Consider the following 72,089-nt stretch of genomic DNA (forward strand, 5'->3'; position numbering starts at 1 on the left):
GCCTTCCCGGGGCATCCCCAAGCTTAGACACTTGACTCTGCCTAGAGTATTACCTTGGGGTGGCTTGGTAATCCCCAAGCTTAGGCTCTTCCATTTCTCATTCCTTTCTCCATCGAGATAATACCAAAAACTTGAAAACTTCAATCACACAAAACTCAACAAAATTTCACGAGATCTATTAGTATAGGCAACATAATAAACACTTTTAGGTACTGTTATAAATTGATTATTATTTTATTATATCATAATTAATGTATTCTAAATTCTCCATCCTTATAACCCCCAATATAATCCATAGCAAAATCAAAACAAGCAAACTATGCATGCAAAAATAGAATGTATTTAAAACAGAACAACCTGTAATAATATATTTAATTCCCATACTTCTTTAACTCAAAAATTACGAAACATTAGGATGACCTGAGGAATTTGTATGTCAGTAATGTGTAAAAAAATCAGCTTTAAAAGACGTTCAAGTAAAATCGGGGAAATTCTACATTCGGCGTCAAAGTTTCTGTTTTTGCACCGTATCAATTCTGCTCATCATATAAATCATTCCAAAGGCTTTACTTGGCACAAACACTAATTATAAAATAAAAACATAATTATAACACAGGCAATAATCATGTTATCACACACTAACGTAAAGTAGAAATAAAAATGAAAGATAACTATTAGATTACCTCCCAACAAGAGCTATTGTTTTACGCCCCTAGCTAGACATATTGCATAGTTCAAGTGTTGTCATCCTTGAAGGAATGCCCCATCATGCTATAATCGTATTCCCTTCTTTTAGCAGCAGGCTTCCTAATAGTTAAGCAAAAATAATTGGAGGGACTAACTATCTCAACATTAGGATCCGAAAGGTCTACTTCGGGAGGAACATGAGGCTCTTCTTTAGGTTTTTCATAAGTAATAATTAGTTCCTCATTGTATAAGTTCCTATGGAGGTATTTCCTTACTTTTTATTGAACCTCAAGATCTGACCCAAGTTTTGGTACAGAAAATTGATCATTGTGTTCAGAAATCTTGTCAACTAACACATTAAAAGGAACTTTCTTTCTAAGATTCTCATCATAAATAACGTAGTCCGTTGACCTTAGTTTTCTTATCTCTTCCAACTCATAAAGTATTCCCTCTATAGGTGGGCACTCTTCATTAACCATATAATAAACAAATACGTCCCTAAGTTCTTGTATGACATTACTAAATTCTTGGCAAAGAAATACAGAGCTAGACATTTAGTGGAAGCTTCATAGGTATTAGAGAAGTATAGGAACAACCATTGTAGGAAAGGATGCATGTGCACAAGTTTTCTTTCCAATTGTACTATAACTAAAGAAATAGCATCTGCATAACTTGTAGTTCTAGCAATAGTAGAACCTCTTACCAAAGGTAATGATCCTACACAAGTGAAAAAAATCTTGAATCACACTGTTTCCAATGATATTATCACTCCATATGCGAAGTTTCGTGGTTTGCATAATAGCTTCTACCTTAGGAGAATCATCATTCACAAAATTATCGAGTATCTCATTAGAAACTTCATCAAAATTCCTATTAGCATTCTCATCACAAGGTGAAGTTGAAAAATCTTAAGCTTTTGAACTAGAGGCAGAGGCATCACTAAGTTCAAACTCAGACATAATAGCATTTTTCACGCAAACAAGAGAACAAAGATACAATCTAGTGACAAGCTTAGAAAGCAAAGATAAATATTTTTGTATTTTTATTATTTATAGGAGACAAACAAATATACCATAACATAAAAAGCGGAACAAGTGAATGATAATTTGTGTGGAGTTACTTGATAGTTGGTGATGATATTCCGCGGCAACGGCGCCCGTAATCCTTCCTCATACTCATGATCTGCGTTGGGGACTTTCCATGAAGAGGAACATGTTATCAGACCATCAAGTGGGTAAGTATTTCCCTCCGTTATGAAACCAATGTTTCTTTAACCAATAGGAATATTAACCACGACCGTCTTCAGTGGATGCACACATAAGAAAAAACAACTTGCACTCAACACGGGCAACGGGGTTGTCAATCCCCTTGGCCTCGTTATTTGCAAGCGAATGTGGTTTGTAGATAATTGCTAAATGCAAAATAAAATAAAATAAAATAAATGGCAGAAAGGTAATGGAGGTTTTAGCAATATGTTGTGAATAAACCCGGGGGTCATAGCTTTCCCTAATGGCATCTCTCATAAAAATAGCACACGGTGGGTAAACCAATTACTGATGGGCAATTGGTAGAAGAGCGGATAGTTATAAGATTTCCATGGAAATGATCATGTAAATATAGGCATCACGTACATAAACAAATAGGTTGTCTCCTGCCTGCACCTATTACAATTACTTCACTTCAAGAGCGGTTATATGCTTGCCTCTCTACGTATTAAGTTCATGACAAACGAAGTAATGCTTCGAGTAAGAAGACATCATGTAGACAAAGTTGTCAACTTCCGTCACTGGGATATAGAAACTCACGAGGTTGAACCTACTACAACGCATCTCACTCACTGAGAGAATTACAAAGCTATCATAATCATGCACATAAGAATCATATTATATATCATAGGAGACTCAAATATTTATAATGGATAATCTGAAGATAAACCCACTACTCCTTGGATTCCAACAAACTCACCGTACAAAAGACATACATCATATGGATCAAAGCGAAGATGCGATGATCATTGTATTGAAGATCAAACAGAGAGAGATTGCCATCCAGGTACTATTATGGACCTGTAGGTCTATGTTGAACTACTCAGACATCATCATGAGGGAAGCAAGGTTGATGAAGAAGCCCTCCATGATCGATCCCCCCTTTGGCAGACTGCTGGAACGGAGCTCTTGATGCCCTCTAGTTGGGACAGAGACTTGTGGCATTGTAAAAAGTGTTTGAGGACCTCTCACAAAGTTTTTAGGGTAGATAAGGACTTATAAGCTAGAGAACAGAGTCGGGAGCGCCACGAGGGGGCACAATCCATCAGGCCCCCAAGGTCGCATCGGCTTTTGGGGACCTCGTGCGCCCTCCGGCCTTCTTCCGACGCTCCACGGTTTTATTTTGGTACAGAAAAAAATTAAAAAACTTTTCAGGTGAATTGGGCATCATTTGGTACTGGAACCTAAAAAGTGGAAAACATGTAGAAAACAGCAACTCGCACTGGGCGCTGGGTCAATAAGTTAGTGCTCAAAAATAGCATAAACTGGTAGAAAAGTGCATAAAAAGTGTTCTAAAATGATAACATAATAGCATGGAACAATAAAAAATTATAGATACGTTGGAGACGTATCAATGTTGTCCGTTCGGCAATTGATCAGGACATTTGTGATTGTATCGCGGGACGGATCTTTATTGGATTGCGAAGAAGATCGACTACAACAACCGTGTATCTCAACAATTCTGCTTAATGATCTACAAGGGTATGTAGATGCACTCCCCCTCTTGTAGCTATCGATCTCCATAGATTGATCTTGGCGAGTGGAGGAAATTTTTTGTTACCCATGCGACGTTCCCCAACACCAACCTCACATCTTGCACCTGTTGGAAGATATCCTAGCTAACTATTTGAATTCCCACCTGAGAACTACCTAATTTTGTCCAGTTATGCAGTCGGGTCCATGAATACAAGGAGCAAAACCTCACACAACTCCTAAATTGATACTATGCTCTAATGTATCACATTCGTCAACACATAACCAGAGATCTCGGAAACTCATCTATCTGAGATCCTCGTAATCACAACGATACCAATTATGGCAGTTTATATGGATGCTCTCCCTAATACCAGGTGACACAAAACTCCTCTCGCCACAAATAGTATTGAAGCAACTCCGAACATTCACATCCTGAGATACTAAGGAAACTGAACGATAGCGAGTGTTACAAGAATCCCCTGGAGCTCAACTCCGTGAGACACTTCTGCCCCAAATTGACACGAGGCACCAGGAACAAAATCCCGGTCACAAGGATATCATAGAAATTTTAAAATCGAAGCTTGATCCTAAAAAAATTGAGTGATAAGAGGGGTCGAATTAAATGTCGGGACCCCGATCCTAAGCCATAAGAATCTAGCATGTAACATGTCACATCACTTTGCGGCCTCTCGCAGGTAATCCCCACGATTGGCACCTTACCTTGGCTAGGACCATTTGCGTATTTTGGCTCATGTATATGAATATGTCGCTAGCATTCAAATGTCACAGAACCCGGGTTGACATGACTAGTTATAAACTCAAGTGGCACAATCATACATGAACATGCATACCTAACCCACCATTGTAGGTGTTAGTCATCAACTGCGTGTAGATGAGTCATAGCAAGCTACACAAAATCCACTTCATCGTGAGACATTTATGTCATCAACTTTGTGTAGAAGAGTCATAGCAGGCTACATGGACTCTGTTACACCGTGTGACATTTCACTGTAGGGACGCACAAAGCAGCAAAGAAGGATACACGCCAGGCAATCAATGTGTCCAGAGCAGTAGCAAGCTACCATGGCTCAATGGAAACACAAAGAGGCATTTCCCTGTAAAGAGGGCTACTAAAGGCACACAAGTAGGTGTCGAATCCCACACATACAATGCATTTGAAAACATATACACAATATGCATCGTATGTGTAGATACAACATGGCATCACAACACAACTCTACAACTCAAGCATTTATTAATGACTCATAAGAGTCAACGTAGTGTGATTTTACAAACAGGGGTCACATGACCCAACACTCAAATCATACAAGCATCATGTGGAAGCATAATATGTCTGGGTATAGACATCTACGAAAAGTGGCTGGAGGAGCCTAAAAATCTACAATGACCCTCCCAAAGGAGCCAGACCTTTGTCTAGGATTCCCAAGCTAATCCGTCAACATCAAACTTCAGATACAAACTATTAGTAAGAATAAAGTATCCTCTACAAAAACATAAATAAGAAACCTTGAGTACAAAGGTACTCATCAAGACTTACATCAGAACTATCTACATATGCATCATTGTCAACAAAGGGGGTTGTGAAGTTTATTGTAGCAAGCCAGCTTTGACTCTTGGCTAACATGTACTATGACTACAAGTACTTTCTTCGAGGTGACAGAGTGCACACGAGTCCACATATTCACCAAATTAATACACCACTATGGATCCGCTCACATCTCCCTACGAGAAGGCCATCAATAGCACTCACACTTATCCTGCGCATTTTAGAGTATCCATTTCAAGTTGTCTATGTAGCACATAAGTTTTCCAAGTAGTCCATATCCAAGGTCATGCCTATTCGAACAAATTAATAACCTTGCAGGAGTGTACTTATTCACACATGGTTTCACCACTTCGCGTGATATACATGTCATGTATCTTGGCAACCTTTAAGTGGAAGCCCGCCGTGGATGTAGACGAGGACCGTTAACCACACAAGACCATAGTCGAGGTTTATCGCCTATCTGAGATTGAACCCCCAAGGCGAGCGGAACTTTCCTCTACGGCCTCAAATGATGTGCACAGGGTTCCACAAGCCCACCGTTTAGGTGCCACTTTGTACACCATGCCACTTTGCATATACCGTACTAAAACCCACCCCGTTCGACAGTGCTAAACACGGCCGCCGACACTTGTCCTTCAAACACCAGAAACTAGTTGCAACTCCTTGACAGATTCAAGCCGATTAATAAGTCTAGCCGGGTCATATTTCAGGGCGCAACGTGTGGTAGTAGGTGTCTTGGATAACATACACAGAACTCAGTTCCTAAGGACGGTCCCAATGAGACAACCGACCATGTACTCCTACATGGCCTCTCATTGCTACCTTTACCAAGTCGGGTTCACACACATTACTCTCACATAGTAGGACATGAACACAACCATTCGGATTCATCATCCGAATGGATCATGCCTGACAGGACCCGAAGCATAACAAGTACAGTAAGAAAGCACGAGTGAGTAGGCACATCAAGGCTCAAGCATTGGCTACTCATGATAAGTGGTTTTAACTATTTACTGTGAAAAAGGTAGGTTATGCAAAGGCATGGGTTCAACTACCGAGGACATGTAATAGTTGAACCGTTATTGTGCTAATGCAGTAAAAGAGAGCACAAGCGAGAGAGTGGGTTTATATCAGTATGCTCAATCGGGGTTGCTTGCCTTAAAGTTCAGAAGATAGTACTTGTCTTCATCAGTATCAACGATCACAACGTCGGAACAACATCTATCGAGGGAGAAATAATACCGGCAAACAAGAGGAAACAACATTCAACTCATGCAATGCATAAGAATGATGTATGACATGACATGTTAAAGTACTGAATTGACCTAGAGGGTTATTTAACCAAGTTAATTGAAGTGGGTTCAAACAAGTTTTTTAATCATTTGTCATATATAATTTATTTCATTTGGAGTTACGGTTGAATTTCTATAAATTTTAGAACTTTTAGGTATTTTCCTGAATTTCCTTGTTTATTATTATTTGAGAAAGTCATTAACTTCACCCACATTACATCATCATGACGTCAGCTGGTGAACAGCTGTGTGTCCATGTCAAAACTGACATTGGGACGCACATGTTAGTGGCTCTGTACTAACTAGTCATTAGGCTAAAACTAATCAACTAGTTAGTTAGGTCCTGGGCCCAAAAGTCAGTGACCCAAGGGGTCATTAGGTTAGTCATAACGAGTGGTCAGGCCGGAGTTAAGCCCTCGGTGCTGGTAAGCATGGCGGAGGGCATCGGAAACGCCACTCCGGAGACCAAAAGGATGATAGAGACTCCGGGAGGTTTCGTGGGCCTCGTGTGCATCAATTGTGATTAACCTGTAATAGCCCGGAACCGACGTGCCACAAGATTCCCCTTTCATTCCATTGTCAGTGTGTTAATTTTTGTTTGTCGCATTCATCATCGTACCATCCGCATCATCCGCATTGCATCGGCACTCCATTATCGTCTTCTTTTTATACTTGCATCCGTTATTAGCTGTTGGTTCTTCCCTTTTTCACCGTTGACCGTTTCGAGACCAACCACACATGCAAGCGCCCGCGGCATCATTTAAATGTTGTTTTCAAAAGTGTGTATAAAACTTTCTCGGATTAGGTTGAAACTTGGCGTGCGGTTTTAAGATATTGCAGGTACAGAGCCTACCAAATTTCGTTGCAATCAAAGTTTGTTTGATACCCGAACCGTTAAACCTATAGCGGCACTATAGCCGGTCAATCGATAGATGTTTCGGTGTTTTAAACTTTGTTGCTGGGTTGCTCGTTTTCCCTCTCTTCTATGCCTAGCCCCGCTACACAGTGCAGAGAACCTACGCGCAACCAAGCCCGAAACTCCTCCCGGACCCGAACCCGGCGGTCATGACCATTGGATCCGGATCAAACCCTTTATATACTCACCTAGCCACTGGTTTGTCAACTGGTCTCCCTAACCTAGTTATTCTCACCCATCCGCTTTAATCGGAGGGCCAATTAAGCCCCGTTTAGTCGCTTGACACTTTTATATACGAGTGCGGATCTAATCCTACCCTAACCCTAGCTAACCAATTCCCTTCCCGACAGCGCCGCTGTTGGGACCCCGACTTACGAGTCGTGATCACCAAATGAACGTGTACAGTGATCCCAGAGATCAATGCTCACTAAACATGCAAATATTTAATAATAAAAGTCTTACATCCATGGTTAACGTCTGATGCAAATAATGACCATTGTGGTCAAGTCTTACATATATAGGGCCATGAATGCCAATCACACTAACTCAACTACTAGCGGAAAACTTGAGAGTAAACGTGAACCCATGCCATCAGCCTAACCAACATGCATTCTGACTGGGAAGCGTCCTAGTTCGTGTGACCGTCTCCGACGACGAATTCTACTCCATATTCTGGTTCCTCCATGTTTGGTCAATAAAATAACCAGTGGCATGCGTATGTGTACTTTGATTGTACTCGCAAACAGCCCATGATGCGGATTGTGTAAATGAGTGCAAAATGAAGTATAATGCAGCCTTTGCGGATTGTATGATGTACCCATGAGATCTGGGAAACTTCTGTGTCATCCACGACTCACGGTATATAACATACCTGAGGTAAGTGCCCGATCAACGCCTTTCCCCTGATGACACTAGACAAAGATTCTACTCGATTGGTACCCACCCCACATGATGTACGTCTTACGAGCACCAACTCTAGACCATATCATCCATCCAGGTACCAACGATGTGCTCGGAACACGTAAAAACGACATAGTTGTCCTACCTAGCACGACCCTGTCACGAGAGTGACCATATCACTCCCGCCACTAGTAATGCGGGCTCCTTGCTACCACAATCAGAGTAATCGACACATCCCCGTCCCATAAAGGGGTGTCATGGTCGCGCATGTATGGTTGGGATGGTCAACAAATCGTAAATCTAATCCCATTTCTGAAACCACTAACACAAAACCTTTCCGGTACACAACTTATTTCTCAATTGGTCATCCAACTGAGCACCATCACCCTCGGGCATTAGTGGCACCCGACGGGGGTTTTGTAAAACCTTTGACATCACCTCTGTGTTACCATTACCATGCATATGCTCTTCCAATGCGTAGCACTACTATCTACTCGTCAACCTTTATCAGCGTGACACTGATACGTCCCAAACGTATCTATAATTTCTGCTTGTTCCGTGATGTTTTGGGTGACATTGTTACATGTTTTGCTACACTTTTATATCATTTTACACATATTTGGACTAACCTACTAACTCAGTGCACCCAGCGCCAGTTTCTATCTGCTGATGTCTTTTTTGCAAGGGCTTTTACCCAATTTGCCGAAGCCTCAAAAAATGTAGAAAAATATATAAATATATCAGCGAAACAGAAGTTTCAGGATCACCGAAGGAGGGCCAGAGGGGGGCCAGAGGCCCCCCAGGCGACCTGGTGGCGCGGCCAGGGCCCAAGCCGCGCCAGGAGGTTGCCTGGGTGGTCCCCATTTCCTCTGGTGCCCTCCTTTGGCCTATATTTAGTGTTCCGTGAGGAAACCCTCGCAGACTTTCTGGAATTGCGAATTTGTCCATCGTTCCGCCGCCGCAGCGCTTCCAAGATTAGGAGCGTCAGGAGACCTCTTACCGGCACCCTACCGGAGGGAGGATTGACCTCTGGGAGCTTCTTCACCACCATGGACGCCTCTCGGATGTGTCGTGAGTAGTTTTCCTTGGACCATGAGTCCATGACTAGTAGCTATGCGATGTCTTCTCTCCAATCGTGTGCTTCAATGGTTAGTCCTTGTGAGCTGCCCTACATGATCAAGGCATCTCTGTAATTCTCTTGCTTTTGCTATGCTCGGTTTGTTGGGATCCGATGGATTATGAGATTATGCTCAAATTGTTCTGCATTATATGTTTGGTTATCCTTTTATATTATGTTCCTTATTGATTCTTGCATGTTCTCCGTTGCTTTTTATTGCTTTGGCCAAGTAGTAGATTGTAACTCCAAGAGGGAGTGTTATGCATGATTGTGGATTCGGGCCCCTCGGTGTCTAGCTTGAGTGACAGAAACATGAGACTAGGGGATGTGCTTGTTGCCACCAGGGAGAAAACGACGGTGCTTGTGACCACGGTTGCAAGGATTGTTTACCTTACGCATAGTTCGTTAATGAAGTTGTCCGTTGCTTTGAGTTTACACTTTGGGTGGGGCTGGCAAGTTAATATGGGAGAGATGTTCTGGATAGATATCTCAAGGTGGATGATTAGTAAGTAGATGCTGATGAATAAACGGTCTACTTGTCTCGGCGTATTGTCCATTAATATTGAACCTCTAACTATCAAGGAGCATAATTAGCATTGGAGTGCGATCATAATTCCGTAAATTGCCCAAGTGTGATTTGTTTACCCTAGCATAGTTTTTTATAATATTTTGGGAGAGAGACATCACTAGTGAACATCATATGACTCCGGTCAATATCACCATCATTGCTTACACCTCCGTCATTTACCGCTTTCTTTACTTTTCCGTTGCTATCACTATTACCTTCCCTCTTGTGTTTTGATCATTTGCAAACTACAAGGTCGGAGAGATTGAAAACCTCTCTGTACTCGTCGGGAGCAATGTTATTTGTTGTGTGTGCAGGTCCATGTCTTCTGCTAGTACCAGGGTGGAAGACACCTGCTTGTTGAGCCTAGGATTCCTACTGGTTCGATAAACCTTATAGTCTCCGTGTAAGGGAAATTTGCTGCTGACTACATCTCCACCTTCCACTTGGGGTAACCAAAGAGGGGCGAGAAGTACACACATCATCTCGTCATCAAACCCTCATAGGTGGTAAGGTCATCCTCAAATGCAATGCTCCACAAGTGCCATCAGTAACACCATACCGGGGTGTACCGATTAACCATGACTATCTGCATCGGAATAAGTAATCAACATGTCATGCATAAAACATTTTCTTAGACATGGTCGAAGGACTGATTGCCTTGATCAGCAAGGTATCCGGGGTCTTCGAGGTCTTCGGGTCCAAGTCCTTCATCAAACGCACGACCTATCGGCGTAAGAATAATAATAATAATAATAAGGACCACAACCAAAAATAGAGTAAAAACACACATAAAAAATGTTAACCTATTATGTAAAATCCTATTATTGTTTATCAAAATATTTGTTTCTGGTTTTGGACTGAAAAAGTCTTTTTAAAGTCTTTTGAAGAGAAGTTAAAAATACCTAAACTAGGTTTTCAAATAAACCTATGCATAAAAGTTTACATGATTTTTTTAATAACAACATTGTTAAATACTAAACAATTTTACAAGAATTATGGTGGAAAAATATTTGAGTTTGGATAAATATTTAATATTGTGGATTTATTATAAAACCGGGATTAAAAATAAAAAGGAAAATCCAGCTCACTAGCCTGGCTCGGCGAGTGGCTGTGCCGGCCCAGCTGGCCAGCCAGCCAGCCAGCACAAGCGCGCACGCCGTCAGGTTTGAACCTGACGCGTGCGGCCATGCGACCAACGACTGTGGGGAGGGAGAGAGAGATAAGACGAGCACCGACTAGTGGGGTCCCCGTGTTGCGGTTGTCTTCTACCTATGGACAGAGAGGAGGGAAAGCTCACTGCCGGCAGCTCTGGTGGTCTTGAGGTCAGGCGAGTGCGGGAACAGACTCGTGGATCCTCCGCCTACATTCTGATGGTTGAAGGGACGACAGAGGTGATCTGTCTCTCCGGCGACGATGGAGCCGCAGCGGAGACCCTTCGTGAAGGTGTCGGAATCGATGCAACGGGTAGGGAGATGGATAGGGGAGTGGTGGAGAAGGTTTAGGAGGTCTGTGTGGTCACGGGGAAGGAGAAATGAGCTCGGGAGCATGCCTATATCCCAAGATCGATGGAGCTCTGACGCGGCGGCACCTCAGTCAATCTCGAGTACCAGGGCTCTCTTAGCTCGAATGGGGCACAAGAGTGGTCGATTGGTGATAGGAGGGAGAGGCTTGGAGTGGTGGAAGAGTTGGGGTGTCCTATTTATAGGCCGTCGACGAGCCACCGAGCGGGGGAGTTCTGGTGGTTTTGTTGTGGCTGTAGGAGAGGGAGGGAGGGCTCGGGTGAGAAATCGTGGTTTGTGGACCTGGTTTGGAACTGCACAACATCTCGAGGAGGAGCGGGGGCAGCTCCTTGGCGCGTCAAGGTGACAAGGTACTTTTCTCCACTTCGGCCGCGAGCGGGCACGCGTCACCAGTGGTAGAGAAGAGGGGGGAAGGAGGGGCCGCCGCTGCCCGTCGGTGTGGTCAAAGTGGGGCAATAGGTGGAGGTGAACTAGCCGGAGATGGTCCCCCGGGGATCGGGTGCGCCTTGTAGCACGTCGAGAGCGTAGTTTTGGCATGCCACGGCATGCTGGCGCACTCTGGCACGTCTTGGCCGTGTCTAGCGTGTGTGGAGGGTGGAGTAGATGCCCTTTGGGTGCTAGGAACTAGGGAGGATCAAGCTGGCCAAGGAGAGAGGTTTAAAGTAGTTCAACCAGCGTTAGTCCAGGACCTAAAATGAAGATTTTGGCTTCCTCTCTTTGAAATAGAGCTGGGCCTCTCACCTTCAGTTGAGCAGGGGCACCTGCCATTTGTGACATGAATTTGGAGTGAAGGGAGTGAGTGCGGTGGTTGCTAGATTTTATTTTACTATCCTGCTAAAAGGTGTTTGATGCATGTTTGGGGGAGTTAACTTCCTCCAAATGCATTGAAAGTTAACAGGATTTGGTTTCAGGCATAATTAGGACACTCTACCAAATTTGAGCTCCATTCGACAAGTTTTACAATGCAAACTTGAAAATTCCCACAAATGGACATATCTGCATTCTTGTGAGAAGATGTGAATAAATGAACCCCACAAATCCAAATCTTGGCATGATCTCCTCATTTGAGGTGTCGAGCCCTCCTGCAAAGTTTGAGACCCAATTGACAAACTTTGCAATGTACAGTTGCTCCAACTTGATTATGAACAAACAGGGTTTCTAAATTATTTGGTGAATCAAATCACCTTGGATGTCGGTGAATCTTGGCATGATCACCAAATATAGCATATGGGACATGCTAGAATTTTCTAAAAAAATATTGAGAATATTTCCTTTGGAAATATTTCAAAAGGTCAAAACAGACAAAATTGGTTTTCAAAGGATTGCTCAAATATTTTGAATAGGACTAGGGGTTGAAACTCTTATGTATGGAAAATATATGACCTATGAGTATTCCCAAGTTTTCTCAGATTTTTCTATGGTAGATAAATATTTTTTCTCCCTGAAGTACCATTTCTGGCCTTAGAAAACGACATATAAATAAAATAGAAAAATAACATTAAAAATAATTATTTAATGGTTTTGAAGAGTCATAATCATATTAAAATGAAGATACAACCTTTAGGTGATGGCACTTCCTTAAATTCAAGGACTTGAAGTGCAATCCCCAAAGCAAGGTTTTGAATTATGAAAAATACCTCAAAGGAGGACAAAGTGAGGTGAAAATAGGGTGTGACACACTGATATGTCCAAAACATATCATAATTTTTTATGGTTTCATGCTACTTTTATGCTTTTGATAATTTTTTTGATATTAAGTTTATGATTTATTTGGACTAACCTACTAATAGTTGCAAAAGTGCACAATGTTCTTGTTTTACACTTTGATATGTACGAACTATCAAAAATAGAAGAGGAAACCTTGTTGTAGTGGGACTCTGAGTTTCCTGAAACCTGTCCCCCCTAGAGATTTTAGAGATCGTCTTTTTCTGCCTCAAAGATGACGTCAAATGGAAAAAGTAATAGATGCGGAAGTTGTGGGGCATTTTATGCAGATAATTCTAGACATAACATTCGGCCCATTTGGAGTTGGGACGCTCTAGGAAAGCCCGTTTTACGGGAATCCGTGATGCGATTGAATCCAACTCTTACCATATTAGATGGATTCGGCCAAGCCAAGACTTGGGGACGTCATTAGGGCTGAGAGAGGTTCATAGGAAAGTTCTAGAGGTGCCCAAGAGCCCTTGGAACAAACTAGAATCCATCGGAGGGCCAAGGATGATCGTCCTCACTCATATAAGGAGAGGAAAAACATGATTTCTCAAGGGCCACCAAGAGCTATGAGATTTCCTCCTCCGAGGCAGCTGCCTTGGGGTGGAGAACCACCTCCATACCAGCACCATCTCCAAGTAATAAGGGGGCCAAGGGCGGCCTCCCGCAAGGGCCGTGGCTGTAGTCGGCCGCTATCTCCTCTCCCGGCTGCAACTCTCCGTCAACCTCTTGCTCACCATGGCCATATGTGAGTAGTCTCCCTCGGGGCTGAGGTCTTCTACGTGTAGCTATGTGGTCATCTCTCTCTCTCCCATGATGTGATCTTAATTTTGATCGTAGGCTATGTTAATCTAGGGTGATCCCATGATGTTTCCCCTAATTCTATGTATTGGATTGATGTACTTACTTGATCTTATCAAGTGTAATCCCCGAGACCATGGTGATAGTGGTCTATTGGACATGGATTAGAAGAATATTTTCATGAGTGATTTTCTCTTTTGTGAATTGATTGAAGATTGAGAGTCTATTGGTGCTTGTCTTTGACTATCCTTGAGATTTGTTGCGGTGATTGTGGTACTCTCTTTGGATGGCCGTGCTGACATTGGGAAATCCATACATGAGAACTACAAACTCTGAGGTGTGCTTTTGTAGCCCTGCATAATTCTCGTCCTCTCTTGATCATAAAGTAATGACCTCCAGGTACGTCTCCATTGCATGTTTTAGTGGAAATATCATGTGATTAGATTTTCTTAATGTTCTTGGGAGTCGCCACTAGTGAAAGTATGACGCCTAGGCCTTGTTTCTCACCATTGTTACACCGTTTATGCTCACTTTTGTCACTTGCTACCTTGCTGCCATTTTTATTACAGATTTATATTACCTTGCTTTACCACACCTATCACCCATATTTTACCATCTCTTCGCTGAACTAGTGCACCTATACAATTTACCATTGTATTAGGTGTGTTCGGGACACAAGAGACTTCTTGTATCTTAATTACAGGGTTGCTTGAGAGAGACCATCTTCAACCTCTACTTCCCTGAGTTCGATAAACCTTAGGTCATCCACTTGAGGGAAATTGTTGCTATCCTACAAACCTCTACGCTTGGAGACCCAACATAGTCTACAAGAATGGAAGCGTGCGTAGACATCAAGCTATTTCCGGCGACGTTGCCGGGGAGGTGAGTGCTTGAAGGTATATCTTTAGATCTTGCAATTAGATCTTTTTGTTTCTTGTTTTTATTTCACTAGTTAGGCTTAATGGAAAATAACAAAAATGTGAGAGAGCTTTACAACTTTATCTTGAACTAGGACATGAAGTGTTTGAGGAGAAAATTAAAAAACCTATGGAACTTCATTATTTGCATAATAATTATGATGGTGGCAATGTTATTAGTATGCTTCCTTTGAATACCAATACTCCTAATGACATGGAAAGCTCTAAGCTTGGGGATGACGGGTTTGATGAACATGATATTTTTAGACCCCCAACTTTTGAGGAGAAAATTTGCTATGATGATTATCATGATGATAATGAGTCCTACTTCCTCTATTACCAATGAAAAAGATTACACTTATGTGGAGAGTAAGAGTACCTTTTTGCATGTGGATCATCGTAACAATGCTTTATTTGATACTTATATTGTGGACTTTATTCATGCTCCCACTAAAAATTATTATGAGAAGGGAACATATGCTTATAGATATTTCAATAATGTCAAGTTCCCTCTCTTTATGTCGAAGGTTTTGAAGTTGCACTTATTTTGCCTTCCTATGCTTATTGTGCTTTGTGCTTCATTGAATTATTCTATTACAATATTCCTATGCATAGGAAGCATGTTAGACTTAAATGTGTTTGGTATTTTCTTCTTGATGCTCTCTTTTGTTCTACAACTCTTATTCCTACGAGAGCATCATTAAAATCTTAAGCCTATCTTTATGGATATAAAGAAAGAGCTCTATGGACACAACCCTTGTTATCTTTACTTTGAGTTTTTACTTTCAGTTTTTAGTGGTCTTGATTCTTGTTAATACCGTAACAACATCATTTTATCTTTATTTTCAAGCTTTGTGCCAAGTTTTAGCCTCCGATTGCAAGAAAGTCCGAAAGTTGTGACATGTTATCTAGAAACAGATTCTGTCTTCTTGACGTAAAACATCGCCAAAAATCACTATTTCATCTTTTGGATCTGAATTTTATTGACAGCATGCTCTATATAATTGTCTTTCTGGCGTCTGTTCTGAGTTTTTTGATTTGAGTTGGAGAAGTGCCCCGAAAAAATTATTTACTACATGTTGTTCTGTTTTTCACAGATTCTGCCACCTTTTGCGTTTTCATCATTTTGCAAATCTTAAGCTTTCTTTTCCTTTGCAAAAACCTGTTGGAAATCATGAGAAATAGTATCTTTTCATGAAAATCTTTATTTCCAGTAGGTAATGAATTATTTTATCATGGATACTAACCACTCTAATCAGCTTATGATGAGTTTCGTATGAAGGGAGTTTTCAAGTACGCGATGGAAGATGATGAAAGAAGATCTAGGAGTGTCAAGCGCTCAAGCTTGGGGATGCCCCCATGAACACCCAAGAAATATTCAAGGAGGCTCAAGCATCTAAGCTTGGGGATGCCCCCGTGCATCCCCTTCTCTATCAACAATCATCAGTTCGTCCATCTCCATGCTATATTTTTATCACTTCATATGTTATGTGACATGCTTTGAGCGTCCTTCTCTTTACTTTTTAGTTTGTTTTACTTTACTTGCTGGTTAAAAATAAGTTACATCCTATCATTCTTATTTGGGAGAGAGACACGGTCCGTTTTAATTGCTTACAACACTCTGGTTTTCACTCTTATTGTTCTGTGAGTGTTCACTTTTTGCTAGTACTGCGTTAGCTTTTGTTTTCCACTCATATTTTGTTTAGAGCTTTTTAGTTTTCTTCAGTTATATATGATTATCTCTCTAGTATTTAATTAATATTATCTATGAGAGTTGTTTCAAGAATGTTCACTCGTGTTGGAGAAGAGTAAAATATTTCATGCTTATAGTGGTGCAAGAGGAAGCTAGTTCGGACTATGGCTTAGACTTTAACATGTCATGTCAGATATTATCTTAATTATATGCTTAGTAGTTATTGATGTAGCATGACTTGTCTCAAATAGATGAGAGTGCTTAATCTGCCATTGAAAGAACCATGTGTTGTCTTAATCATATCGAAGCATAATATTATGGTATTTTCCTTTACTGCTTCATTTGGGTTGATTTGGCGCATGCTCACACAATGTTAGGACTACAAACCAATCACCTCTAGCCTCTATGATCATTTAGTTTTTGACTTGTAATATCATTTATGCTTTGATTAATAATGTTTTGTCGCTATGCATGATTATGGCCGTTATTTCTTTCTTAGTTGATCGCTCCCAGTCTCTTGCTAGCCTCCACCTGTACTATGTATGAGCTCTACTTGTGCATCCAGCTACCAAAAAAAAGTTTGCCAAATGTGTCCACCATACCTACCTACATGTGGTATTTAACCGCAACTCCAAGTAAATTTATCATGTGCTACCTTTAAAACTTTCAAAACTATTCCTGTTTTGTGCCTCTGTCTTAGCTCATGAGGAAGTAGTAGATAATTCATGATCTTCTCATACTTGACAAGCTTTATCTTTGGTTTGCATGTCTAATATGCGAACCCCTAATAGGAGGAGGTACTCGCATGAGTGCGCCCAACTCATAAAAGATAATAGCAACAAACAACACCTCCTTCACGCTTTGTCCATGAGAAATCAGAATAGTGATAAACAAAGGAGACTAAGGGGATGTGATCGTCCCCACTTTGGGAACCGTTCCTCAAAACTTATCCAGCATGAGAAGTATTGGGCTATCTTCTAGCATTCGTTAACGAATTATGCACCTCCCAAAAGCTTGTTTTACAATCTTATTGATTTAAAAAATCTCTAAAAGCTATAGCACATGAGTAATCCCTGCTTCCCTTTGAGAAGGGCCTTTCTTTTACTTTTATGTTGAGTCTTCATCTTCTAACTTTATGCACCAATAAAGAGAGCATAGTTGTCATTCTGAGTATAATGTGTATAGTCCCAAAAAATTTTATTGATTGATTAATGATTATGTTATTACTTGTTCTCAAATGATTTGTATCTAGTCACCACTTGAACTTCGAAGGTGTCCTGGAATTTATGTTTTGCCCCACTCTTAAGGACAAGCGAAATACCACTTTGCTATTTTTTTCTTTATGCTCGAAACAAACGTATAACTTTCAAGTGCATTATTATTCATGATCTTTTGTTTGTGTTACTTTTCATGTTGCAACATGGTTGCTAAGTTTCATTGTTAGAATTATGTATGTCATGCCTATGTTTAGAGTGCTATGATCTCATCTTACAAATGCTTTTACAAATATGATGATCAAGATTATGTTGGTAGCATGTCACCTCAAAAATTATTTTGTTTTTATCATTTCACCTACTCGAGGACGAATAGGAACTAAGCTTGGGGATGTTGCTACGTCCAAAATGTATCTATAATTTTTGATAGTTTCATGCTACTTTTATGCTTTTCATAATTGTTTTTATATTAATTTTACGATTTATTTGGACTAACCTACTAATAGTTGCAAAAGCGCACAATGTTCTTGTTTTACACATTGATGTGTAGGAACTATCAAAAATAGAAGAGGAAATCTTGTTGGAGTGGGACTCTGACTTTCCTGAAATCTGCCCCCTACAGATTTTAGAGATCGTCTGTTTCCACCTCGAACATGATGTCAAATGGACAAATAATACATCCGAAAGTTGTGGAGAACTTTATGCTGATAATTCTAGACATAACATTCGGCCCATTTGGAGTTCGGACGCTCCAGGAAAACCCCTTTCACTAGAGGACAAATATCTGATTACATGATTACGGGAATCGATGACATGATTGAGTCCAAATCTTACCATATTAGATGGATTCGGCCAAACCACGACTTGGGGACCTCGTTCAGGCTGAGAGCAGTTCATAGGAAGGTTCTAGAGGTGCCCACGAGCCCTTGGACCAAAGGGGCATCCATCGGAGGGCCAAGGATGATCGTCCCAACTAATATAAGGAGAGGAAAAACCTGATTTCTTGAGGGCCACCAAGAGCTACGAGATTTCCTCCTGTGAGGCAGCCGCCTTGGGGTGGAGAACCACCTCCATACTAGCACCATCTCCAAGGAAGAAGGGGGGCCAAGGGCCGCCGCCGCCATGGCCGCCATCGTGGCCGCTGTCGGCCGCCGTCTCCTCTCTGGGATGCAGCTCTCCATCAACCTCTTGCTCACCTTGGCCATGCGTGAGTAGTCTCCCTCGGGGCTGAGGTCTTCTACATGTAGCTATGTGGGCATCTCTCTGTCCCATGATGTGATCTTAATTGTGATCATAGGCTATGTTAATCTAGGGTGATCCCATGATGTTTCCCCTTCTTCTATGTATTGGATTGATGTAGTTACTTGATCTTATCTATTATAATCCCCGAGACCATGGTTACAGCAGTCTATTGGACATGGATTAGAAGAATATTTTCATGAGTGATTTCCTCTTTTGTGAATAGATTTAAGTTTGAGAGTCTCTTGGTGCTTGTGTTTGACTATCCTTGAGATATGTTGTTGTGATGGTGGTACTCTCTTTGGATGGCCGCGGTGACATTGGGAAATCCATAGATGGGAACTACGAACTCTGAGGTGTGCTTTTGTAGCCCTATATAATTCTTGTCCTCTCTTGATCACAAAGGAAGGACCTCCAAGTACGTCTTCATTGCCTGTTTTAGTGGAAATATCATGTGATTAGATTGTGTTAATGTTGTTGGGAGTTACCACTAGTGAAAGTATGAAGCCTAGGCCTTGTTTCTCACCATTCTTACACCGTTTATGCTCACTTTTGTCACTTGCTACCTTGCTGCCATTTTTATTACATATTTATATTACCTTGCTTTACCACACCTATCACCCATATTTTACCATCTCTTCGCTGAACTAGTGCACCTATACAATTTACCATTGAATTAGGTGTGTTGGGGACACAAGAGACTTCTTTTATCTTAATTGCAGGGTTGCTTGAGAGAGACCATCTTCAACCTCTACTTCCCTGAGTTCCGTAAACCTTAGGTCATCCACTTGAGGGAAATTGTCGCTATCCTACGAACCTCTACGCTTGGAGGCCCAACATAGTCTATAAGAATAGACGCGTGCGTAGACATCACAGACTTATCCCTCTTATTTTTGAAAACTGATTTATAAGAGATCTAATTACAAATACACATACAACAATGAAAAACCAGGCATACATGGCATTCACTTAAAAAGTTTTAATTTATACCAAATTTGGAAAGAAGGACAAAGTGAGGTGAAAACAGGGTGAGACAGACCTATCCCCCTTACAAGAATCTTGTCCCCGATATTCCTAAGCTAGGTGCTAAAAAGGTTTGGAAACTCGGATCTAAGATAGTCTTCACACTACCATATTGCCTCTGCTTCAGTGTGCTTGCCCCACTTGACCTTGTAGTACTTGATGGTTCAGCTTCGGGTACAACGCTCGGCTTTGTCCAGAATGCAGACCGGTCTCTCGCGATATGTGAGGTCCGGCTGAAGGTCAATAGCTTGATGGTCGATGTCCTTATAAAGATCTGGACGGCTTGGCGCTTGAAGGCACTTCCGGAGTTGTGACACGTGGAAGATGTTGTGCACACCCAAAAGTTCCAGAGGTAGCGCCAACTGGTAAGCAACTTCTTCACGACTTGCAGTGATCTTAAAAGGTCCAATATACCTTGGAGCAAGCTTTCTCTTGACTTGGAATTGTTTAGTTCCCTTGAGAGGTGTGACGCGGACGTACACGAGATCTCCAGGGCTGAGTTACACTTCCCGGCGATGTCAGTCCGCGTTGCTCTATTGTCACGACTTGGCAGCCTTTATGTGCTCCCTGACGAGTTACACCTTCTCCCCAACTTCAAAGAGAACGTGTGGCCCAAAAACCATCCTTAACCAGTCTCGAACAAGTTGAGGGGAATGCGGCCCTTACGTCCGTACAACACCTGAAATGGAGCCATCTGGTTGTAAGAGAACTCAGCGAAAGGCAGACAATCTTCCCATTTGGTTGTGTGTGCCAAGACACATACGCAGAGCATGTCTTCCACTATCTGATTTACTCTCTCTGTCTGCCCGCCGGTCTGCGGGTGGAAGGCGGTGCCGAAGGAGATTTTGGTTCCCAGAGATTCTTGGAACTTTTTCCAAAATCTTGAGGTGAATTACGTGCCTCGGTTGGACACAATTTCCTTGGCAACCCCGTGAACACTCATGATACGATGGATGTACAGATTGGCTAGCTGGCTACCATCATACGTGGTGGTCACAGGGATGAAGTGGGCCACCTTGGTCAGATGGTCTACAATTACCCATATGGAGTCGTGTCCCTTTCCTGACTTAGGCAGACCGGTGATGAAGTCCATGCTGACTTTATCCCACTTCCATTCAGGCACCTGGAGAGGTTGTAGCAGCCCAACAGGTTGCTGGTGCTCAGCTTTGCTGGCATACGTCGCATTTGGCAACATATGAAGCTATTTCCCTCCTCATGCCATGCCACCAAAATCTTTCTCTGATATCTTGATACATCTTGGTCCCACCAGGGTGAATTGAGTATGGAGTGTCGTGGGCTTCTTGCAAGATTAGATTCTTGATTTCAGCCTTATTGGGTACGCAGATACGATTCCCAAACCACACAACTCCACGTTCATCCACTGAGAATCCTGAGGCCTTGCCTTCCTTGATGTCCCTCTTAATGCCTTCAATGCTCTTGTGTCCCTTCTGAGCCTTTTTAATGTCGTCTATTAGCGTGGGCTTGGTTTCGAGCTTTGCTAGGGATCTTTGTTCAACTAGCTCCAACCCGAAGCTTGCTAGCTCCTCATATAGAGCGGGTAGCCTTTCCTTTCCTTTCGGCTCAAGGCGTCTACTACCACATTGGCCTTACCGGGATGGTATTGAATGTTGAGGTCATAGTATTTAATCAACTACAACCATCTTCGTTGCCTCATATTCAATTCCTTCTGGGTGAAAATATACTTCAGACTCTTGTGGTTGGTGTATATTTCGCATCGCTTCCCCAAAAGGTAATGTCGCCATGTGGTCGGTAGTTCTCTTCATGAGGACACAGTTGCCGTGACATATAATCCACAACCCCTGCCGTCTTGCAATAGAATGCCACCGAGCCCGATTCTTGACGCATCACAATATATCACGGACTCCTTGTTGATATCTGGAGTGGACAGTACCGGGGCGATGGTTAACCTCTTCATTAGTTCGTGGAAGCTTTCTTCGCACTCCGGCGTCCATTCGAACTTCTTGCCCTTCTTCAGGAGCTGGGTCATCGGCGAGGCGATGTGGGATAATCGTTCCATGAATTGGCAGTAATATCCCGCGAGCCCGAGGAAGATTCTAACTTCCTTTACATTGATTGGCGACTCCCAGTTTGTTACCGTAGTAAACTTGGTGGGATTGATTGACAATTCATCTGCCGTCATGGTATGACGCAAGAATCCAACTTCGTGTAACCAAAATTCGCACTTGCTCAATTTGGCATAAAGTTGATGATCTCGATGTTTTTCCAGCACCATCATCAAGTGTTGCTCATGTTCTTCTTCGGACTTGGAGAAGATGAGTATGTCCTCGATGAAGACAACAACAAACTTGTCCAGCTATTCCATGAAGACTTTGTTCATGACGTACATGAAGTAGGTTGGGACATTGGTCAACCCAAATGATATGATGGTGCACTCGTACAGGCCATACCAGGTCACGAATGCCATATTTGGCATGTCTTCGGGCCAAATCTTTAGTTAGTAGTAACGAGATCTGAGATCGATCTTGAAGAATACGTTGGCACCATTTAACTGGTCGAATAAGTCTTCAATCTTGGGGAGTGGATACTTGTTCTTTATCGTGACTTCAACGGTAATCAACATAGAGCCTGATAGTCCCGTCCTTCATGGACACGAATAGATCTAGTGATCCCCAAGGTGAGGCACTAGAGCGAATAAATCCCTTCCTGAGTTGCTCGCCTAACTGCTTCTTTAGTTCTGCCAGTTCCTCGGGTCCCATCCTATAGGGCTTCTTATAGATAGGCCTTGACCCAGGCATGAGCTTAATGATGAATTCGATGTCACGCTCAGCAGGCATCCGAGGGAGTTCATCGAAAAAATGTCCGGATATTCACATACTACTTGCACTTGATCCATCTCTTTTCTGGAAAGGCAGTTAACCTGAGGAACTTGAGAGGAGGTAGGCTCAGGGACATACTTGACTTCGACTCCTTGGTCACTGGTCATGGTGATAGCCCTATTTGCGGAGTTCAGTATACTCTGGTGCTTGGTTAACCAGTCCATACAAAGGATCACGTCCAAGCCTTGCGACTTAAGGATGATGAGGTCTTCTACGAAGTCTACTCTGTTAATGCTAATCCCAACTCCTCTACATCCTATGTGGGTCCTTAATACTGCACCCGGGGTCTGAACCACCATTTCACCCTTTAGGAATGTAGGTTTCCAGCCACCCTTTGTAGCAAACTTTTGGGTGACAAAAGAGTGCGAAGGACCACAATCAAACAATACTGTTGCTGGAGTGGAGTTGACGAGGAACGTACCCTGTATGCAGTCCGGCTCTTCCTGGGTTTCCTCTGCGGAGATGTGATTCACACGTCCCCACCTGTTGTATTGCTGGTTGCATGGGAGCCTAATTTTTGTTAGGCGGTCCATGACCTTGTCCTTGATTTGGCGCATTGGGGCGCGGTGCATCAAGCTTCTTGTTGGGGCATTGCGTGGAGTAGTGTCCAGGATGTCTGCACCCAAAGCAAGTGACTTGCCTAGGGATGTTGGGCTTGCCCTCACTTTTGTTGTGCCGGTTGAACACTCGCTTGGGGTTAGCATACTGCTGAGGCTGAAAGCTTGGGCGAGGTGCCGGGGTCTTATACTACTGCAGCTGATAGTTAGGCCTCGCCGGGGCTGTTTGGCATGGACGAACCTTCTGGTTGCTGGAACCACCATTTCCCATCAGCTTGCGTTTGTGAGTATCATCCATAGCACGTCGCTTGTCTTAAAGCATGAGAGCCTTGTTTACCAAATCACAAAAGGTCCGAGAGTCACAGAAAACAAGTTGATACTATTGCGGCTGTTGTAGCCCTTCCATGAAGCTTTCGACCTTAGCGGCTTCGGTGTTGACATCATCACGCGCATACCTCGACAAGAGGTTAAACTTCTGTAGGTATTCCTTGACTATGTCGCTGCCTTGCTTGAGTGCACGGAATTCCCACTTCTTGATAGTCATCATTCCCGGCGGAATGTGAGCAGCGCAGAATCCATCCTTGAAGACAGCCCAAGTGATAGCTTGCGTGCCTTGCATGAGATGGAACCGTCCCACCAAGCCCTGGAAGTGCCTCCAAGTTAGTGAGAGACATCGAGAACCTTTTCACGGTCGTTAGTGCACTTTACCAGTGCGAGGAGGTCTTCAATGGTGCGGATCCAGTCATCGGCATCCAGAGGCTCAGTTGTCTGAGTGAATATTGGAGGCGTAGTCCTCATGAACTCCGACAGGGTGGAGCGACCATTGACATTTCCGCCCTGCGGTGGGATGTTCACTAAGGCCTAAGCTAACTGCTGGATGGCGGCGTTATTGGCCTAACGTTACTCTCAGAGAGCCTAAAGGAACTGAGCCACAATCATCTTCTACGGTGGAGGCGGTGGCAGTGGAATATCACCTTGCGGCTGCTCCTGGTGAACTTCAGCTTGAGCAGACCCACCGGCTCCTAGTTATCGACTAGATTCACCAATGCTGGGATGGCCGAAGGTACTGGTGCGAGTAGTAATCACCATCCTGTTTGGAGAAGTCACGTCAATATCCCAAAATGGATAAGAGGAAAGCATAAGGGAGAAACGTGCCTACATAAGGGGGTGTTGGTATGGTGCAAGTGTGTCAAACAAGAAGGGTCAGAGAACCCTATGCCAATATACTAATTTAAGATAAGTGATGTGGCCGTTTACATGTTGCCTAGGGAAAAAGCACGGCTTACACCGAGACACAAACAAAAAGCACACACTGCAAGCATACATGGTTTCATATGAACCGTTACATGGACTCGACTCCGCATGGGGACTCCTAGTTTGCCTTAAGACGTCCATACTAAGTAGCACATTGCTCGTTCTCATACTCGCGCTCCTCGGGATCTTCCTCCTCGTCATCATCTGTGCATGCGTCGTCTTTCGTCAAGGGTGTGGGGAAGGGAGTAGTCCATCATGATGATGCTTCGTTGGTGAGCGCTCAGGAGCTCTGTAAATTCCTCGACGGTCATGTGGCGAGACCAAATGGGGGTGACCTTATGTGGTGGTATCCCTCCTATGAATGTGACAGCAGGCTGTCCTTCGAGTTCTACTTCTTTCTTGATCTTGGTTGCCTTCATCTTTTCTTGGTGGAGTAGCTCCTTGACACGATGTAGTTCTTGGCGATGCACCATTGATTCCTTGATCAGGTTGTGGACCAAGCTATCGACACACATACTGAAGTAGGTTTGAAACCTGAGTGGTGTTCCTCCTTCCGATGATGGATTTAGAGTCCAACTCCCGTCAGCCTCATCCTTAACAAAAGGCACCTGGCGGGTTGCCGGCTCATCAGCCATCTCTAGAAGGAAATCGCGGATGTGCACGAGCGCCTCTCGTGTTGCCGTCTCAACAACCAATACCAGAGTCTCCATCGGTGGTCCTTCAAAGAACAACCTGGTCGGAGAGTCATTTGCCTTCACTATGACATCCACGTGATATTCCTTGGTGCCGGCATTGACCCAGTGCTCGTGGTAGAGGTAAACGGGTGTTCGGCATACTTGACACTTCTCTAAGCTATCCCTCATAAGTAGGGGAAAGCCAGTTTCTAGGAGTGTCTCACGTACGACGACCATCTACAAGGTTTTAGAAAAGAGGTTAGAAAGTTGTGAATGGTATAGATAGGTTGTAAGGGTGTATATAACCCCAAGTGTAAGGACTGAGCATGCAATTCGTCCCGGCTAACGTCCATGCTACCTAAGTCTTCTTATAGTCAGGATGGCTCCGATACCAGCTATGTGGGTACCCTGACTTACGAGTCTCACCGAATGAATAAGTACATTGATCCCAGAGATCAATGCTCACTTAACACACATATATTGAATAATAGGAGTATTACATCGATGGTTAACGTCTTATACAAATAATGACCATTATGGTCAAGTGTTACATAGATAGGGCCATGAAGGCCAATCACACCAACTCAACTACTAGCGGAAATCTTGGTAGTAAACGTGAACCCATGCCATCAGCCTAACCAACATGCATTCTCACTAGGAAGCGTCCTAGTTCGCGTGTCCGTCTCTGACGATGAATTCTTCTCCCTATTCTGGTTCCTCCATGTTTGGTCAATAAAATAACCAGTGGTAAGACAATAAGTACTTTGATTATACTCGTAAACAGCCCTTGATGCGGATTATGTAAATGAGTGCAAAATGAAGTATAATGCAGCCTTTGTGGAAAGCAAGTTTCATAAATGTGTAAGCATGGTCATGCATTCACATAGTCATGCTTCAATAAGTAAATACTAACCGTAGGGACAGGTTATGGATATTGACTTAAGTGCGCCGAGGACAGAACAGCTCATGTTTATCCTTCATGTCAAGTCACGAAACTTGACCAAGTAATGCTTTGCTCATGTAACCCTTTATACACACGCACACTTGGTTTATGTGGAAAACACTAGACGTAGTTTAAGCAGCACCACCCAACTGTCCTTTACCATGGACATGGCTATTCAAATAGTTTGACACTCTGCAGAGGTTGTACGCTTTACCCAAGAGATCCGAGAAACTTCCATGTCATCCACGACTCGCGGTGTATAACATACCCGAGGTAAGTACCCGATCAATGCCTTTCCCCTGACGACACTAGACAAAGAGTCCACTCGATCGGTACCCAGCCAACATGATGTACGTCTTACGAGCACCAACTCTAGACCGTATCATCCATGCAGGGATCAAAGGTGTGCCCGGAACATGTAAAAATGGCATAGTTGTCCTACCTGGCACGACCCCGTCACGAGAGTGACCATATCGCTCCCGCCAATAGTAATGCGGGCTCCTTGCTAGCACGATCAGAGGAATCAACACAGCCCCGTCCCATAAGGGGGTATCGTGGTCGCACATGTAAGGTTGGGACGGTCGACAAGTCTTAAATCTAATTCCATTTCCGAAACCACCAACACAAAACCTTTCTGGTACACCACTTCTTTCTCAAGTGGTCATCCAACTAAACACCATCACCCTCATAGATGGTAAGGTCATCCTCAAATGCAAGCGGTCCAGAGGAGCCATCCGTAACACCATACTGGGGTGTCCAATTAACCATGACTATATGCATCGGAATAAGTAATCAACATGTCATGCATAAAACATTTTCTCGCACATGGACAAAGGACTGCTTGCCTTGATCAGCTAGGTATCCTTGGTCTTCGAGGTCTTCGGGTCCAACTACTTCGTCCAACGCGTGATGTATCGCCGTAATATAATAATAATGACCATAACAAAAAACAGAGTAAAAAGACTCATAAAAAGTTTAACCTATTCTGTAAAATCATATTATTATTTATCAAAATATTTGTTTGTGGTTTCGGACTGAAAAAGTCTTTTGAACTATTTTTAACGCAAGTTAAATATACCTAAACTAGGTTTTAAAATAAACCTATGTATAAAAGTTTACATATTTTTTTAATAACACCACTATTAAATACTACAAAATTTTACAAGAATTATGGTGGTAAAATATTTGAGTTTGGATAACTATTTAATCCCGTGGATTTATTTTAAAATCAGGATTAATAATAAAAAGGAAAAATCCAGCTCACTCCACTGGCTCGGCCAGTGGCTAGGCCAGCCAAGCTGGCCAACTGGTGAGCCAGCTAGCCAGCCCAGGTGCGCCGCCGTGAGGTTTAAACCTCACGCGTGGGGCCTTGCAGCCATCGATTGCGGGGAAGGAGAGAGAGACAAGATGGCCACCAACAGGTGGGGTCCCCCTGTCGGGGTCGTCTTCTACCTTTGTACAGAGAGGAGGGAGACCTCACCGGCATCAGCTCCGGATCTCTCATGGTCAGGTGAGTGCCGGTACAGACTCGTGGCTCCTCTGCCTACCTGTTGATGATAGAAGGGGCGACGGAGGTGACCTATGTCGCGACGATGGGGCCGAGGCGGAGACCCTTCTGGAAGGTGTCGGAATCGGTGCTACGGGCAGGGTAATGGACGGGGGAGTGGTCGAGAAGGTTCAGGAGGTCTCGATGGTCACGGGGAAGAAGAAATGAGCTCCGGAGTGTGCCTGTAGCGCGAGAACGACAGATCTCTAACGCGGCAGTGCCTCGGTCGATCTCGAGTGTCGAGGCTCTCTTAGCTCGAATGGGGCACGGGGTGGTCGATTGGTACATGAGGTAGAGGCTTGGGGTGCTGGAAAAGTCGAGGGTGGCCTTTTTGAAGGATAGCGACGAGCCACCGAGCGGGGGAGCGCCGGTGGTTTTGTTGCGGCTGCAGGAGAGGGAAAGAGGGCTCGGGCGCGAAACCGTGGTTTGCGGACGTGGTTTGGCAATGCGCGGAATCTCCAGGAGGAGCGGGGGCAGCTCCTTGGCGCGACGAGGTGGCGAGGTCCTTCTGGGTGCTTCGGCCGCGAGCGGGCACGTGTCACTAGCGGCAGAGGAGAGTGGGGTAGGTGGGGCCCGAAGCTACCCTGGATGCGGTCGTCGGTGTGGTCAAAGTGGGGCAACAAGTGGAGGCGAGAACCGGCCGGAGCTAGTCCCTGGGTGCGCGGGTGCGCCCAGTAGCATGTCGAGGGTGCAAATTTGGCATGCCACGAGATGCTGGCGTGCTCTGGCGCGTCTTGCCGGTGTCTGGCGTGTCTGGTGGGTGGAGTAGATGCCCTTTGGGCGCTAGGAACTGGGGAGGATCAAGCTGTCCAAGGAGAAAGGTTTAGAGTGGTTCGGCCAGCCTTGGTCTAGGAGGTAAAATCAAGATTTTGGCTTCCTCTCTTTGAACCAGAGCTGGGCCTCTCGCTTGCAATCGAGGAGGGGCACAGTCCATTTGTGACATGAATTTGGACTGAAGTGAGTGAGTGTGGTGGTTGCTAGATGCTATTTTACTATCTTGGCACACGGTGTTTGATGCATGTTTCGGGGAGTTAACTTCCTCCAAATGCATTGAAAGTTAACAGGATTTGGTTTCAGGCATAATTAGAAGGCGCTACAAAATTTGAGCTCCATTGGACAAGTTTTACAATGCAAACTTGAAAGTTCCCACAAATGGACAGATCTGCATTATTGTGAGAAGATGTGAGTACATCAACTCCCACAAATCCAAGTCTTGACATCATCTGCTCATTTGAGGTGGTGAGCCCTCGTGCAACGTTTGAGACCCAATGGACAAACTTTGCAACATAGAGTTTCTCCAAGTTGATTCTGAACAGAGAGGTTTTCTGAATTATTTGATGAATCAAATCACATTAGATGGAGGTGAAATTTGACATGATCACCAAATATAGCATATGGGACATGCTAGAATTTTCTAGGAATTCATTGAGAATATTTCCTTTGGAAATATTTCGAAAGGTCAAAACTGACAGATGTTGTTTTCAAAGGTTTGCTAATTATTTTGAATATGACTAGGGGTTGAAACTCTTATGTATGGAAAATATATGTCCTCCGAGTACTCCCAAGGTTTCTCAGATTTTTCTAAGGTAGAAAAATATTTTTCTCCTAGAAGTACCATTTGAGGCCTTAGAAAAGGACATATAAATAAAATAGAAAAGTAATTTAATAATAATTATTAAATGGTTTTGAACAGTCATAATCATAGTAGAATCAAGATACAATCTTTAGGTGATGACACTTCCTTAAATTCAAGGACTTGTAGTGCAATCCCCAAAGCAAGGTTTTGAATTATCAAAAATAGCTCAAAGGAGTTTTTGTGGAAATATTATTTTTGATTATTGATTTATAAGAGATCTATTTACAAACACACATACAACAATGAAAAACAAGGCATATATGGCATTCACTTAAATAGTTTTAATTTACCAAAATTTGGAAAGAAGGACAAAGTGAGGTGAAAACGGGGTGTGACAGCTGCCGCCCCACCTCATTTTCCCAATCGCTCAAACCAGCAGCCGCCTCCTCCTTCCAACCGCGAGCCAGCCCGAGCTCAAGCGCTGCCCGAGCTCCTGTGCCCCGCCCCACCATCTCATCTGATTGCTCCGCCGCCTTCCTTGCCGCTGCTAGCTGCACCGCCCCGTCGACCAACCAGCCAGCCCCACGCCAGAGCCGCCCTCGTGTGCTGCCATCCCTAGAGCCCTGCCAAGCTGCGTTGCGTGCCTCCTCCGGCTAGGTCTCCGGCTAGATCTTGCCTTCACCTCGCCACGAGCTCGCCTCGAGCCCCTCCTCCCCACCCATGGTGCTCGGCTTCCTCCCGCCTCCCAAGGCCTTGGCCTCTGTCCAAAACCCGCGTGTTGCGCCTCGCACCAACCTCCTTCTCATGTGCCCCACTCAACCGCCTCCTCACGTCTGCCAGTGCCCCAGGCAGCGCCATTTTCCCCTGCACACGAGCTCCCCGAGACCTCTCAGCATCCTCCTCACTTCCAGCCATGGCCCTCTCGCGGAGCCCTTCCATGTCCGCTGCCACCTTGACCTTGCGAGCTCCGGTACCCGCAAGGCCCGACGAGCACGCCACATGCACAGGGACTTGACTGCCTTCGGATGAAGCTGGTTCCTTTTAGCTAGTTGAGCATGTCGCCCGGGAATATGCAGTTGAACTGAGAGCTCATCGGTCTTGTTTTATTTTGGTCACCACCACACCGAGTTCCTCGGGGACCACCAAGACCACGTGTACCACTAACGTCGCCGAAGACCTATGTACCACAACTTCCACGACATCAACGAAGACCCATGTACATCCACACCGCAACAACTCAATCCGCTATGAATCGCACACTTCGAAGGTATAACCACTTAGAGGATCACCAGTGGACCGAATGCATTGTTGTTTGAATTGCGATGTTGTACGTTTCGTAGATGCCATGTTAGTTGCATGTACCCCATATTCATGCCTTAGGCACATGGGAGCCCGATAACCGGATCACACCATCATTCTTTGGCCTAACATGCTCACAATTTGTTGCCAACGGTATCTCATGGAGTTATCGGAACTGGAATGTTGTTATGGATGTCAATTGCATGCATGTTGCATTCATGGCATAATATCTTGTGTTGCACGTATCTTTTAACCGTATCTCCGTTGGAGATGAGCTATATGTGTAAACCAACTAGAACAACGTGTAGAATGACATGCTTTACCTCTTGCCATGTTAACAACATTTAATATTAATGATTACTTAAAGAGGAGTGAACTAAATAATTCGAATGTAGAGTTTTGTCAATATGTAACTCGTTGCATATTGAGCTTCACGTAATATATAGTGTCTGATTGTTGTGAATTTTCATGTCGTTCCTTTCACAATTAAATCGGAGTTGCATCATATGTGTTGTGCATCATATCGTGGATATGTTGTGGTGTTTATTGTGTGTTGATTGTTGTTCCAGATTATCTCTTCTCGATAGAGTTCCGAACCGCTTCAGAGTGTGAGGATTCGTTCGACTATGTTCGTTCATCTGCTTCACGGAGTCATTCTTCTTCCCAGTGGGATCACAGGCAACATGACAATTTTTTCTAGATATCATTACTATCATTGCCATGCTAGTTGTTTCGTTTCTATTGCTATGGCTCGCTGCCTACCACCTGTTTAATAAGCCTCCCAATATTGCCATGGGGAACCTCTAACCATTCCATAAGCCAGCAAACCACTGTTTTGCTATGTTACCCCCTTGCTCAGCCTTTTTTAGCATTGCCAGTTACACGTGCAAGTAAAGCGATACTTTGACATGAGTGCAATGATTTTTCTATTTGTAGCTTCTTCTTGTTCTTCTTCTTCTTCTTCTTCTTCTTCTTAATCGATCTAGGGTGGGTTCCAGGCCGACAACCTAGGATAGCAAAGATGGATGTCATTTTACCATTTGATTTCATCTGTAGTCAGACCCTACTCTTATGCATGATGCTTGAATATGTTGTTATATTGTTGTGCTCTTGATGTAGCTTGTGACAACTGTAAGCCAATTCCATATACTCATCTATTCTTACATGTACTTATAATGATATCCATTTTGGCGAAACCATGAGATGAGCTTCTATCACTGTCAAGGTCCTCGAGCCAAAATAAGGATAGAATCGCATCTTGGGCATTACAAGTTGGTATCAGAGCAGTACCGACCTAGGATCTCCCTTGATTGACCGAACTTGGCCGAGTCGAGTCTAGTGAAAAACTACTTTGAGTCTAGTTATATATCGGAGAATAGCATTCTTTTTATTCTTCTTCTATGCTCTAGTGAGGAATTTTCACGTAGTAATTTTAATTGCACTCCTCTTCTTAGTCAATTTTTTTAGGATCACGCAGGTATTTTCGTATCTATATGATGTCGATGTAACGGAGTTCTGTCTTGGTGCCTCCGGTCTGACTTGATTTCTTCCAGGGAGTTGAGCTCTAGCAGATTCTCGAGCACATCATTATCTTTTAGATTACTTAGTATCTCATGACGGAGGATGTTCGAAATTGCTTCAATACTAGTAGTGGTGAGATAACCCGGCATCCCTAGTACTAGCACGGAGAGTTTGGGGGTACTACCATACTTAGTATTGTTTTGTTTTCGAGGGTCCAAGATGTATGAACTTTCGGATCTTCTCGCTTGTGTTTTGAAAGTTGCAGGAAAGATGTAGCTTATTACACTGAGTACGTACCCGGACCTGCAACCAGATTGTACACTCAAGAAAGTTTTTGGAAGTTCTTAGGTGGTAATTCAAGTAGTTACCTGTAGGATTATCTTCGAACAGATGCATGATGTGAGATTGGGGTTTGGCATCTAGTGGATTTGTTTGTTCACGGTCGTTTTTAATGACGACAATCTTGATATATGTCAACAGATATGCTTCGTCAAACCATGTAGTTTGCTACGCCTAGCGAGCATATCCGAGCGTCATTTCAATATGAAAATCCAATGTACGATCGAGCCCATGCAAACCTTACCACGATAATATCGAGCAAAATCCCAGTCATGAATTTATTCTGGCTTGTTTCGTAAGCCTCATCCTTTGTTTTATTGGAGTATGGCAATTCAAGTTGCTTTGATGTCAAGTCGTGATGCCATATCTTTCCTAAGTGGTGTTCACAAATTTCTATGGGAGTGCTAAATAATTCTTCTGCTAAATCAAATTGTCTTATCAATTCTTTTCAAAGCGGAGTCGTCATGTCAACTCTTTTCCAACTGGAGTGTTTTTCTTCAAGATAATTCTATCTTCCCCAATGTTTGCAAGGTCAACCTCTCATTTCTTCCGGAGTTTGTATCATCTGTCCTAAGTTGTCTTTGTTTTTCCCACCCTCCCACCCTTTTCTTCAATGATTTAATTATCATCCAAGTGCCTTTCTTTTCATTGTTTCTTTTGTTATCTTCTCATCCATGTCGTATCTAGTGATTCATTGTGAATATTTTCAGGAGTTTCTAGTTCGTCATTCTTCATTTTTGTGTTCTTCACCAATGGACTCAATTCAAGATTTTAGTGTTCATCTTATCCTTTTCACTCGCTAGTGCTTTCCCGTGTTCAAAATTCTTATCGAAGTCTCTCTAGTTCATGCACCTCTCTCTATTCTACCCGGAGTGTTGGAGGTATCTCGGAAGTATCTTGTTTTTCAATTCTTTGAATTATTTTGAGATTCTTATCTCATCAAGTTTTCATTTGTAATGGTGCAATATCAATCCGTCTTAACAATCTTTTCAATGGTGGTTTCTTTTGAGTGGGCCCATAACCCACATGTTTCTCCGAGGATCTGGCCTGGCCCTTCTAATGTTTCCTGAATATCTCAAATTCTTTTCAAGTGTGACATAAGAAAGGATTCCATGAGTCATATTCCTTCTTCAGGATCTATCTGAATTAATTTTTAACATTGGCTCAACCTTTCATTCTTCGTTGTTCTGGAGTGTCTTAGTAATTGTTGGTTGTGTTCTCCTCATCATTCTCGGCTTCGAAGATCGAAGAAGTGGTTCTCTTAAATCCCGGTCCATGCTTTTGAAGATTGTAATCTCAGTTTTGTGTTATCATCTCAATTGTTTGCATTCATGAGTATTACTTCCATATCTATCTGGTGCATTTTAGAGTTTTTTTATTTCTTGATCCTCGGAAGGCCATCATTCCAGAAGATTTCTTCATTCTCAACATTCAACTTTAGTTCTGAAATTCTTCTCAATTTTGTCTCTTCGTTCATCTCTTAATTATTCCGGTGCCTTGTTCAAGTTTTTCTGCTAGATGGATCATAATCTCTTCATTCTCATGTATCTTCATTCATTCTTGGTATCCACATTCACTAGACTTCGTGTCGGTGGTTTGTTCAAGCATTCTCTAATTGAGTCATGCTCTCGTTATCATCTTTATTCCAAATTCTTACTGGTAATTCTTTCAAGACTTTTTCAATTTGCGCTCTATCTTTCTCTCTCCAATCGTTTCAAGAAGAATAAACGGTATGCTAAATCCGTTGCTTGTCATCAATTTAGCTTGATGAAGGATAAGCATAACAAAGCTCGTATTCTTGTTTCATCACATGATTTCAATTCTTCTTCCGGGGTGGCTAATGATATCAATTCTTGATTCTAAATTGTTCTTCTTATCTTTTTCCGCAGTGGCAAGCCTTCTCAAGTATCTCTTCGTGAAGCTTCATGTAAATCATTGCAGGGTCATAATCTTATTGTTTTCAACCTTTATTTCTTTTTATCATTCTTTTTATATGGAGGCTCCTCATAGTGGTCCCTCAAGATTTCAATCTTTCTCAAGGTGTCTTCAAGATTCTTGTGGTAGTACCTTAAGTGTTCTTTATCTTGCATTTCAAAGTGCAATTCTTACTCCATCATTCTTTGAGGTGTTGTTATAGCATTCTTGTTAGTGGAGGAGTCTCGAAGAGAATCAGTTTCAAGAATGAGATAAGTAAACCCACCAATTCCTTCAATCATGAGATATTTTCAACCCATGATTTCTTCCATTGAGTTAGCTTGCATTGGATTTCACCTAAAGCTTCTCCTACGGATTGTTGCTATTACGGTGATTATTGTTGACTCAAGTTCTCGATGTATCCTTGGTGAGAGAAGTTTGCCTCTCTTGTTTCTCCCAAGCATCTCTATTTCTGTTAGTGGCTGGTTGTCGCCTCGTGATTTTGAGAGGTTTACATACGCCCACTACAAGCTTCTTCTTTTCGTTGTTTATTTTAGAACAACTTCATTCAATTCTCCATGTGAAGATGCTCTTCAATTCAATAGAGGTAGAAGTTGTCTTTTCTTCTTAGTCAAATGATCTAGTTTCTATTCTTTTGTTATGAAGTCTTTGTGATGTTGCTCTCTTCGAATCTATCATCTCATTGTATCAAGATCATGTTCTTTCCTTGCTTATCAATTAACCAGAGTGTTGTGTTTTCTTTCATGTTCTTGCCATCTTATGAAACTTTTCCTCTCTTTCCTACTGCAGCGCTTTCGAAATTTCTTTTGAATTGTTGCTTATTTCTCATATCATTCTTCATCTCTTTGCAACCTTCAAGATTCATTGGTGTCACTCATTTGTCAAAGAAGCTTCTAAGTTTTACCTCTTGCTCTTTCTAATTCTCTTCCCCTTTTCGTTCTTAGATCTCGGGGAGAGATCTCTTGTTAGTGTAGGAGAGTTGTAAGAGCCAAGAACCGGCGCACAAGACTATTCCCTTTTATTCTGTTGTCACCGTGTTAATTATTTTATTTGTCGTATTCATCATCGCATCATTCGCATCATACGCATTGCATTGGCACTCTGTTGTCGTCTGTTTTCAATACTTGCATCCCTTATTAGTTGCCGGTTCTCTCCGTTTTCGTCGTTGACCATTTTGACACCAACCACACACGCATGTGCAATATTGTTTTAAAAAATGTTTATAAAAATTTCTCGGATTGGGTTGAAACTTGGTGTGTGGTCTTAATATAGTGTAGGTAGGCCGCCTGCCAAATTTCATAGCAATCGGAGTTTGTTTGACACCCGAACCTTTAAAGATATAGCGGCACTATTGCCGGTTAAGAGGCACACGTTTCAGTGTTTTAAACTCGGTCTACGCAGTGCACAGACCCTACGCGCAACCTAGACCAAAACTCACCCTCGGACCCGCACCCTGCGGTCGTGACCGTTGGATCTGGATCAACCCCATTATACCCCAAACCATCCTCGGTTTATCAATTGGTCTCCTTAACCAAGTTATTCTCAGCAATCCGATTTCATCGGAGGGCCAATTGAACCCCGTTTAGTCGCTTGCCACTTTTATATACGAATGTGTATAAAATCCTACACTAACGCTAGCAAACAAATTCCCCTCCCGACAGTGCCGCCGCCCCACCTTGTTTTCCACATGGGGCCAACCCACAACCGCATCCTCCTTCCTCCCACGATCCAGCCCGAGCTCCTATGCTGCCCGAGCTCCTCTGCCACACCCCACCAAATGTTTGTGTCGCCCAGCCTCCTTCCATGTCACTGCTAGCCACGCCAGCCAGCCCCACGTCGGAGCCGCCCCAGCGCGCCGACATCCTTGGAGCCCCGTCCCATTGTGTTGCGTGCCTCCTCCGGTTAGGTCCTCGACGAGATGTCGCCTTCACCTCGCCAGGAGCTCGCCTCGATCCCGTCCTCCTCATCCATAGCGCTCGGCCAGCTCCCGCCTCCCATGCCCTTGGCCTCGGACCAGATCCCGCACGCCGCGCCCCCCAACCTCCTACTCATGAGCCGCACTGAGCCGCCTCCTCGTGGCTGCCAGCGCCCTATACCGCACCATTCCCCCTGCACACAAGTTGCCCGAGCCCTCTAAGACTCCTCCTAGCTTCCTATCATGGCCCCCTCGAGGATCCCTTCCATGTCCGCTGCTGACGTTAACCTCGCGAGCTCCGGTTCCGGCAAGGTCCGACGAGCACGCCACATGCATAGGGACTTGGGTGCCTTCAGATGAAGTTGGTTCCTTTTAGCTAGTTGAGCATGTCGCCCGGGAATATGCTGTTCAACCGAGAGCTTGTTGGTGTTATTTTATTTTGGTCACCGCCACACCGAGTTCCTCGGGGACCACCAAGACAGTGTGTACAACTACCGTCGCCGAAGACCCGTGTACCACTACATCCACGACGTTGACGACGACCCATGTACATCTACACTGCAACACTCGATCCGCTCTAAATCGCATGATTCAAAGGTATAACCACCGAGTCGATCACCCATGGACCGAATGCATTGTTGTTTGAGTTGCGATGTTGTCCGTTTCGTAGATGGCATGTTAGTTGCAGGTACCCCGTATTCATGCCTCCAGCACACGGAAACCCAGTAACCGGGTTCACCCCATCAATCTTTGGCATGACACGCTCAAAATTCATTGGCACCAGTATCTCGTCGAGTTATCGGAACCAGAACGTTGTTGTGGGTGTCAATTGCATGCATGTTGCATTCATGGAATAATATCTTGTGTTGCATGTATATTTTAACCGTAACTCCGTTGGAGATGAGCTATATTTGTAAACCAACTAGATTGACGTGTAGAATCACATGCTTAACCTTGTGCTAGGTTAACAACATTTAATATTGATGTGTACTTAAACGGGAGTGAATTAAATAATTCGAATGTGTAGTTTCCTCAATATGCAACTCGTTGCATATTGAGCTTCACTTAATGTGTAGTGTTTGATAGTTCTGAATTATCATGCCGTGTCTTGGATAATTAAACTGGAGATGCATCATATGTATTGTGCATCATATCGTGCATGTGTTGTGGTGTTTATTGTGTGTTGATTGTTGTTCCGGATTGTTTCTTCTTGATATTGTTCCAAACCACTTCGGAGTGTGAGGATCCGTTCGACTATGTTGATTCGTCTGCTTCACGGGGTCATTCTTCTTCCAAGCGGGATCACAGGCAAGATGACGATTTCTCTAGATATCATTACTACCATTGCCATGCTAGCTGTTTCATTTCTATCGCTATGTCTCTCTGTCTACCACCTGTTTAATAAGCCTCCCAACATTGCCATGGGAAACCTCTAACCATTCCATAAACCAACAAACCATTGTTTTGCTATGTTATCGCTTGCTCAGCCTTTTGTTAGCATTGCGAGTTGTAGGTTAAGGTAAAGCGATACTTTGACGTGAGCGTGATGATAGTTCTATTTGTAGTTTCTTCTTCTTCTTCTTCTTCTTCTTCATCGATCTAGGATGGTTTCCAAGCCGGCATCCTGGGATAGCAAGGATGGATGTCATTTTATCGTTTAGTTTCGTCCGTAGTCGGACCCTGCTCTTATGCATGATGCTTGAATATGTTGTCATATTGTTGTGACCTTGATGTAGCTTGTGGTGAGTGTAAGACAATTCCATATACTCATCTATTCTGTACATGTACTTGTAATGATATCCATTCTTGCAAAACGACGAGATGCGCTTCTATCGTTGTCGAGGCCCTCGAGCCAAAATAAGGATAGAATCGCATCTTGGGCGTTACCTAAGGGAGGGGCTGGGGTGGGTTGTATGTATGATGGAGATCTCACCCGTGGCGTCCGGGGTTCGATGAGGACGGGGTCGATGCTAGAGAGCAGGGCACATCGCGCTATTAGGGGAGTTCAGCTCCTGGGAACTCCAGGAGTCCATCCAAATGCCCGCACGCGATCTCCTCGACCATAAACCTCGACAGTGACATGCCACGACAACCGGAGCTCGGCCAAGGCGGGGAAGCTAGCTAGGCCCCCGAAGCAATCGGGGAATAGGAGGACGGCTCAACAGCTCACTGTGGAGACGGGGAGGTGATCAGTGAGCTCCGAGAAGCGGCTAGGTGAGTGTGGGGTCACCAGCGATCTCTCGGGATGCTGCTTGAAGATAGGTACGATGTTGGTGATCTTGGGTTCTCGGCCTCGATTCCTCTGGCTTCGAGAAGCTGCATTCAGCTACAGGGCTAATTAGCAAGGTGGCTAGCTCAGCGATGGACGATGGCTGTGGTGGCGCACGTCGACGTGTTCTTGGGTGCGGGTGAGAGAGAGCAGAGGAGAGGGGAGAGCAAGAGCGAAAGGAGGCATGCAAGGGAGGGGCTTTCGACCTCCTTGTCGCCTTGCAGCGGACTGGCAGAAGCAGGAGGTGGCGCGGCGCATGGTCGCATGCACCGGGCACACAACATGTCCTCTTGGTGCTAGGAGGAAGGCGACACGAGCTCAGGTGGGTTGGGCCGGCTAGTGGGTCAGGTAAGCCCGATAACTCTCTCTCTCTCTCTCTCTCTCTATTTTCTAATTTTTTCTGTTTTTCAATTTGTGTAATATGTTTTGATTTGTTTACTCAAGCAAATCAATTTATCAAATTCTGAAAATTCATATCTGTGTTACATGGATACATCGAGAGCCACACACTAAGTTTTAGAATTGTTCGATTTATATTTATTTTATAAAAAATATAATTCTAATCCAAATAGCTATGACGTATTTTAAAGCCCAAAAATAATAAAATTAAACCCCTACAAATATTTTTTTAGTTTTTGCTCCTGCCAATATGTTCAATATTTAATAGGAACATTTCGTGGGCACATTTGAAGAAGTTTTTAATGTAGATATTTTCTAAAAAAAATCTAAGTTTTTAAAATTCCATAAATTTAACATTCGGAAAAATAATTATGATGCATGATGCTTTTAAATGCAGCTAGTATAATTATTTGCAGTCAAACTATAGGGTTGTGACATTGAAATTCCTACGCCACGAATCTTCACCATAACATGGAAAAGGAGTAAAAACAATCCTACTCTTTGGTATAAACAAGACTCAAATAGTTTTTGCTAGACTTGGCTAAGCCAAGTTTGATCAATCAAGGGAGCTCCTAGGTCAGTACTGCTCTGATACCAACTTGTAATGCCCAAGATGTGGTCATATCCTCATCCAGGCTCGAGCGCCTTTATAGGAATATAAGTGCATATCGTGATTCGCAAGAATCGATATCATTACAAGTACATGTAAAGAGGAGATGAGTATATGGAAATGTCTTACACTCGCCACAAGCTAAACCATAATCATCTCAAAACAACAATGCATTCAATCATGAATATTAGTGTCCGACCGAGGACAAAATCAAACGATAAAGGTGACATCCATTCCTGCTAATCCCAGGCTACCAGCCTGGAACCAATCCTATGATCGAGGAAGAATAAGAACTCCAACTCAAACAACAATCACTCTCACGTCAAACCATCACTTTACAAGTACTTGCAACTATTGTTGTAGTAATCTCTGAGCCACACAGACTTAGCAATCTTATTTCCAAAGCTATCAAAACTAGCAACGCTTAACGGGTGAGGTGTGGTTAACTGGTGAGGCTGCAACACACACTAAGCATTTATTTGAGTGGCTAAATTATGGATACAATAATAAGAAGGGTGATCTTCGCATAATCGATGTGAACTAGTAATTATTAAGAAGTGATCCTGAACACCAACACCTACTTACCAGTCAAACATAACCCCGCCATGTTCACTCTCGATTCAGAACTCACGAGTAGAGATAGTCAAGGTGACACACACGTTTGGTGTATATTAATTGAGTTTACTTCAAGTTCGCTAGACCAAGTGTTAAAAAAATTCCAAGTTGCCACATAAACGATGGGCACCACTTTCCGAAAGATTTACCACGCAGGGTTCCTCCAACTCATCCATCACAAACTAGCCACAAGCTGCATGGAAATCCTCAACCACGGAAAAATCGTAGTCTCCTTGAAATCCTGGTGTAAAACCTCAACCTCAAGATAGCCCAAAGTATCCTCGAAATCCCGATTCAGAAGGCATTCGAGAAGGGTAAAATAAATCGAGCAAGGCCGCCCGACGTGTCGATGAACCTGATAGGAGCCACGTAGATCGTTCTTAGGACATGACAGATAAGAGACTCATACGGTGGCCTGATAGAAATTCGTTGAGTTCCCCCGAGGTGGCCCCGCACGGTGTGTTGTTTTGGACCAACTCTCATGTGGAGCAGTAGAGCGGGGGCTGATTAATCATCCACGGGATCTGCAATGTCCCTATGCAATTTTTATTAGTTATTAGGCAAATGAAGTACCAATGTTCGGCCTTGCAAGAATAGTTTTATCCCAAAACAAAAATCAAGGGGTCCCATAAGAACCCCAAACATGTTAGGAGCGCTCAATATGGAACATAACACCGGTACACAAGCAACTAGGGCGGCAAAGGTGGAACACATCACGAGGTAAAAGGCCAAGCCGTCCACCTTTTACCAAGTATATATTTAGATTAAATTAAATGGAAATAATATTGTGATATTCCAAGATATCTATTTGTCACATGGGTACAACTGCACATGCAACTAACAACGCTATGAGCAAGCGGTAAGATAGCCAAACAATGGTTTGCTAGGACGTGGAGGGGTTAGAGGCAATGTTGGGAGGATTACAAACAAGTGGTGGGCAGCGATACATAGTGATAGAAACAAGAAAACTAGCATGTCAATGACAGTAGTGGTATCCAGGTAACTGGTCATCTTGCCTGACATCCCACTTCGAAGAAGAACGGATCCGTGAAGTAGACGAACGAGACATAGACGAACAAATTCTCACAATCTGAGTACATTATGGAACTCTATAGAGAAATAAGCAATCTGGAAACAAACAAAAGGCATGATAAACACCACAACATATTCATGACATGATGCACAACCAAATATGATATGTCCATTTAATTATGCATGACATGACAAAGTACAACAATAAACTTCTACACATTAAGTGAATCTCAATATTGAACGAGTTGCATATTGACAAAATTCCATATCCGAATTACTTAGTCCACACCCGTTTAGGTACACGACAATATTAAATGTTTTGAACATGGGTGGTCAAGGAAGCAGCGGCTCGGACAGTGAGGCAGCGGGAAGGGAGGCAATGGAGGTAGGTCGGCTACGGAGAAGGGGAGATATGTTGCCATGGCAGGAAGGCAAAAGGTGCGAGGCAACTAGAAGCAATGGAGGTCACCAGCGGATGGCAGCGCAGCGGCCGGACGGTTCAAGGGCAGAGTTGGCCGATAGAGGGGCTGGCTGGCAAGGTGGAGGCATCAATGATGATAGCTTGTCATCAAAGGAACGAAGGAGGCAGCGCCTGATGCAGGGAGCTGAGACGATGCGACACGGAGCAACACACTAGATCCAATTAAGGAGGTGTGTTGGAACGGGACGGGGAGGCACGCCTGCTCCAGATCTGGAAGGAAGCAATGCCTTGGCAGCCGAGTCGAGGGGCTCTACTCCTTTCTCTCTCTCTCTCTCTCTCTCTCTCTCTCTCTCTCTCTCTACGGGTTTGTTGCGGTGCGAGGTGAGGGACGACAGAGGAGGGGATCGAGTGGGGATTGGAGTTGCAGCATCGGGGTTTGGGCAGGGTGTCGGTGTTGTCGGAAGGAGCAATGGATCAAGGGAGTGGGCTAGAGTTAGGTAGGCTTGATCCATATTCTATATGTAAATAGCAATTATTTTCGAATTGGGGTCTAATTAGCCCTCCAGGTTAGAACCGACGGTCATGAAAAATAGGTTATGGAGTTCAATTGCAAAATGGATGAAGGTTTGGGTTATTTCGAGGTTAATCCAGACCCAACGGTCACGACCGTATGTTTCGGATTCGGGAAAGTTTTCGGTCTAGGTTACGCGCATGTTGGTGCACTGTGTAGAGGGACTAGGCGGACATGAGAGGAAAACGGGCAGCCCGACATCAGGTTTAATTTACAAAAAAAATCCGATTATTTATCCGACTATAGTGTCACTATAATTGTAATGGTACGGGTACAAACGACCTCCGAACGCGACATAATTTGGCAGGCGGTCTACCTACACTAAATTAGGACCACACGCCAACGTTCAACCCATTGAGAGAATATTTTATACGCACTTTTAAAGACAAGATTTTAACGATGCTAAAAGCGCGTGCATGTGTGGTTGGTCTCAAAACGGTCGACGACAAGAACGGGAAGGACCGACAACTAATAACGCATGCAAGTTTTGAAGTATGACGACATCAGAGTGCCGATGCAATGCGGATGATGTGCATTTTGTGATGAAGAATCTTACAACCAAATAAATCACATAACGATAACGAAATAAAAAAGGGAATCTTCTGGAGTGTCGTTCTTGGTCTATTACAGGTACCTAGGCTATCTTTCCAACAGATACATGATGTGAGGTTCAGGTTCAGCCTATAGTGGTTCATTTGTTCATGGTCGGTTCACAGTCTTTCTTACCGCGATTCTCGTTGTGTATTAAAGAATCTTTGTAGCTTGCTACGACTTGGGGATGCTATGTATATCGTGTGCACTACACGTGTTGGAAACAATGGTGCTTTCAAAGACCTTTCGAACACCCCGTCGGGTACCACTAATGCCCGGGGGAGACGGTATGAGTTAGGTAACCACTTGAGGAAGAAGTGTGGTGTTGGGGAACATCGCATGGGAAACAAAAAATTGCCTACGCGCTCGAAGACCTATCATGGTGATGTCCATCTACGAGAGGGGATTTCCGATCTACGTACCCTTGTAGATCGCACAACAAGAAGCGTCAAGAAACGCGGTTGATGTAGTGGAACATCCTCACGTCCCTCGATCCTCCCCACGAACCGTCCCACGAACCGTCCTGCGATCCGTCCCACGATCCGCTCCGATCTAGTGCCGAACGGACGACACCTCCGCGTTCATCACACGTACAGCTCGACGATGATCTCGGCCTTCTTGATCCAGCAATATATACAGAGAGGTAGATGAGTTCTCTGGCAGCGTGACGGCGCTCCAGAGGTTGGTGGTGATCTTATTCCAGCAGGGCTCCGCCCGAGCTTCGCAGAAACGCAATCTAGAGGAAAAACCGTGGAGGTATGTGGTCGGGCTGCCGTGGAAAAGTTCTCTCAAATCATCCCTAATACCTCAGTATATATAGGAGGGAGGGGAGGGACCTTGACTTGAGTCTGAAGGAGCCCCAAGGGGTCGGCCGAAGTGGGGGGAGGGGGATTCCTCCTCCAATCCTAGTCCAACTTGGATTGGAAGGTGAAGTCTTCTCTATTTTCCCACTTCCCCCTTTCTTTTTCTTTCTCTTTGATTTTTTCCCTCTCTCCTGCACATAGGGCCTCTTGGGATGTCCCACCAGCCCACTAAGGGCTGGTGCGGCACCCCTAAGTCCTATGAGCTTCCCCCGGGTGGGCTGGCCCCTCTCGTGAACATCCGGAACCCATTCGTCACTCCCGGTACATTCCCGGTAATGCCGAAAACTTTCCGGTAATCAAATGAGGTCATCCTATATATCAATCTTCATCTCCGGACCATTCCGGAAACCATCGTGATGTCCGTGATCTCATACGGGACTCCGAACAACATTCGGTAACCAACCATATAACTCAAATACGCATAAAACAATGCCGAACCTTAAGTGTGCAGACCCTGCGGGTTCGAGAACAATGTAGACATCACCCGAGGGACTCCTCGGTCAATATCCAATAGCGGTACCTGGATGCCCATATTGGATCCTACATATTCTACGAAGATCTTATCGTTTGAACCTCAGTGCCAAGGATTCATATAATCCCGTATGTCATTCCCTATGTCCTTCGGTTCGTTACTTGCCCGAGATTCGATCGTCACTATCCGCATACCTATTTCAATCTCGTTTACCGACAAGTCTCTTTACTCGTTCCGTAATACTAGATCCCATGACTTACACTAAGTCACATTGCTTGCAAGGCTTGTGTGTGATGTTGTATTACCGAGTGGGCCCCGAGATACCTCTCCGTCACACGGAGTGACAAATCCCAGTCTTGATCCATACTAACTCAACGGACACCTTCGGAGATACCTGTAGAGCATCTTTATAGTCACCCAGTTACGTTGTGACATTTGATGCACACAACGCATTCCTCCGGTTTTAGTGAGTTATATGATCTCATGGTCATAGGAATAAATACTTGACACGCAGAAAAACAGTAGCAACAAAATGACACGATCAACATGCTACGTTCATTAGTTTGGGTCTAGTCCATCACATGATTCTCCTAATGATGTGATCCCGTTATCAAGTGACAACACTTGCCTATGGTCAGGAAACCTTGACCATCTTTGATCAACGAGCTAGACAACTAGAGTCAATAATCTAGTTCACATCACCATGTGATTCTAACAAATCTAACACCCATATAGTTCTGGGGTCTGATCACGTCTTGCTCATGAGAGAGGTTTTAGTCAAGGTTCTGAAACTTTCAGATCTGTGTGTTCTTTACAAATCTTTATGTCATCTTATAGATGCTGCTACTACGTGCTATTCGGAAATACTCCAAATATCTATTCTACTATACGAATCCGTTTCACTACTCATAGTTATTCGAATTAGTGTCAAAGCTTGCATCAATGTAACCCTTTACGATGAACTCTTTAACCACCTCCATAATAGAGAAAAATTCCTTAGTCCATTAGTTACTAAGGATAACTTTGACCGTTGTTCAGTGATTCAATCTTGGATCACTCTCTGTACATCTTCACAGACTTGTAGCAAGGCACACATCCGGTGCGGTACTCAGCATGGCATACTTTAGAGTCTACTGCCAAGGCATAGAAGACAACCTTCGTCTGTTCTCTTTATTCTGCCGTGGTCGGGTTTTGAGTCTTACTCAAATTCACACCTTACAACATAGTCAAGAACTCCTTCTTTGTTGACCCATTTTGAACTCCTTCAAAAACTTGTCAAGGCATGCATCTTGTTGAAACTTCTATTAAGCATTTCGATCTATTTTCATAGATCTTGATGCTCAACGTTCAAGTAGCCCAATCAAGGTATTCCTTTGAAAAACTCTTTTCAAACAACCTTTTATGCTTTACAGAAATTCTACATTACTTCTAATCCACAATATGTCAACCACATATACTTATCAGAAATTCTATAGTGCACCAGTCCATAGAAGGATCACTGGAGCTTGCATACTTAATAGCATCCTTAGGATCGACAAAACCTTCTGATTGTATCACATACAATCTTTCCTCAAGGAAACCGTCGAGGAAACAACGTTTTGTCTTCCTATGTGCAATATTTCACAAATAATGCAGCAACCACTAACATAATTCCAACAGACTTTTAGCATCGTTACGAGTGAGGAAGTCACATCATAGTCAATGTCACGCCCAAGATGCGACCCTATCCTCAATTTGGCACGAAGGCCTCGTCACAGATAGAAGCTCATCTTGTCGCGTAGCAAGAACGGATATCGTTACAAGTACATGTACTGAAAAGATGAGATATAAATAGAATTGGCTTACACTCGCCACAAGCTACATCAGAGTCACATCAGTACATTACATAATCATCAAGAGTAAGAGCAGGGTCCGACTATGGACGAAAACAAACGACAAAAGAAGAACGACGTCCATCCTTGCTATCCCAGGCTGCCGGTCTGGAACCCATCCTAGATCGAAGAAGAAGAAGAAGAAGAGGAAACTCCAAATGAACAATCAACGCGCTCGCGTCAAGTAACCTTTACGTGTACCTGCAACTGGTGTTGTAGTAATCTGTGAGCCACAGGCGACTCAGCAATCTCATTTCCAAAGGTATCAAGACTAGCAAAGCTTAATGGGTGAGACATGGTTAAGTTGTGAGGTTGCAGCAGCGACTAAGCATATATGAGGTGGCTAACTTACGAGTACAAGAAATAAGAGGGGGAAGATCTACGCATAACGGACGTGAACTACTGGTGATCAAATGAATGATCATGAACACCTACCTATGTCAGACATAACCCCACCGTGTCCTCGATCGGAGAAGGAACTCACGAAAGAGACAGTCACGGTTACGCACACAATTGGCATATTTTAATTAAATTAACTTCAAGTTATCTAGAACCAGTGTTAAACAAAGTTTACACGTTGCCACATAACCGCGGGCACGGCTTTCCGAAAGATTTAACCCTGCAGGGGTGCTCCAACTAGTCCATCACAAATTACCACAAGTCGCATAGAAATCCTCAATCACGACGCTCGCGATCTCGTCGGATTCCCTAGTGGAAAACCTCAACTCTGAGATTACCCAAAGCATCACCGCAATCCCGATGCACAAGATATCTCGTCAAAGGTAAAACTAATCCAGCAAGGCCGCCCGACGTGTCGACGATCCCGATAGGAGCCGCGTATCTCGTTCTCGGGACACGACGGATGGAACTAGCTACGGGTGCCAAACCTCGAGTTTCCCCGTGGTGGCCCCGCAGGCAGACCGTTTGGGACCAACACCATGAGCACTGCCCCCCTATTTATGTAAAATTACTCCTTGAGTTCATGACGCCCTATGCATTTCAGTGTTAACAAAATTATTATGTTGGGCAAAAGTAAAAAACCAATGTTGGGCCTTGCCAGACCAGCTTTAATCTAAAATGAATTATCAAGGGGGTCCCCATAACAACCCCGACCGTGTTAGGAGCACTCGTTTATGGAACATAACACCGGTAGCCGAAACTAAGGGGGCAAAGGTGGAACAAAACACCAGGCTAGAAAGGCCGAGCCTTCCACCTTTTACCAAGTATATAGGTGCATTAAATTAAATACCATTTAATAGGGTGATATAACAAGGAACCCATGTTGTCACATGGAAGCAACTACACCTGCAACTAGCAACGCTAACAACATGGTTAAGCAAGCGGTAACATAGCCAATCAGTTGTTTGCTAGGTCGAACAGGTTGAAGGTTATCATGGCATGATTGAGAGGCTGCTATTAAACATGTGGTAGGCAACGAGACATAAACGATAGAAGCGGTAAAAAACTAGCATGGCAATGATAGTAATGGTATATGGGGAAATGGTCATCTTGCCTGAGATCCCGCTCGGAAGAAGAACAACTCGGTGAAGCAGACGAACCAATGTAGTCGAACGGGTCCTCATATTCCGACACGCTTGCGGAACTCTATCGAGACGGAGCAAACCAGAAACAAACATCAACACAGATATTCACCACACGATGCACAACATGATGCATACCCTAATATGATGCATGATCAGTTCATCGATGCACGGGATGGCATGGCAATTCACCTCACGCAAACACTACACATTAAGTGAAGCTCGATACACAACGAGTTACATATCGACGAGACTCCACGTTTAATTATTTATTTCACTCCCGATTATTTACACGAAAATATTTAATTGTTGTTAACATAGCAAGGGTGAAGCGATGGTCCTGCACGACATCCTAGTCGGGTAACACGCGAAACATAGATCGGAGGTACGACACAAGAGACAAGCAACACAATATATCATGCAATGAATGCAACATGCATGCAATTTACAACATCACGACAAGAAGAGAAGAAGCATAAGTCGCCACGGCGAGCGAGAGGGAACCATGGCGGCAAGACGGAAACGATGCCATGGCAATGTTCCTATCCCGACAACTCGTCGAGATATCGAAGCCACGAATAGGGAGCGTGTGCGGGAATGTTAAATAAAGATGGGGTGATCCCGGTTACCGGGTTCCCATGTGTCGAGGCACAACAAAAGAAGTACATGTGCAACGGGCAACATACGGTGCATGCATACATATATTCATACATCACTTGTACACGGTACACGACAATGTCTCAACGTTATACCTTCGGAGCGTGCACATTGGAGCGGTTCGATTCGGAGAAGGAGACCAACGGTCGTCGTGGAAGTCGTGGAAGTAGTTGTCATCGTGGAAGTAGTCATTCCCGCGCCGGTAGTTGAAGTAGTGGTACCCAGGTCTTCGGCGACGGTAGTGGTACACGCGGTCTTGGCGGTTCCACGTCAATGGTAGTCGTACACGGTTGGAGAGGAACTTGGCAAATCCTCGGTCTTCAGAGGTTGGCGATAGTGGTACTTCGCGCATCATCGGATCGTTGAAAACTTGACGGTCTCAAACTTCATAGATATGAAACAGGATGACATCGGTCATGGACAGGAAGCACATGACAGATGTGGGGCGTGGTCGGGCCTGGCTAGAGCTGCAGGCGGTGGTGCGGATGGCTGCACACGGGCGGAGCTCGGGGTCAATGCAGCAGCAACAAGGATGGGGTCCGAGAGGACCATGGCAGGAGGTGAGATCAGGGCCGCAGGATGGTGCTGCTGCAAGGGTGAGGCAAGCGAGAGGAGCGCGCGGTCGGTAACAGGGTCAACGCTCGTGGAGCTTCAGCTATGTTCGAACCCGAGCAGGGACAAGCACGGCAGCGGTGCGCTCCAGGGGGCGCGGGGTCGCGGGAAAACCGACCGGAACCGAGCCGATCTGGGTCCAGAGACCCATTCCCAGCGGGGAGGGGTGGACATGCCTCGTTGGGGTCGAGCGGGAGGTCGGAGCAGTGGCGCGTGGCGAGCTCGGAGCTCGGCCGATGGCAGGGATGGGGCTGACGGACCCAAGGCGGCCGACCTCGATCTAAGCAGCGACGACACATGGCCGGCACCTCAAGCCGTGGCCATGGCTGGGTGGAGCTCTGCTCCATGCACGGGGCACAGCTGCAGCGGGGCAGGGGATATTGGGACGGCTCATGCGATGGGAGGAGGCAGGAGACGCTGTGGGAGGACGAGGGGGAAGAGGGAGGCGCACGGGAAATGAGAGGGAGGTGGGCTCGTCAGGGAGAGAAAGGAGATGGGCCAGGAAGCCCACTCCGCGTTCTCCTCTCTCTCTAAAAGAAAACGCTTGCTCAAATAAAAAAATTGGATTTTGAATAAATCCAGAAGATAAAATAAAAGGGTAAAACAAAAATAAAAACACATTTGGGCTTCTAAAATGTTGCCAAAGTTTAAGAAAATAAGTGGGACATTTTTAGAAGAAGGGAAAATAAATAAATAAGTTATTTTAAATGAAATGGGGCTCTGTTTTGAATAAAACCAAAAGGGAAAAAATCAAATAAATGAGTGTTGCGCCCCACAATTAGTAGAAAGAAATTTTGAATAGGAGGAACATGTGTTTTGAACCAGAGCATGGACTTTTAAATTTGCCTCAACTAATGGAAAGAACGGAGTTTGAAAACATGGTGCAACAGGGGTTACGAGCTTGAACTTGTTGCAGCCAACCACGTTGCAAGGCCCTAAGGCACATACACGCATGCGCTCACACTCAAACAACGAGGTGCAACTAGCCACACCAGACAAGCACAGATGACATAATGCCATGCATGATGCGATGATGCAAACTAAATGAAGAGGCCACAAAATAAAATAACCACATGACGGAAACAGAAATAAAGGGGAATCTTTTGGGGCGTCGGTCTCGGGCTGTCACAACTCTCCTACACTACAAGAGGATCTCGCCCCAAGATCCAAGAATGAAAGGGGGAAAGGATGAGAAACAACAAGAGGTAAAAACTTAGTCGCTTCTTTGACAAATGAGTGAAACCAACAATCCTTGAAGGTTGCAAAGAGATGAGACTGATATGAGAAGGAAGCAAGAATTCACGGAAAATTTCGGCAGCACTTCGGTTGGAAAATGGGACAAAAAATTTGATAAGATGGAAGAAATAGACAATATTCATAACAAACAAGTAAATAGAGCAAGGGAACACCATGATCTTGATAGAACAACACAATAGAGCCAAAAGAGCAACAACACAATGCCTCTGAAACAATAGAATAGGAACTAGCTCATACGGAAGAAGAGAATGAAGAAAAGAATGACAACCATCATCACAATAGAATTGAAGAGCCTTCGGACAGAGAATTGATGTAGCAGTTGGAAAACCAACAACGAAGAAGAAGATAGTATTGGGCTTATGAAAATCATCTCAACAAATGTGAGGTGACAACCAACCACTAAAAGAAACAAGGATAGTTGAAAGCAAAGATATCAAAACTTCTTATAGCCAGAGGATACATTAAGAACTAGGATTAATGACATGCACCATGATAGCATAATCCATAGGAAAAGCTTTAGGTGAAATCCAAAGCAAGATAGCTCAATGAAGAAATCATGGGTTGAAATATCTCATGATCAAGAATTGGTGGATTTAATTATCTCATTCTTGAAAGGAGAACTCTTCGAGGCTCCTACACTAACAAGAATTCTATAATACCACCTCAAAGGATAAAGGAAGAACAATTGCACATATAAATGCAAGAGAAAGGATACTTGAGGTTCTCCAACAAGAATCTTGAAGAATACTTGAGAACGAATTGAAATCTTGATGAACCACCATGAAGGACCACCGTATACAAATGAATGATGCAACGATAAGAAGGTAGAAAAAAATAAGACTATGACCTTGCCAAAATTTAGATGAAGCTTCACAAAGAGATTCTTGAGAAAACTTGGAACTCCGAAAAAGAAAAGATAAGAACACTTGAGAAAAAGGAATTGATATCATGAGGCACTCCGGAAGAAGAGTTCAGATTACTATGAACAAGAATAAGAATTATGTTAAGCTTATCATTCATCAAGTTTATTGATGACTAGCACGGAATTAGCATAGGACTTAATCTTCTAGAAATGAATCTTGAAGAGGCAGAGAGATAAGCACCACTTGAGGCAAAATTGAAGGACGCACCGGTAAGAATTCACAACTGAATGGGAATTCCAAGAATGCATGGAAACACATGAGAATGAAGAGATCATGATCCACCTAATAGAAAACTTGAATAAGGCACCGGAATAATCGAGAGACGAGCGAAGAGGCAACAATTGAGAAGAATTGAGGATGAAAGCTGAAAGCTGAGAACGAAGAATCTTCTGACATGATGGCCTTCGGAGGAGCGAGAATGAAAACAACTCAGAAAAGCACCGGATAACAAGAAATGGATTCTCATGATTGGAACAAATAAGATGACGACACCAAGCTAAAATGAAATCTTCAAGAGAACGGACCAAGATTCGAGAAAACACTCCTTCAGACTGCAAGCTGAGAATGATGACGAGAACAACACCAAGAATAGGTGAGACACTCCGGAATAAAGAAGAATGAAAGTTTGCGCCAATATGATAATTAATTCAAATAGATCTTGACGGAGGGATATGACTGATGAAATTCATACTTACGTCATAGTTGAAGAAAATTAAAGATCTCCGAAAGATTACAAGAGCTATAACAGATCCTGGGAAAAACATGTGAGTTATGGGCCCACTCAAAGAAACCACCGTTAGAAAAGATTGCTGGAACGAGAGATATTGCACCGGTACAAATGAAGACTAGATGAGGTTAGCACCTCGAAATAATTAAAAGAATTGAAAACACGAAACTCAGAGATATCTTCAGCACTCCGGACAGAAAATAGATGAATTAATAAACAAGATAGGCTGAAAGAATTTCCAACGTCAGAAAGAATGTAATGGTTGAAAAGGATATGATGACCACAGACGACTGAATTAAATTCACCGGTAAGGATGACAAGAATGAACAAATATGACACGAATCTCCTGAGAATCTTCACAATGAATCACTGGCTACAAAAAGGAAGAAGAGATAGCGGAAGCATCATGAAAAGAAAACTCTTGGATGAAAATCCAATCACTAAAGAAAAGGTTGGGAGGGCGGGGGAAAACAAAGACGACTTGGGCTAGATGAGATGAACTCCGGAATAAAATGAGAGAATGATCTTGCAAAAATTGGAGAGGATTGACTCCACTTGGAGAGAAACACACCGGTTGAAAAGAATTGATATAACAACTTCGGTTGACAAGAATTGATAAGACGATTGATTGAGCAAAATGATTAGCACTCTCATATGAATATGAGAACACTGCTTAGAAAAGATCTGAAATCACCACTTGACATCGAAGCAACTTGAATTACCATATTCCAACAAAACAAAGGGTGAGGCTTATGAAACAAGCCAGAACAAACTCATGAGAAAGATTTCATCCGATATTTTCGTGGACAGGAATCCACCAGATGTCGAACCCCAACCTAACATCATGCATTTGTTGGAAAATTGTCCTATAAGCAACTACTTGAATTCCCACCTAAGAATTCCCGAAATATCTGGTCATGCAATCTGGTACACGGATACAAGGAGTAATATCACACAACTCCTATACTAACCCGTCACTTGTATCACATCCGTCAACACACAACCAGAATCTCGGACCGTCATCTTCTACAAACCCTCGTGATCACAACGATACAAAGTATGGCAGTACTCCCGAACAATCTGCACCAATACTGGGGACATCGGGGTTATCTCGCCACTACTAGTATTGAAGCAATTACGAACATCCTTCGTTTTGAGATACTAAGAAATCTGAATGATAACGATGTGCTCGAGAATCCCCTGGAGCTCAACTCCCCTGAAACTCAAAGCAAATAGGAGGCACCAAGACAGAACTCCGTCACATCGGCATCATATAGATTCCAAAAATATCCGCGTGATCCTAAATTTTTTTTGAGTGACAAGAGGAGTAGATTTAAATTATTACGTCAAGATTCCTCACCAGAGCATAGAAGAGGAGAAAAAAGAATCCTACTCTCCGATATATAACTAAGACTCAAATAGTTTTTTACTAGACTCGACTCGGCCAAGTTCGATCAATCAAGGGGGTTCCTAGGTCGGTACTGCTTTGATACCAACTTGACACGCCCAAGATGCGACCCTATCCTCAATTTGGCCCGAAGGCCTCGTCAGGGATAGAAGCGCATCTTGTAGCGTCGCAAGAATGGATATCATTACAAGTACATGTACTGAAAAGATGAGATATAAATAGAATTGGCTTACACTCGCCACAAGCTACATCAGAGTCACATCAGTACATTACATAATCATCAAAAGTAAGAGGAGGGTCCGACTACGGACGAAAACAAACGAAAAAAGAAGAACGAAGTCCATCCTTGCTATCCCAAGCTGCCGGCCTGGAACCCATCCTAGATCGATGAAGAAGAAGAAGAAGAAGCAACTCCAAATGAACAATCAACGCGCTCGCGTCAAGTAACCTTTTCCTGTACCTCCAACTGGTGTTGTAGTAATCTGTGAGCCACAAGGGACTCAGCAATCTCATTTCCAAAGGTATCAAGACTAGCAAAGCTTAATGGGTGAGACATTGTTAAGTGGTGAGGTTGCAGCAGCGAGTAAGCATATATGAGGTGGCTAACTTACGAGTACAAGAAATAAGAGGGGGAAGATCTACGCATAACGGACGTGAACTACTGGTGATCAAATCAATGATCCTGAACACCTACCTATGTCAGACATAACCCCACCGTGCCTCGATCGGAGAAGGAACTCACGAAAGAGACAATCAAGGTTACGTACACAGTTGGCATATATTAATTAAATTAACTTCAAGTTATCTAGAACAAGTGTTAAACAAAGTTTCCACGTTGCCACATAACCGCGGGCACGGCTTTCTGAAAGATTTAACCCTGCAGGGGTGCTCCAACTAGTCCATCACAAATTACCACAAGCCGCATAGAAATCCTCAATCACGAAGCTCACGATCTCGTCTGATTCCCTAGTGGAAAACCTCAACTCTGAGATTACCCAAAGCATCACCGGAATCCCGATGCACAAGATATCTCGTCAAAGGTAAAACTAATCCAGCAAGGCCGCCCTACGTGTCGACGATCCTGATAGGAGCCACGTATCTCGTTCTCAGGACACAACGGATGGAAATAGCTACACGTGCCAAACCTTCAGTTTCCCCGTGGTGGCCCCGCAAACAGACCGTTTGGGACCACCACCATCAGCACTGGCCCCCCTGTTAATGTAAAATTACTCCTCGGGTTCATGACGCCCTATGCATTTCAGTGTTAACAAAATTATTATGTTAGGCAAAAGTGAAAACCAATGTTTGGCCTTGCCAGACCAGCTTTAATCTAAAACGAATTATCAAGGGGGTCCCCATAACAACTCCGATCGTGTTAGGAGCGCTCGTTTATGGAACATAACACCGGTAGCCGAAACTAAGGGGGCAAAGGTGGAACGAAACACCAGGCTAGAAAGGCCGAGCCTTCCACCTTTTACCAAGTATATAGGTGCAATAAATTAAATAGCATTTTATAGGGTGATATAACAAGGAACCCATGTTGTCACATGGAAGCAACTACACCTGCAACTAGCAACGCTAACAACACGGTTAACCAAGCAGTAACATAGCCAATCTGTGGTTTGCTAGGTCGAACAGGTTGAAGGTTATCATGGCATGATTGAGAGGCTGCTATTAAATGTGGTAGGCAACGAGACATAAACGATAGAAGCGGCAAAAACTAGCATGGCAATGATAGTAATGGTATCTGGGGAAATGGTCATCTTGCCTGAGATCCCGCTCGGAAGAAGAACAACTCGGTGAAGCAGAGGAACCAATGTAGTCAAACGGGTCCTCACATTCCGACACGCTTGCGGAACTCTATCGAGACGGAGCAAACCGGAAACAAACATCAACACAGATATTGACCACAATATGCACAACATGATGCATACCCTAATATGATGCATGATCAGTTCATCGATGCACGAGATGGCATGGCAATTCACCTCACGCAAACACTAGACATTAAGTGAAGCTCGATATACAACGAGTTACATATCGACGAAACTCCACGTTTAATTATTTATTTCACTCCCGACTATTTACACGACAATATTTAATTGTTGTTAACATAGCAAGGGTGAAGCTATGGTCCTGCACGACATCCTAGTCGGGTAACACGCGAAACATAGATCGGAGGTACGGCACAACAGACTAGCAACACAATATATCATGCAATGAATGCGACATGCATGCAATTTACAACATCACAGCAAGAAGAGAAGAAGCATGTGTCGCCACGGCGAGAGAGAGGGAACCATAGCGGCAAGACGGAAACGATGCCACGGCAACGTTCCTATCCCGACAACTCGTCGAGATATTGAAGCCACGAATAGGGAGCGCGTTCGGGAACGTTAAATAAAGATGGGGTGATCCCGGTTACCGGGTTCCCATGTGTCGAGGCACAACAAAAGAAGTACACGTGCAACAGGCAACATACGGTGCATACATACATATATTCATACATCACTTGTACACGGTACATGACAATGTCTCAACGTTATACCTTCGGAGCGTGCACATCGGAGCGGTTCGATTCGGAGAAGGAGACCAACGGTCGTCGTGGAAGTGGTGGAAGTAGTTGGCGTCGTGGAAGTAGTCGTTCCCGCGCCGGTAGTTGATGTAGTGGTACGCGGCTCTTCGGCGACGGTAGTGATACACGCGGTCTTGGCGGTTCCAAGTCAATGGTAGTCGCACACGGTTGGAGAGGAAGTTGGCAAATCCTCGGTCTTCAGAGGTCGGCGGTAGTGGTACTTCGCGCATCATTGGATCGTCGAAAACTTGATGGTCTGAAACTTCATAGATATGAAACAGGACGATATCGGTCATGGACAGGAGGCACATGACAGATGTGGGGCGTGGTCGGGCCTAGCTTGAGCTGCAGGCGGCGGTGCGGATGGCTGCACACGGGCGTAGCTCGGGGTCAACGCAGTAGCAACAAGGATGGGGTCACAGAGGACCATGGCAGGAGGTGAAATCGGGGCCGCGGGATGGTGCTGCTGCAAGGGTGAGGCAAGCGAGAGGAGCGCACGGTCGGTAACAGGGTCAACGCTCGTGGAGCTTGAGCTATGTTCGAACCCGAGCAGGGACAAGCACGGTGGCGGTGCGCTCCAGGCGGCGCGGGGTCGCGAGAAAACCGATCGGAACCGAGCCGATCTGGGTCCACAGACCCATTCCCACCGGGGAGGGGTGGACATGCCTCGTTGGGGTCGAGCGGGAGGTTGGAGCAGCGGCGCGCGGTGAGCTCGGAGCTCGGCCGATGGCAGGGATGGGGCTGACGGACCCAAGGCGGCCGGTCTGGATCTAAGCAGCGACGACACATGGTCGGCACCTCAAGCCGTGGCCATGGCTGGGTGGAGCTCTGCTCCATGCACGCGGCACAGCTGCAGCGGGGCAGGGGATCTTGGGACGTCTCATGGGATGGGAGGAGGCAGGAGATGCTGTGGGAGGACGAGGGGGAAGAGGGAGGCGCACGGGAGATGAGAGGGAGGTGGGCTCGTCAGGGAGGGAAAGGAGATGGGCCAGGAAGCCCACTCCGCTTTCTCCTCTCTCTCTAAAAGAAAACGCTTGCGCAAATAAATAAATAAATGGATTTTGAATAAATCCAGAAGATAAAATAAAAGGAGTAAAACAAAAATAGAAACACATTTGGGCTTCAAAAATGTTGCCAAAGTTTAAGAAAATAAGTGGGACATTTTTAGAAGAAGGGGAAAAAAATATTTTAAATGAAATGGGGCTTTGTTTTGAATAAAACCAAAAGGGAAAAAAATCAAATAAATGAGTGTTGCGCCCCACAATTATTAGAAAGAAATTTTGAAGAGGAGGAACATCTGTTTTGAACCAGAGCATGGACTTTTAAATATGCCTGTTGCAAGGCCCTAAGGCACATACACGCATGCGCTCACACTCAAACAACGAGGTGCAACTAGCCACACCAAACAAGCACAGATGACATGATGACATGCATGTTGCGATGATGAAAACTAAATGAAGAGGCCACAAAATAAAATAACCACACGACGGAAACAGAAATAAAGGGGGATCTTCTGGGGCGTCGGTCTCGGGCTGTCACAGTCAACTCTTTGATCTTGTCGAAAACATCTTTGCGACAAGTCGAGCTTTTCTTAATAGTGACTTATCACCATCATCGTGTGTCTTCCTTTTAAATATCCATCTTTAATTAATAGTCTTACTACCATCAAGAAGTTCTTCCAAAGTCTACACTTTGTTTTCACACATGGATCCTCTCTCGGATTTCATGGCCTCCAGCCATTTGTCGGAATCCGGGCCCACTATCGCTTCTCCATAGCTCGTAGGTTGATTCTTGTTCAACAACATGACCTCCAAGACAGGGTTACTGTTCCACTCTATAGTATTACGCGACCTTGTCGACCTACGAGGTTTGTAGTAACTTGATCCAAAGCTCTATTGATCACTATCATCAGCTTCCACTTCAATTGGTGTAGGCACCACAGGAACAACTTCATGTGCCCTGCTACACACTGGTTGAAGTGACGGTTCAATAACCTCTTCAAGTTCCACCACTCTCCCACTCATTTCTTTCGAGAGAAACCTTTCCTCGAGAAAGGATCCGTTTCTAGAAACAAACACTTTGCTTCCGGATTTGCGATAGGAGATATATCCAACTGTTTTGGATATCCTATGAAGATGCATTTATCCGCTTTGGGTTCGAGCTTATCAGACTGAAACCTGATCACATAAGCATCGCAGCCCCAAACTTTCAAGAAACGACAACTTAGGTTTCTCCAAACCATAGTCTATATTGTGTCATCTCAACGGTAATACGCGGTGCCCTATTTTAAAGTGAATGTGGTTGTCTCTAATGCATAACCCATAAACGATAGTGGTAGTTCGATAAGAGACATCATAGTATGCACCATATCAAATAGGGTGTGGCTATGATGTTTAGACACATCATCACACTATGGTGTTCCAGGTGGCATGAACTACTAAACAATTTTCACTTTGTCTTAACTGCGTACCAAAAACTCATAACTCAGATATTCATCTCTATGATCATATCGTAGACAGTTTATCCTCTTGTCACGACGATCTTCACTCTGAAATTGCTTTGAACGTTTCAATATTTCAGACTTGTGATTCATCAAGTAAATACTCCTGTATCTACTCAAATCGTCAGTGAAGCAAGATCACAACGATATCCACTGCGTGCCTTAGCACTTATTGGACTGCACACATCAAAAATGCATTACTCCCAACAAGTTACTCTCTTGTTTCATGTGGCATGTTTTGCATGTCTCAAGTGATTCAAAATCAAGTGAGTCCAAACGATCCATCTCTATGGAGTTTCTTCATGCATTTATACCAACAGGTATGGTTTGCATGTCTCAAAGGTTTTAAAAATCAGTGAGTACAAAGATCCATCAGCATGGAGTTTCTTCATGCATTTTATACCAACATGACTCAAGTGGCAGTGCCACAACTAAGTGGTACTATCATTATTACTTTGCATCTTTTGGCACCAATATTATGAACATATGTAATACTACGATCGAGATTCAATAAACCATTGAGGGTAATTATTCAAGCAAATAGAACAACTATTATTCTCTTTAAACGAATAATCATATTACAATAAACACGATCCAATCATGTTCATGCTCAACGCAAACACCAAATAACAATTATTTAGGTTTTACCACCAATCCCGATGATAGAGGGAGCGTGCGATGTTTGATCACATCAACCTTGGAAACACTTCCAACACGTATCGTCACCTTGCCTTTAGCTAGTCTCCATTTATTCCGTAGCTTTCATTTCGTGTTACTAATTACTTAGCAACTGAACTGGTATCCAATACCCTCTCGCTACTAGGAGTACTAGTAAAGTACACATCAACATCATGTACATCAAATACAGTTCTTTCCACTTTGCCAGCCTTCTTATCTACCAAGCATCTAGGGTAGCTCCGCCTCAGTGACTATTCCCCTCATAATAGAAGCACTTAGTCTCGTGCTTGGGTTTAATCTTGGGTCTCTTCATTAGTGCAGCAACTGTTTTGCCGTTTCACGAAGTATCCCTTCTAGCCCTTGCCTTTCTCGAAACTTAGTTGTTTTACTAACCATCAACTATTCATGCTCCTTCTTGATTTCTACTTTCGTTGTGTAAAACATCGCGAATCTCTCAAGGATCATTGTGTCTATCCTTGATATGTTATAGTTCATCATGAAGCTCTCACAGCTTGGTGGCAGTGACTTTGGAGAACCTTCACTATCTCATCTGGAAGATTAACTCCCACTTGATTCAAGCGATTGTCGTATTCAGACAATCTGAGCATACACTCAACGATTGAGCTTTTCTCCTTTACTTTGTGGACAAAGAATCCTGTCGGAGGTCTCATACCTCTTAACAAGGGCACAAGCATGAAATCACTATTTCATCTCTTTAGAACATCTCTTATGTTCCGTGACGTTTCAAAACTTCTTCGACGCCTTGCTTCTAAGCCATTAAGTATTTTGCACTGAACAATCGGGTAGTCATCAGAAACGTGTATGTCGGATGTTCACAACATCCACAGACGACGCTCGAGGTGCTGCACACCGAGTGGTGCATTAAGGAAATAAGCCTTCTGCGCAGCAATGAGGACAATCCTCAGTTTTACAGACTCAGTCCGCAAAGTTTGCTACTATCAATTTTCAACTAAATTTTCTCTAGGAACATAGAAAATAGTAGAGCTATAGCTCAAGCTACATCGTAATTCGCAAAGACCATTAGACTATGTTCATGACAATTAGTTCAATTAATCATATTACTTAAGAACTCCCACTCAAAAAGTACATCTCTCTAGTCATTTGAGTGGTACATGATCCAAATCCACTATCTCAAGTCCGATCATCACGTGAGTCGAGAATAGTTTCAGTGGTAAGCATCTCTATGCTAATCATATCAACTATACGATTCATGATCGACCTTTCGGTCTCTTGTGTTCCGAGGCCATGTCTGTACATGCTAGGCTCATCAAGTTTAACCCGAGTGTTCCGCATGTGCAACTGTTTTGCACCTGTTGTATGTGAACGTTGAGTCTATCACACCCGATCATCACGTGGTGTCTCGAAACGACGAACTGTCGCAATGGTGCACAGTCGGCGAGAACACAATTTCGTCTTGAAATTTTAGTGAGAGATCACTCATAATGCTACCATCGTTATAAGCAAGATGAGGTGCATAAAGGATTAACATCACATGCAATTCATAAGTGACATGATATGGCCATCATCATGTGCTTCTTGATCTCCATCACCAAAGCACCGGCATGATATTCTTGTCACCGGCGTCACACCATGATCTCCATCATCATGATCTCCATCAACGTGTCGTCATCGGGGTTGTCGTGCTACTCATGCTATTACTACTAAAGCTACGTCCTAGCAATAAAGCAAACGTTAGTTTAAAGACAACTCTATGGCTCCTGTCGGTTGTTGTACCATGGACGTGCAAGTCGATATTAACTATTACAACATGATCATCTCATACATCCAATATATCACATCACGTCGTTGGCCATATCACATCACCAGCATACCCTGCAAAAACAAGCTAGATGTCCTCTAATTGTTGTTGCATGTTTTACGTGGTTGCCATGGGTATCTAGTAGGATCGCATCTTACTGACGCAAACACCACAACGGAGATGTATGAATTTCTATTTAACCTCTCTCCAAGGACCTCCTCGGTCAAATCCGATTTAACTAAAGTTGGAGAAACTGACACTCGCCAGTCATCTTTGAGCAACGGGGTTGCTTGTAGCGATGAGACCAGTCTCTCGTAAGCGTACGAGTAATGTCGGTTCGAGCCGCTTCGATCCAACAATACCTCGGAATTAAGAAAACTCTGAGGAGGGCAGCAAATCGCACATCACCGCCCACAAAAACTGTTGTGTTCTACTCGAGATAACATCTAGGCATGAACCTAGCTCTGACGCCACTGTTGGGGAACGTCGCATGGCAAACAAAACATTTCCTACGCGCACGAAGACCTATCATGGTGATGTCCATGTATAGAGGGGATTTCCGATCTACGTACCTTGTAGATCGCACAGCAGGAAGCGTTAAGAAACGCGGTTGATGTAGTGGAACTTCCTCACGTCCCTCGATCCTCCCCGTGAACTGTCCCAGGAACCGTCCCACGATCCGTCCCACGATCTGCTCCGATCTATCGCCGAACGGACGACACCTCCGCGTTCAGCACACGTACATATCGACGATGATAACGGCCTTCTTCATCTAGCAAGAGAGACGGATAGGTAGATCAACTCTCTGGCAGCGTGAGGACGCTCCGGAGGTTGGTGGTGATCTTATTCCAGCATGGCTCTGCGAGAGCTCCGCAGAAACGCGATCTAGAGGAAAAACCGTGGAGGTATGTGGTCGGGCTGCCATGGCAAAGTTGTCTCAAATTAGCCCTAATACCTCAGTATATATAGGAGGGAGGGGAGGGACCTTGCCTTGAGGCTAGAGGAGCCCCAAGGGGTCGGCCGAAGTGGGGGGCGGAGGATTCCTCCTCCAATCCTAGTCCAACTAGGATTGGAAGGTGGAGTCCTTCTCTAGTATCCCACTTCCCCATTTTTTTTCTTTCTCTTTGATTTTTTCTCTCTCTCCTACGCATAGGGCCTCTTGGGCTGTCCCACCAGCCCACTAAGGGCTGGTGCGGCACCCCTAAGGCCTATGGGCTTCCCTCGGGTGGGCTGGCCCCCCTTGGTGAACATCCGGAACCCATTCGTCACTCCCGGTCCATTCCCGGTAATGCCAAAAACTTTTCGGTAATCAAATGAGGTCATCCTATATATCAATCTTCATCTCCGGACCATTCCGGAAACCCTCGTGACGTCCGTGATCTCATCCGGGAATCCGAACAACATTCGGTAACCAACCATATAACTCAAATACGCATAAAACAATGCTGAACCTTAAGTGTGCAAACCCTGTGGGTTCGAGAACTATGTAGACATGACCCGAGGGAATCCTCGGTCAATATCCAATAGCGGGACCTGGATGCCCATATTGGATCCTACATATTCTACGAAGATCTTATCGTTTGAACCTCAGTGCCAAGGATTCATATAATCCCGTATGTCATTCCCTTTGTCCTTCGGTATGTTACTTGCCCGAGATTCGATCGTCAGTATCCGCATACCTATTTCAATCTCATTTACTGGCAAGTATCTTTACTCGTTCCGTAATACAAGATCCCGTGACTTACACTAAGTCACATTGCTTGCAAGGCTTGTGTGTGATGTTGTATTACCAAGTGGGCCCCGAGATACCTCTCCGTCACACGGAGTGACAAATCTCAGTCTTGATCCATACTAACTCAAAGGACACCTTCGGAGATACCTGTAGAGCATCTTTATAGTCACCCAATTACGTTGTGACATTTGATACACACAAGGCATTCCTCCGGTGTTAGTGAGTTATATGATCTCATGGTCATAGGAATAAATACTTGACACGCAGAAAAAGTAGCAACAAAATGACACGATCAACATGTTACGTTTATTAGTTTGGGTCTAGTCCATCACATGATTCTCCTAATGATGTGATCCCGTTATCAAGTGACAACCTTTGCCTATGGTCAGGAAACCTTGACCATCTTTGATCAACGAGCTAGTCAACTAGAGGCTTACTAGGGACAGTGTTTTGTCTATGTATCCACACAAGTATTGTGTTTCCGATCAATACAATTATAGCATGGATAATAAATGATTATCATGAACAAAGAAATATAATAATAACTAATTTAGTATTGCCTCTAGGTCATATTGCCAACATGTGGTACCGAGGCAAGGGATGTGTGTGTTTTCTTGAAAACGGATTAGATTTAAGATGTGCTAACCATCCCAACTTACATGCGCAACCACGATACCCCTTATGGGATGGGGCTTTGTTGATTACTATGGTTGGTACTAGCACAGTGCCCGCATTACTAGTGGCGGGAGTGACGTGGTCACTCTCGAGATGGTCTCATTCTAAGAAAGGACGACCATGGGCTATTTTTACAGACACCAGGCACACCATTGCGTGCCCTCGTGGATGATAATTGTAATGTACATCACGAGGGATGTCACCAACTACTGGACTCTTTGTTAGTGTTGTCATGAGAAAGGAATTATTCCGGTACTTACCTCGGGTATGAAAAAATACCACGATTCGGGATTGCCATGGAAGTTTCCCGAGTCTTGTGGGTAAAGTGTGCAACCTCTGCAGAGTGTAAAACTATTCAAATAGTCGTCTCCAAGGTCATGTACATTTAATGGTCCTGCTTAGACTATGTTTTGATGTTTTCACAAAACTTGGCGTGTGCGTGAGAAATATGATGTTGAGCCAAGTCGAAGGACTTCACAAGATGTTCAAACATGAGATGTTCAACCCGTGTTATATTGATACATGTGACTTGTTCATATGGATATTTGTAGTCTCATGATGCATGCCTTCATACGATATTGATCATTTCATTGCACTTAAAATTAGCTTTGTGCAACTTACCTATTAGTTATATATCATGCATTGTTATTGCCTTGATCCACACATGGATTGCTTACGAGTACATTTAGAGTACTCATTGGCTTGCCACTATCATTTAATTGGCCAAGCATGGAAGAACAAGAGTATGATGAAGAGTTCGTTAGAGACCAACATGTGAACTAGAATGTTTCCCAGTCGGAATGCGTGTAGGGGTAAGGCACATGGAATGGGTTCACGGTTTCATTCTAGATTTCCATTGTTAGTTCGTGGTTTGTATTTTCCCTTCATGTCTCTATCAATGTAAGACTTGATCTTGCTGGTCATTATTTGTATCATAGGGTATGTATGGATGTAAGACTCTTATTATTCAGCTTTTGTGTGTTCAGTTAGCACTATTCTTTGGGATCACTCTACACGTGTATTAGGTAATCACGAATCATGAGTCGGAGTCCCCACATGGATACGCCACGACCTTGTACCCCTCCACTATCTTCCTATCTCTCTCCCTCCCGCGTGTGCCCAAGTGCAGCCGGCGTGACCAACCAGTGGCTTCACACGCGTGACACCACGAGCCTCGCCCCGCTCCCCCTCTCTCTCTCCCTGGTCATGGACATCGCCCACAAACACCCTCGACGTGCTCCCTCCTCCTCTTGCAGCCTCTAGAGCCCTTGCAGCCAACTCCAACAAGCCACGACCACACTGCACCAGCGCCCACCTATTTAAGGTCCGCGTGTGCCCTCTCTCCCCCTCTGGATCCTTTCTCTAGTGACCAGTCCAACCCCTGCACCATGCGCTCCTCATCCCCTGCTCCCAATGAGCGGGATCGACTGAAGCCCCGCCTCACCTAGCTGCAGGGTAGGGACCCTCTGTCACCATCACTCCATTTCCCCTCGAGTGCTGCCCCCTGACTCATTCCCCCCTTCTTCTCCATTCGCAGGCCAAGTCGTCTGGTTCGAGCTGAAGCAGAGGCCTCCGCCGTGGTTCTGTCACCGCCGACAGACACGTCGCCCCCGACGATCAAATCCACCTCCCTTCAGTCGCGACACATCCAGGAGATCGTCGGCAGCCTCAACTTGAATCATCGTCAACCACAACGCCGCCAGTAAGCCCCTCTTCTCTCTACCCCCAAGGAAGGAGATGACTGGTGGGTTCCACGTGTCATACTCACTCGCATCTCTCTCTCATTGACCGGCGGGCCCATTCAGACTGAAGGTGTATTCTACAATTACGCTTTCAACGTGGCCTGCAGCGCTGCGTTATGCCCTGGGCTGCCTCTTCCTAGCCTGGCTCTGCTAGCACCTTTCTGGCCCAAATGCACAATAGTGTTTTTCTTTTTTCTTTTTAGAGAACTTCCAAATATTCCACATAATTAAATAATTATCCAAATGCATTAATTAAAAATCCTATATTCTTCCAAAATTCCAAAGTATTTAATAGAGCTACTTCCATAATTTTCCATCACACTTTTTTGTATTATTCAAATACAAATTCAAATTTGAACCATAGGAAGCCCATTTTGCAAAAGTCCTCGAACCTTGAAATCAACTACAATTGGAGTGATTCCAATTTCTAGGTACTATAACAATCATTCCCTAATTATTTAGCCACTACTAGCGAAAAGCCTATACACAGGACCTCAGTAGTAGCGCTAGAAAAAATAACACACTGCTGCTAATTAGTAGTAGCGCTGATCCATTTGAGCGCTACTACTAAGAGCTTAGCAGTAGCGCTGCTTGTCAGGAAAGCGCTACTCCTATGTGGGACCAGACGATGCCACTGACGGTAGCTGTAGTAGAAGCATTGTCCTAAGCCAGCGCTAATGCTAAATTTTTAGCGGTAGCGCTTTGTTTTGCACCAGCGTTGTTGCTAGTGGGCCCCAATTAGTAGTAGTGTGCTTCTATAACAAGCGCTACTACTACAATAATAGCAGCAGCGCGTTCTGGTATGTAGCGCTACTCCTAGGTGCGGTTGGTGCCACCTTTCTACCCCTCTCCCCTCCTCTCCCCCACTTTGACCTACCTCCCCCTCCTTTCTCCTCTCCACTCTCCACTCTCCACACCATTGTTTCTCTTCTTCTCTCTTCCTCCTACCTCTATTATCTCCTCATTAATGTCCCCCTCCACCATAACTCTCCTTCATAAATCGCCTCTCTCACATCTCTCTTGGTCCTAGCTAGCTACCTCTCTTCCTCTCCCCATTAATGCCCCCCTCCACCATAACTCCCTCTCCATTAGTTAGATAACTAGATTCACCTCTCCTCCCCAACAACTAGATCTAGCTAGCTATTTAGCCATCCACACGTGCTCATTCGATCGGCCACTCTCTCATCATCTATCTCGGGACGGGAGATATATAGGTGAGTAAAAAAGTTGTTCATTTGTAGAATGGGAATATTTGTGTGAATGAGAATATGTGTGTTTGGGATATATATATATATATATATATATATATATATATATGGAGAGATTTGTGCGAGTGTGACATGCCCTCGAGTTGCTTATGTTTTGCCGAAATGTTGATTTATTTCCGTTTCGGTGAATTTTGAGCAAACTCAATATGTCCTATTTTTAGGCAAGGTCATGCCAAAATTTTATATAGCATTGAAGCATGCATGCATGCATTATTTATTTTATAACCCTTTTGCTTGTTATATACTGTGCAGTTGGTCATGAAGGTGAGTTGATGGGAGGTGGAGGGGTACATGCAATCCGCGGTGATGGACATGCATGCAAATAATCGGACTAGGATTAGATGTCCGTGTGCAAGATGCAAGGAAGGAGTCCTTTTGGACGCTTTTGATCGTGGCACTTTGAAGGCGCACCTGCTGATGAATGGTTTCATGGATGGCTATACTAGGTGGATAAGTGAAGAAGATGATGATTATGAGGACGTCCAAATGGCAGGGAATAATGACATGGGGCTAGACGAAGAGATGACCGATCAACACGAATACGATGCTGCCAGACATGGCGGCGGGGAAGAGTTCGGAAATGACGACGGTGGAGATGATTCCGGACACGACGAAGAAGAGTCCGGACATGGCGAAGAAGATGCGGTGGTCACGCCGCAGTCTTTGATGCTACTAAGTGCAGTCGTGCAAGATCCTCATGTTCAAGACCTCCTTCGCAAGAGTACCACTAGCGAGAGAGCTGCTTCTAGAGAGGAGGACAACCTGGATCAACTTGAAAGTGGACTCGAAGACTCCATTGTATGACGGTTGCGATCCTGAGGTGACCCGCTTGAGTTTCACGCTCGGACTCCTGAAGGCGAAGGCCAAAAACAAATGGACAGACAAAAGCCTCGATGAGCATTTGAAGTATCTACATAATAAAGTTCTTCTAGCGGGGAACCTGTGTCCTAGTAGTGTCGAGGAGGCCAAGAAAATCGTTTGCCCTTTTGATTTTCCGCACATTAGGTACCATACATGCATCAATGATTACATCATTTATCGGGGGGGGGCACGCGGAAAAAACCAACTGTCCGGTGTGCAATGCTTCTCGATACAAGAAGGAAGGAAAGAAAGCTACTTAGAAAGTTGTATGGTACTTTCCGATCATTCCCCGTCTGCAGCGGTATTTCATAGATCCTAAGGAAGCAAAGCTCATGCGCTGGCACGCGGATAGGAAGAAGCCCGCCAATGGAGATGATCCGAGGCTGAGACACCTCGTAGATGGTAGCTAGTGGAGAGCATTCGATGTCGTATATGGATTTGCTAAAGAAGATCCAAGGAACATCGTGCTTGGTGCGAGTACCGATGGCATGAATCCATTTGGAAACGAGAACACCAACAACATCACATTGCCCATTTTGTATGTATGTACAACCTCCCCCATGGAAGTGCATGAAGACAAAGCACATACACATGTGCATGCTGATTCAAGGGCCGAAACAACCGGGAAATATTATTAACCTGTATATGGGGCTTCTGCAAGAGGAGCTAGACACCTTATGGAAATCACCGGCATGGACATGGGGCACCAGCAAAGGAGAGTATTTCCATATGAGAGTCGCGCTGATGACGATGGTGCACGAATATTTCGGTTACGGGTACACCGCAGGCCATGTGTGCCATGGATACAACGGATGCACGAGGTGCGTGGATGATACAACGTCTCAGCAGCTTACGTCAACGAAAGATGGCGGGTCTGGGAAAGTCGTGTACATGGGGCATCGTAGATGGCTCGAGAAGGATGACCCGTGGAGAAAGCGTGGAGATCTATTCAATGGGTTGTCTGAGCTTTGAGGACCTCCACGTAAGAGGAGCGGCGCCGAAATCGCCGCACTGTTGAGAAACTTGGAACAATTCCCCAAGCCAGGAAAGATCAAAAAGGCGCTAGAGCCACTGCTGAAGGTATGGAAAATAAAGTTTGTTTTATGGGACTTGGAGTACTGACCCAATCACGACACGCCTCATTGCCTTGATCAAATGCATATTACGAAGAATGTCCTCGAGAGCTTGCTTGGCACACTGATGAACATGCCGGAGAAGACCAAGGATGGGCCGAAGGCAAGGAAAGACTTGGAAGATTTGATGATCAGGAAAGACCTCCACCGTAAAAAGTTGATGGAGGAGACGGAGACGGAGACAGAGGAGGGGGAAGGGGCAGAAAAGTCAACAAGAATGAGGAGAATTATTGCCCCCCTTCTTGCTTCACCCTATGTCCGAAGGAGATCGATCAATTCATCAAGTGCCTTATGGGAATCAAAGTCAGTTCCGGTTACTGTGGGAAGATAAGCAGATTTCTAGACCCCAAGAAGAAATGGTTCAGCGGGATGAAGTCTCATGACTGTCACGTGATGATGCCGCAGATACTCCTAGTTGTCGTTAGAGGGATAATGGAAAAGCACATCGGTGAGACACTTACTGGCCTCTGCAACTTCTTTGACGTTATCTCTCGAAAGTCCATAAGTGTGAAGCAGATCCGAAGGCTACAGGAAGAGATCGTTGTCATAGTATGTGAGCTTGAGACGTACTTCCCACCCGTGTTCTTTGACGTCATGGTGAATCTCTGTGTCCACATCGTGGACGACATCATCGACCTCGGGCCGACATTACTTCACAGCATGATGCCATTTGAGAGGATGAATGGGGTTATCAAAGGATTCATTTGTAACAATGCCCGTCCCGAAGGGAGCATCGTCCAGGGGTATCTGACGCATGAGTGCGTCTCCTTTTGCGAGAATTATATAAGCGTCGGAGACCCTGTTGTTGGTTTGTCCGTCAAGAAGCACGATGGGAAGCTCGAAGGAGATGGTCACAACCATGGCCGGAGGGAATTGCACGTGGGCTACTTGGATCGACAGAACGACTTTGACAAGGCTAACTTAGTAGTGCTACAACGCCTAGATGTGGTAGATGATTATGTGGAACGACACAAAGAAAGCATCACAAAGAAGTACCGTGTTAAGGGGATGCTCAACACGGACGACGAAATTACTGTACAACACAACGCTACTTTCTTGTGTTGGTTCAAAGAGCAAGTTCTTGAAAATCCCCCGGAAGAGGGAAGTTCGTACAGATTGCTCATACACGCCTTAGCACATGACCCTGCGCCCAAGCTCGCGGCCTATCAGTCCTACATATCAATGGGTACACGTTCTACACGGAGGCCAAAGACGTGGACAGTGATTACCAGAACTCCGGGGTGACAATTCAATGCGTGACCGACGCCAACGGCACAACCGAAAGATTTTCCGGAAGGTTCGAAGAGATGTGGGAGCTTGACTATGCTGGAATGCAAGATGTGACGATGTTCCGTGTCAGATGGGCCAAGGACGTCATAAGAGAAAACATGTACTTCACCACCATGTCTATACCCGACGCGAAAGAGCACTCCTTTGAACGTTAACATCATCGCCAAATATGAGCCATGGGTACACGCTAAGCACTTGACACAATGCTTCTTCATGACCGACCCGGCCAATCCCAGCCGTGTTGTTGTGAGAAGATCCAAAAGGAGCATCGTCGGAATGGATGGAGTCACCAACGAGGAAGACTACGACCAATACGGTAGCCCGATGAGGGAAGATGATGATGAGGATGTAGCATACGTGAAAAGAAGATTCAAGACTACCTGGCGGCGGAAAGATTGTACTCCATGGCTCCGGAAAAGTCACAAGGAGGGTCTCAATTACTCGGAAACGAACAAGAAAGGGAAGAAGAAGCGTCGTCGACGCAACTGATCACAAACTTACATTTATATATTTGTATATATTTTGTGTACGCACTTAAGTAACCGTTACCACATGCATGGTTCCGGTGATATTCGCGCATAGGGGGGAGAGGGAGACGCCTCGTCATGAGGAGAAAAACAAATAATAAAAAGAAAAGTAAAGTAAACATAAAAGGAAAGAAATATAATAAAAATAAAAGAAATATAATAAAAATAAAATAATAAAGAAAAATAATAAAAAGAAAGTAATAAAGAAAATAAAGTAAATGGATTAGCAGTAGCGCTGCTACAAAGCCAGCGCTACTACTATGGCACTCAGCGGTAGCGCTGGTACAAGGCGAGCGCTACTCCTATGGCACTTAGCGGTACAGCTGGTACAAAGCCAGCGCTACTATTATGGCTTAGCGGTAGCGCTGGTACAAAGCCAGCGCTACAACTATAGTTAACCCAGCTCAAAATTTCCTAACTCCCCCGCCCTCTCCCTCCACTCCCCCTATCGATCCCCCCCTCTCCAAATGCCGCCGCACCCCTCCACGCGTCGTCACACGAAACCCTCCCGCAGCCATCTTGCAGTGCGTCGCCGCACCCACCGTTGCCTTCTCCCGGCGCCGCCGCCTCCCCTGCTCGGTGCCCACCCTCCCTGCTCGGTGCCCACCGCCCCTCCCTCCCACCTCCCCTGCTTGGCGCTCATCAGCCACCCTCCCTGCTCGGCGCCCATCACCCCCTGTTCAGCGAGCTCGCCTCCCCTGCAAGCTTCGACCACGAACAACCAAGGTATGATTCTCCCCTTCTGTTTTCATGTATTTTTTTCATTGCTATTATGTGTTTATGAATTGTATCAAGGGTAGTGGTATTATGTGTTGATGAATTGTTGCTATATGTGTTGATGAACAACAAAGGTGAGAACCATGATCTTTTGCTATTATGTGTTGATCATTGCTATTATGTGTTGATGAACAACAAAGGTGAGAACCATGATCTTTTGTTTCAAGGGTAGTGGTATGATATAGGGGGTAATGTAAATCTGGTTTAGGGGGTAATGTAAATTGTATTATGCTAAAATAATAGCTAGTAGTAGAAAAAGAAAGAAGAAAGTCCTTTCTTTATTAGGAAGTAATGTAAATCTGGTCCAGGGTGTAAAGCATTTTATTATATGCCAATTCCTTTTATAAGAATTTGTTTGGTCCTTCTGATTGTCTAAAGAATATTACCCTAGATAGTGATATGTCCTTCTGAATGTCTGAGTGGCCTATGTTTTGCCTTAATGTTAATTCATTGCCGTTCCGGCAAATTTCAGGCGCTCCATATGTCCAATTTTTAGCAAAGGTCATGCCGAAATTTTCGGCATGACTTGTGCTAGAAACTAGGATATATGGAGTACCCGGGATTTGCCGGAAGGGGAATGAATCAACATTCCGACCAAATATAGGCACCTTTTTTCTCTTCATTATGTCTTTTATTTACAATTGTTGCATAGGAAACATGTCTAGCAACGCCGAAGTCGTGGGTGGTTCTGCTCCCTCCGGGGACCCCATGGAGGCAGCAAATCACTATTTCGATTACCTATACGAACACGCCTTGGGGTTGCATGTGGCGGCAGTGGTCCCAACCCCGACACCGGCGCCGGCACCGGCACCAGCACTGGCACCGGCACCGACACCGCTCCCGAGACCGGCAACAATGATGTCTTAGCCGGTAAAGCACCGAAGAAGAAGAGGACAAGAAAACCAAATGCGCTTGGCATCGGACAAATTGTGGTCATGGAGATTCACCCCAAGAAATTAGAGCCAACGGTGCCAGAGGAAACGCGCAATTGCTGGGGAAATCAACTTGGATGCATCCTCAAGGAAACCGCCAACATCAACGACGAGAGGTTGAAGCAGAAACCACATATGGAGCACATGCTCCTAAAGAAGTTGCACAATAGGTTCATGTTCCCCGACCGGAATGAAGAGAAATATAAAGAACCGTGGGATGATCCCATCATGACAAAAATAAACGAGAAGGCGATGGTGACGTTCACCAATGACTTGTCCTCCTGGAATGTTTGAGTGAAAAAAGCGGTTGGGAAGAACGAACCGTGGTCCAAGATTCATGCTGATAATCCGACAATAATGGAAGAGGACTTTGCAAAATTCCTGGAGAATTGCAAAAAAGAAGAAGTCAAGGCAAAGTCGGAGAAAATGAAGGCGCTCCAGGCCAGGAACACGCCTCC

Source organism: Hordeum vulgare, chromosome 4H, assembly GCF_904849725.1.
Source record: "Hordeum vulgare subsp. vulgare chromosome 4H, MorexV3_pseudomolecules_assembly, whole genome shotgun sequence".
Taxonomy (NCBI): domain Eukaryota; kingdom Viridiplantae; phylum Streptophyta; class Magnoliopsida; order Poales; family Poaceae; genus Hordeum; species Hordeum vulgare.